This window comes from Triticum urartu, chromosome 5A (genome assembly GCF_056163025.1).
Source record: "Triticum urartu cultivar PI428250 chromosome 5A, HENAU_Tu73, whole genome shotgun sequence".
NCBI lineage: Eukaryota > Viridiplantae > Streptophyta > Magnoliopsida > Poales > Poaceae > Triticum > Triticum urartu.
The window spans coordinates 14,710,061-14,781,069 of NC_141877.1; the positions used below are offsets into that span (position 1 = coordinate 14,710,061).

Below are 71,009 nucleotides of genomic sequence, written 5' to 3' on the forward strand. Positions count from 1 at the left end.
ATTCTCCTAATGATGTGATCCCGTTATCAATGACATCCCCATGTCCATAGCCAGGAAACCATGACTATCTGTTGATCAACGTGCTAGTCAACTAGAGGCTCACTAGGGACACATTGTGGTCTATGTATTCACACATGTATTACGATTTCCGGATAATACAATTATAGCATGAATAATAGACAATTATCATGAACAAGGAAATATAATAATCATTTTATTATTGCCTCTAGGGCATATTTCCAACAATTCACCCCTTCAGTTAAGTGAAAGGCAAAGAAGTCAATCAAGTCTTTTATTTTCTTTTAAGGAGAAAACCAAACCATGGAAATGTTTCTACTGAGCATTGCTCTGCCAAGGCCACTATTTCTGTTTGCAAAACAAAGTACTCAAATTAAATATTCCTATAAATCATCCCTACTTACTTCACATTTCACCACATTCGGGACTATTAAATTTCTGACGTTGAGTCAATTAGTCTCATTATGTATAGGCACATCAGTGTGATAAAAACTCAATCCCCTAGCGGACCTACCAAAGTAGGTTTCCATTGGATGTAGTTGCAGCCATGTCGCACAGTTGTTAACATTATGACCTAGCTGATTGCATATGAAGCAAGTCTTTGGCTCAACACAATTGCCTACTTAGTGTTTTGGTCCTCCACCGTTAAAAGAAATGATGTCCTTATATCTAGGATCTAGCACTTGATCCACTTTATTCACTACTACGGGGAGGGATCAAGGGCACTTAAGACGGTGGCGCAAGAGCTTGTTGACGTGGCGGTGCAGGGCACGAAGGGGGTTGTTGACGCGCAAGAGGTGCTACCAGGGGTGTGGCCATAGGCACCCATGGAGCAATAATTGCATTCAAATATACAAAAAAATGTTCCATAGGTGATGGATGAAGTGTGTCGGAATGGATTTGGCATGAAAGTCATCAACACCAAGATCATTGTTTTCAAGAGATGAATGTACTATGATAAAAAAAGAAACAAATTATATGGATGTCGAGGGATTCAATGAGTGGAGCAAATATAGACAAACTAGCTTAACCTAAAACTCGCCAACCTTGAAATTTGAGCTAGAAGTTTGTATAGGACTACCCCTTCTTCTATCCCCCTTGAGCTTCTTAGATTATAGGCTATATATAATTAATAATATCCCGAAAACCTCAAAGACGTATTAGATATGCAAGTCGTGTAGTAATAGTGTAGTCACACATTACTAGTGGGGATGGAGCCTATGTGTCCCTCGGTCTGTCCATACACAAATATGCACGCACTCCAAACACGCTAATTGACCTTGAACCCTAATACTACTCATACAGGGAGTAGCATAAGTGGTAATATCACACATATCTAGACAAAATAGATGATGTATGTGTTGGAAATATGCCCTAGAGGCAATAATAAAAGCATTATTATTATATTTCCTTGTTCATGATAATTGTCTTTATTCATGCTATAATTGTGTTATCCGGAAATCGTAATACATGTGTGAATAATAGACACCAACATGTCCCTAGTAAGCCTCTAGTTGACTAGCTCGTTGATCAACAGATAGTCATGGTTTCCTGACTATGGACATTGGATGTCATTGATAACGAGATCACATCATTAGGAGAATGATGTGATGGACAAGACCCAATCCTAAACATAGCATAAGATCGTATAGTTCGTTTGCTAGAGTTTTTCCAATGTCAAGTATCCTTTCCTTAGACCATGAGATCGTGTAACTCCCGGATACCGTAGGAGTGCTTTGGGTGTACCAAACGTCACAACGTAACTGGGTGACTATAAAGGTATACTACGGGTATCTCCGAAAGTGTCTGTTGGGTTGACATGGATCAAGACTGGGATTTGTCACTCTGTATGACGGAGAGGTATCACTGGGCCCACTCGGTAATGCATCATCATAATGAGCTCATAGTGACCAAGTGTCTGGTCACGGGATCATGCATTACGATACGAGTAAAGTGACTTGCCGGTAACGAGATTGAACGAGGTATTGGGATACCGACGATCGGATCTCGGGCAAGTAACATACTGATTGACAAAGGGAATTGTATACGGGGTTGCTTGAATCCTCGACATCGTGGTTCATCCGATGAGATCATCGAGGAGCATGTGGGATCCAACATGGGTATCCAGATCCCGCTGTTGGTTATTGACCGGAGAGCGATCTCGGTCATGTCTACATGTCTCCCGAACCCGTAGGGTCTACACACTTAAGGTTCGGTGACGCTAGGGTTGTAGGGATATGTATATGCAGTAACCCGAATGTTGTTCGGAGTCCCGGATGAGATCCTGGACGTCACGAGGAGTTCCGGAATGGTCCGGAGGTAAAGAATTATATATAGGAAGTGCTATTTCGGGCATCGGGACAAGTTTCGGGGTCACCGGTATTGTACCGGGACCACCGGAAGGGTCCCGGGGGTCCACCGGGTGGGGCCACCTGCCCCGGGGGGCCACATGGGCTGTAGGGGGTGCGCCTTGGCCTATATGGGCCAAGGGCACCAGCCCCAAGAGGCCCATGCGCCAAGAGATAAGGAAGGGAAGAGTCCCAAAGGGGGAAGGCACCTCCTAGGTGCCTTGGGGAGGAGGGATTCCTCCCTTGGCCGCCCCCCCCCCCTAGGAGATTGCATCTCCTAGGGCCAGTGCCCCCCTAGGCTCCCTATATATAGTGGGGAAAGGAGGACCTCTCGATCCACGCCTTTGGTGCCTCCCTCTCCCTCTCCAACACATCCTCCTCCTCCATAGAGCTTAGCGAAGCCCTGCCGGAGTACTGCAGCTCCACCATCACCACGCCGTCGTGCTGCTGTTGGAGCCATCTTCCTCAACCTCTCCTTCCCCCTTGCTGGATCAAGAAGAAGGAGACGTTACGCTGACCGTACGTGTGTTGAACGCGGAGGTGCCGTCCGTTCGGCGCTAGGATCTTCGGTGATTTGGATCACGTCGAGTACGCCTTCCTCATCCCCGTTCTTTGAACGCTTCCGCGCGTGATCTACAAAGGTATGTAGATACAATCCAATCACTCATTTCTAGATGAACTCCTAGATGGATCTTGGTGAAACCGTAGGAAATTTTTTGTTTTCTGCAACGTTCCTCAACAGTGGCATCATGAGCTAGGTCTATGCGTAGTTCTCTTGCACGAGTAGAACACAATTTGTTGTGGGCGTTGATGTTGTCAACTTTCTTGCCGCTACTAGTCTTATCTTGCTTCAACGGTATTGTGGGATGAAGCGGCCCGGACCAACCTTACACGTACGCTTACGTGAGACCGGTTCCACCGACTAACATGCACAAGTTGCATAAGGTGGCTGGCGGGTGTCTGTCTCTCCCACTTTAGTTGGAGCGGATTCGATGAAAAGGGTCCTGATGAAGGGTAAATAGAAGTTGACAAATCACGTTGTGGCTTTCACGTAGGTAAGAAAACGTTCTTGCTAGAACCCTACTTCAGCCACGTAAAACTTGCAACAACAATTAGAGGACGTCTAACTTGTTTTTGCAGCAAGTGCTTTGTGATATGATATGGCCAAAGTTGTGATGAATGATGAATGATATATATGTGATGTATGAGATGTTCATGCCATTGTAATAGGAATCACGACTTGCATGTCGATGAGTATGACAACCGGCAGGAGCCATAGGAGTTGTCTTTATTTTTTGTATGACCTGCGTGTCATTGAGAAACGCCATGTAAATTACTTTACTTTATTGCTAAACCTGTTAGCCATAGTAGTAGAAGTAATAGTTGGCGAGCAACTTCATGGAGACACGATGATGGAGATCATGGTGTCATGCCGGTGACAAGATGATCATGGAGCCCCAAGATGGAGATCAAAGGAGCTATGTGATATTGGCCATATCATGTCACTTTTATTATTTGATTGCATGTGATGTTTATCATATTTATGCATCTTGTTTACTTAGAACAACGGTAGTAAATAAGATGATCCCTCATAATAATTTCAAGAAAGTGTTCCCCCTAACTGTGCACCGTTGTGACAGTTCGTTGTTTCGAAGCACCACGTGATGATCGGGTGTGATAGATTCTAACGTTCACACACAACGGGTGTAAGACAGATTTACACATGCAAAACACTTAGGTTGACTTGATGAGACTAGCATGTACAGACATGGCCTCGGAACACGGAAGACCGAAAGGTCGAGCATGAGTCGTATAGAAGATACGATCAACATGAAGATGTTCACCGATGTTGACTAGTCCGTCTCACGTGATGATCGGACACGGCCTAGTTAACTCGGATCATGTTATACTTAGATTACAAGAGGGATGTCTATCTAAGTGGGAGTTCATTGAATAATTTGATTAGATGAACTTAATTATCATGAACTTAGTCTAAAATATTTACAATATGTCTTGTAGATCAAATGGCCAATGTAGTCCTCAACTTCAACGCGTTCCTAGAGAAAACCAAGCTGAAAGACGATGGCAGCAACTACACGGACTGGGTCCGGAACCTGAGGATCATCCTCATAGCTGCCAAGAAAGATTATGTCCTACAAGCACCGCTGGGTGACGCACCTGTTCTCCCTACAGAACAAGACGTTATGAACGCTTGGCAGGCACGCACCGATGACCACTCCCTCGTTCAGTGCGGCATGCTTTACAGCTTAGAGCCGGGGCTCCAAAAACGTTTTGAGAGACACGGAGCATATGAGATGTTCGAAGAGCTGAAAATGGTTTTCAAAGCTCATGCCTGGGTCGAGAGATATGAAGTCTCCGACAAGTTCTTCAGCTGTAAGATGGAGGAAAATAGTTCTGTCAGTGAGCACATACTCACAATGTCTGGGTTACATAACCGCTTGACCCAGCTGGGAGTTAATCTCCCGGATGACGCGGTCATTGACAGAATCCTCCAGTCGCTTCCACCGAGCTACAAGAGCTTTGTGATGAACTTCAATATGCAGGGGATGGAAAAGACCATTCCTGAAGTATTTGCAATGCTGAAATCAGCAGAAGTAGAAGTCAAAAAGGAACATCAAGTGTTGATGGTGAATAAAACCACTAAGTTCAAGAAGGGCAAGGGTAAGAAAGCCTTCAAGAAGGACGGCAAGGGAGTTGCCGCGCCCGGCAAGCAAGCTGCCGGGAAGAAGCCAAATAATGGACCCAAGCCCGAGACTGAGTGCTTTTATTGCAAGGAAAGTGGTCAATGGAAGCGGAACTGCCCCAAATACTTAGCAGACAAGAAGGCCGGCAAAACGAAAGGTATATGTGATATACATGTAATTGATGTGTACCTTACCAGTACTCGTAGTAGCTCCTGGGTATTTGATACCGGTGCAGTTGCTCACATTTGTAACTCAAAGCAGGAGCTGCGGAATAAGCGGAGACTGGCAAAGGACGATGTGACGATGCGCGTTGGGAATGGTTCCAAGGTAGATGTGATCGCCGTTGGCACGCTACCTCTACATTTACCTACGGGATTAGTTTTGAACCTCGATAATTGTTATTTAGTGCCAAGTTTGAGCATGAACATTGTATCAGGATCTCGTTTAATACGAGATGGCTACTCATTTAAATCCGAGAATAATGGTTGTTCTATTTATATGAGAGATATGTTTTATGGTCATGCTCCGATGGTGAATGGTTTATTCTTAATGAATCTCGAGCGTAATGCTACACATGTTCATAGTGTGAGTACCAAAAGATGTAAGATTGATAATGATAGTCCCACATACTTGTGGCACTGCCGCCTTGGTCACATAGGTGTCAAACGCATGAAGAAGCTCCATGCTGATGGACTTTTAGAGTCTCTTGATTACTAATCATTTGACACGTGCGAACCATGCCTCATGGGTAAAATGACCCAGACTCCGTTCTCAGGAACAATGGAGCGAGCAACCAACTTATTGGAAATCATACATACTGATGTGTGTGGTCCAATGAGTGTTGAGGCTAGCGGTGGCTATCGTTATGTTCTCACCCTCACTGATGACTTGAGTAGATATGGGTATGTCTACTTAATGAAACACAAGTCTGAGACCTTTGAAAAGTTCAAGGAATTTCAGAGTGAGGCTGAGAATCACCGTGACAGGAAAATCAAGTTCCTGCGATCAGATCGTGGAGGAGAATACTTGAGTCACGAGTTTGGCACACACTTAAGAAAATGTGGAATAGTTTCACAACTCACGCCGCCTGGAACACCTCAGCGTAATGGTGTGTCCGAACGTCGTAATCGCACTCTATTGGATATGGTGCGATCTATGATGTCTCTTACCGATTTACCGCTATCTTTTTGGGGCTATGCTTTAGAGACTGCCGCATTCACTTTAAATAGGGCCCCGTCGAAATCCGTTGAGACGACACCGTATGAATTATGGTTTGGGAAGAAACCTAAGCTGTCATTTCTGAAAATTTGGGGATGCGATGCTTATGTCAAGAAACTTCAACCTGAAAAGCTCGAACCCAAGTCAGAAAAATGCGTCTTCATAGGATACCCTAAAGAAACTATTGGGTATACCTTCTACCTCAGATCTGAAGGCAAGATCTTTGTTGCCAAGAATGGATCCTTTCTAGAGAAGGAGTTTCTCTCAAAAGAAGTAAGTGGGAGGAAAGTAGAACTTGATGAAGTATTACCTCTTGAACCGGAAAATGGCGCAACTCAAGAAAATGTTCCTGAGGTGCCTGCACCGACTAGAGAGGAAGTTAATGATGATGATCAAGGTACTTCTGATCAAGCTCCTACTGAAATTCGTAGGTCCACAAGGACACGTTCCGCACCAGAGTGGTACGGCAACCCTGTCTTGGAAATCATGTTGTTAGACAACGGTGAACCTTCGAACTATGAAAAAGCGATGGCGGGCCCGGATTCCGACAAATGGCTAGAAGCCATGAAATCCAAGATAGGATCCATGTATGAAAACGAAGTATGGACTTTGACTGACTTGCCCATTGAGCGGCGAGCATAGAAAATAAATGGATCTTTAAGAAGAAGACAGACGCGGATGGTAATGTGACCATCTATAAAGCTCAGCTTGTCGCTAAGGGTTATCGACAAGTTCAAGGGGTTGACTACGATGAGACTTTCTCACCGGTAGCGAAGCTAAAGTCCATCCGAATCATGTTAGCAATTGCCGCATTCTACGATTATGAGATATGGCAAATGGACGTCAAGACGGCATTCCTTAATGGTTTCCTTAAGGAAGAATTGTATATGATGCAGCCGAAAGGTTTTGTCGATCCTAAGAATGCTGACAAGGTGTGCAAGCTCCAATGCTCGATTTATGGGCTGGTGCAAGCATCTCGGAGTTGGAACATTCGCTTTGATGAGATGATCAAAGCGTTTGGGTTTATGCAGACTTACGGAGAAGCCTGTGTTTACAAGAAAGTGAGTGGGAGCTCTGTAGCATTTCTCATATTATATGTGGATGACATACTTTTGATGGGAAATGATATAGAACTCTTGGACAGCATTAAGGCCTACTTGAATAAGAGTTTTTCAATGAAGGACCTTGGAGAAGCTGCTTATATATTAGGCATCAAGATCTATAGAGACAGATCAAGACGCCTCATAGGTCTTTCACAAAGCACATACCTTGATAAGATATTGAAGAAGTTCAATATGGATCAGTCTAAGAAGGGGTTCTTGCATGTGTTACAAGGTGTGAAATTGAGCTCAGCTCAATGTCCGACCACGGCAGAAGATATAGAAGGGATGAGTGTCATCCCCTATGCCTCAGCCATAGGTTCTATTATGTATGTCATGCTGTGTACCAGACCTGATGTAAACCTTGCCGTAAGTTTGGTAGGAAGGTACCAAAGTAATCCCGGCAAGGAACACTGGACAGCGGTCAAGAATATCCTGAAGTACCTGAAAAGGACTAAGGAAATGTTTCTCGTTTATGGAGGTGACGAAGAGCTCGTCGTAAAAGGTTACGTCGACGCTAGCTTCGACACAGATCTGGATGACTCCAAGTCACAAACCGGATACGTGTATATTTTGAATGGTGGGGCAGTAAGCTGATGCAGTTGCAAGCAGAGCATCGTGGCGGGATCTACATGTGAAGCGGAGTACATGGCAGCCTCGGAGGCAGTGCATGAAGTAATTTGGGTGAAGGAGTTCATCACCGACCTAGGAGTGATACCCAATGCATCGAGGCCGATCAAGCTCTTCTGTGACAACACTGGAGCTATTGCTCTTGCCAAGGAGCCCAGGTTTCACAAGAAGACAAGGCACATCAAGCGTCGCTTCAACTCCATTCGTGAAAATGTTCAAGATGGAGACATAGATATTTGTAAATTACATACGGACCTGAATGTAGCAGATCCGTTGACTAAACCTCTCCCTAGAGCAAAACATGATCAACACCAGAATTCCATGGGTGTTCGATTCATCACAATGTAACTAGATGATTGACTCTAGTGCAAGTGGGAGACTGTTGGAAATATGCCCTAGAGGCAATAATAAAAGCATTATTATTATATTTCCTTGTTCATGATAATTGTCTTTATTCATGCTATAATTGTGTTATCCGGAAATCATAATACATGTGTGAATAATAGACACCAACATGTCCCTAGTAAGCCTTTAGTTGACTAGCTCGTTGATCAACAGATAGTCATGGTTTCCTGACTATGGACATTGGATGTCATTGATAACGAGATCACATCATTAGGAGAATGATGTGATGGACAAGACCCAATCCTAAACATAGCATAAGATCGTATAGTTCGTTTGCTAGAGTTTTTCCAATGTCAAGTATCCTTTCCTTAGACCATGTAACTCCCGGATACCGTAGGAGTGCTTTGGGTGTACCAAACGTCACAACGTAACTGGGTGACTATAAAGGTATACTACGGGTATCTCCGAAAGTGTCTGTTGGGTTGACATGGATCAAGACTGGGATTTGTCACTCCGTATGACGGAGAGGTATCACTGGGCCCACTCGGTAATGCATCATCATAATGATCTCATAGTGACCAAGTGTCTGGTCATGGGATCATGCATTACGGTACGAGTAAAGTGACTTGCCGGTAACGAGATTGAACGAGGTATTGGGATACCGACGATCGGATCTCGGGCAAGTAACATACCGATTGACAAAGGGAATTGTATACGGGGTTGCTTGAATCCTCGACATCGTGGTTCATCCGATGAGATCATCGAGGAGCATGTGGGAGCCAACATGGGTATCCAGATCCCGCTGTTGGTTATTGATCGGAGAGCGATCTCGGTCATGTCTACATGTCTCCCGAACCCGTAGGGTCTACACACTTAAGGTTCGGTGACACTAGGGTTGTAGGGATATGTATATGCAGTAACCCAAATGTTGTTCGGAGTCCCGGATGAGATCCCGGACGTCACGAGGAGTTCCGGAATGGTCCGGAGGTATAGAATTATATATAGGAAGTGCTATTTCGGGCATCGGGACAAGTTTCGGGGTCACCGGTATTGTACCGGGACCACCGGAAGGGTCCCGGGGGTCCACCGGGTGGGGCCACCTGCCCCAGGGGGGCACATGGGCTGTAGGGGGTGCGCCTTGGCCTATATGGGCCAAGGGCACCAGCCCCAAGAGGCCCATGCGCCAAGAGATAAGGAAGGGAAGAGTCCCAAAGGGGGAAGGCACCTCCTAGGTGCCTTGGGGAGGAGGGATTCCTCCCTTGGCCGCCGCCCCCCTAGGAGATTGCATCTCCTAGGGCCGGCGCCCCCCTAGGCTCCCTATATATAGTGGGGAAAGGAGGACCTCTCGATCCACGCCTTTGGTGCCTCCCTCTCCCTCTCCAACACATCCTCCTCCTCCATAGAGCTTAGCGAAGCCCTGCCGGAGTACTGCAGCTCCACCACCACCACGCCGTCGTGCTGCTGTTGGAGCCATCTTCCTCAACCTCTCCTTCCCCCTTGCTGGATCAAGAAGAAGGAGACGTTACGCTGACCGTACGTGTGTTGAACGCGGAGGTGCCGTCCGTTCGGCGCTAGGATCTCCGGTGATTTGGATCACGTCGAGTACGCCTTCCTCATCCCCGTTCTTTGAACGCTTCCGCGCGTGATCTACAAAGGTATGTAGATACAATCCAATCACTCATTGCTAGATGAACTCCTAGATGGATCTTGGTGAAACCGTAGGAAAATTTTTGTTTTCTGCAACGTTCCTCAACAGTATGTGTTAAGTAATTAATGAGGAAAGACAATGTTTTGGTAACATAATATGTTACGGTAACAGTACACATACAAGACAAAATGAGTCTAGAACCTAATAAATAAGGTATTGCATGACACCACACACTACCAACTATAGAGGTACTACCTCCGTCCTGGTCTATTGGCCCCCTTCATATTTCGTGTCAAATTTTGACCATGTATTTGACCAACAAAATGTTAGTGCATGTCACCAAAAAATATTGGATTCGTATTTGAACATAGTTTCTCGTGGTATGATTTTTTATGACATGCATTGACAAATCTTTGGTGAAAAATTGACACTAAATACGAAGGGGACCAATAAATCAGGACGGAGGTAGTAGTAATAGTAACATATGCATGTTACTAGTCTAAGTTACTCCCCACTATAACCAGCCTAACTCCTCACTCATGAAGTATCTCGGCTAAGGGGAAGAAGAAGCGATGAAATGAATAGACCCAATGAATAAAAAATGGGTGGGTTGCCTACATCATGCACGGAAGCATATAGATAGCTAGATGATACTCTGCGCGTTGCGGCGGGAAATGGTTGCAATATATTCTAATGGGATTGGTTGTATGGAGCATAAATACATATGAATTAATAGTATCATGTGATTATTGTATAGTGTAAAACTTTTTTTCACGCATGATTGTGTATTGAGGTAGACATTTTCCCATGTATGCATGGTTGCATGTGCATTAAGTATGCTAATTGGATGGAGCATGCAACTAAGAAAGAGGAAATAATAATTGATGAGGTGGCATATGTGCATGTTGAGATAAATAGGATAGTGGAGATCAATTTCTTATGTATATATAGGATATAGGATGTGTACTCCCATTGTCTTCTTATCCACTTCTTTCATAGTTTTCAGTCCTTGTTCTTTGCATGAGTAAATCAAACTGCAACTATTGCGATGGAGAAACACAACCAACATCTAAAGAGAATGCATGCTATGCATGCATGCACAGCTTAATTATTATCGAGTGCCATCATTTTGGCACGCTTTATCTTGGCAAACTCAACCAACTTGTCCACATCCGGCATAACCTCCTTAGCACCTTCCAACCCAGCGAAGCGCTTTGTCCATTCCACTAGGAGTGGGGTCTTTGTTGTGTCCAGGAGTTCGACACCACAAAGTGCCTTAGTTCCTTGCATCCACGCGATCATGCCGGAGAGCACGACATCGACGTACCCGACATCATCACCACCGAAGAAGGGCGCTAATTTTCTGGAGAGCGCCCCCTCCAGCGTCTTCACTGCCTCCACCGTCTCTCTCATCCATTCAGCTTTCTCCTCGTTTGTGTTGGCCCTAAACATCTTCAACCATGGGGCGACTAGCTGCAATTCATCAAGCGTGAGCACCCACATAGTCCGTGGAACATATATATGTTGCTATATATGTAAGTGGGTTCACAGTCGTCAGACATGTATGTACCTTATCTTCAATGTACCTGGCCCAGAACCGTGCCATGGCACGTTCGTAGGGGTCAACGGGGAGGAGGGCTGGACCCACATCACTAAACTTCTCCTCAATGTACTCCAAGATCACGAGTGACTCGCATATCAGGATGTTGTTGTGGATGAGAACGGGCAACTTCTTAATGAACGGGTTGGACTTGAGGAGAAGGTCGCTCTTGTTGTCAAGGTCCTCCTCAAAGTACTCATATGGTAGGCCCTTGAAGTTGAGCGCTAGCCTCACCCGTAGAGCGAATGGGCTCCGCCATGTTCCCAACACCTTGAGCTCGTCTCCTAATTGTTCCTGCCATATGTAGCCTAGTAAGTGCATCAAGGCGGATTTTATCAACATAGCTCATTGCATGCATGCTCTTCTCCGGGCAAAATAAAGTAAGTTGAAAGTATGATATCATGTACTCTCTTCGTCTCATAATGTAAGATATTTTTTGACATTACATTAGTGTCAAAAAAACGACGAAGAAAGTACTTTCTACAGTTCTCTTGATATTCTACTCGTATCATTTAAACCGTGTATAAACCGGTGGTGGCCGGTGGCAAAAAAAAAGAACATAGTCGAAACACAAGAAAACAAGAACTTGCTTTTGAAGCATTCGTCGGGATAAATTCAAGGGGCCCATTGGAAGATGCCGTGCGGAAATGGAAATGACACATGCGGGAACCTGTGTAGTTTAATTATTTATTTGTTTTCCTGGTTTAATTTTTTTGCATGATAATACGTGGCTCATTTATATTATAAAAAATAAAATACAAGTCACGTAAAGGCTGACATGACGAAACTGAAAAGATAGCAGAACATCTCTTAGCTTGACACAAATGCCCGTCACCTGCCTCCGGCACCACCACAGCAGTCACCAAAGAAAAGGATGATGGATCACCTCCTCATCGGAGCTCGACGCGGCTCCACCGCTGATATACGGATCTGCGGACCTCTAAGATGGATCACCAAAAGGCGAACCAACCTGTGGTTGGATGGTTAGAGGGACTGTGGTATCCCCAGCCCATCAGGGTTCAAATCCTGGTGCTCGCATTTATCCTGGATTTATTTTAGGATTTCCGGCGATGCGCATTCAGTAGGAGAAGATGTTCCCGTCGACGACGAGGCGCCTACGATGACTTCGTAAATCTCAAGATGATATGTCGGCTCATTCTTTCAGAGGTGCTCATAGGGGTAGGGTGTGCGTGTGTGCGTTCATAAGGGTGAGTGTATGCGCGTGTATATGAGCGCTTGTGTCTGTACTTTCAAAAAAAAGATGGATCGCCAAAAGTGAAGCCCTTGCTATTGACTGAATCAGATCGGGGCAACAACCCAGATGCACCATCGAACTTTAGATCTGACACCCCACCATGACTAAAACGCCGAAGAAGAAAATCATACCTGCCATCCACGAACCACGAACCAGCACACATTTTGTCTTCTAGATGTCGTCAATGCAGACCACAATCTGCATCCACTCCTGGACTACCTCCCAAGCTCCGCGCCGATGCTGGAGCAAACACCGTCGCAACGACGGAGCCCAAGGACATGGGTCCACCACGAGGATGCCGCCGTCGCCACCTCATCCTTACTTGAACAGACTAGTTTTCAAATCCGTCCCCAACCATAGGACCGATGGCCTCGTCAGAGAAGGATCTGAAGCTTTATTCAGCGTTGTTATCGTCGCTGTCGAAGCCAAGACGATAAACAACCTAAAAACCTAGACTACGAGGGAGTAAAAATGTTCCACATACATGAATCCAACGACCTTTCTCATCACCGATAATCAAGGCCGCCGGCGAAGGGGAGCCGCCGGAGAACGGCGCGGGAAGATTTGCCTCTTATGGCGGCGGCTAGGGTTCCAGCCGCCAGGAGCAAGAGGGAAACCAGAAAAGAGCTAATTCGTGTTTCTATCCTGATTTATTTATTTGAGTAAAGATGTGTATGGCGATTGTACAGTACCATGTTTGTCCTGGCTGCCGCCGCTGCGCTGCCGAGCCTAAGAGCCGGAGGCAGAGAGGACGTGCCGACAACGAGCCGGAGCTGGAGCGGAGCTGGAGCGGACACCAAGCGTGCGCTTGGCCGTTTGGCAGCCCTGGTAAAAAGAGGCCTTTTGGAAGCCGACGGAGCGGACTGTCCGAAGCCGGCGGGGTTGGACGGAGCCGAAGCGAGCACAAGAAGCGCCATGGCTGCCTATTCGGTTGGCGCCGGAGCGGGCTATATACAGAGCGGAGCTTGCCACGTCTTCATCTAAGAAAAATTCAACAATGCCCCAACTCCCAACCAACTCCCTTGAAGTGCACGCTTACTAGTCAATCTAAGAAATAATAATTTTAAATATGATCCCTCGCGGACGATCGATTGAGCCAGCGTGCATATCGTCTTGTGCCACACAGAGGCTCAATATCTTATGGCGTTTGAACTCTGAACTTCCTACCCGATCCGCAAAATCATGTCTGTCACGATCAAGAGATTTTGATTTCGTATTTGTTTGGACGTAGTACCGTCGTGCGGTGCGTGGTAAATGATTGATCGATATCTCTAGAGTCTACTGCTGCGTGGGCGGTTGCCCTGCGCGCGGTGTCCTCGAGTTTTCCCCTGCTTGTGCGCCCATCTTTTGCTCCTCTCTTTTTCTAGCTCGATATTGTTAGGAAATTAGACAGATTTTATCTAAGCATAATTTAAATTAGTGACATCATAAAATTACTGACATGGCAAATCATACATGACAAACTAGAAACATCTGTCACATACGCATATGGACCAATGGCACATGTCGGATGACATATGAGGCACTGGAAACTCCAGTGCAACACCGTCTACATGCATGATGGTGAAGACAGGTGTTGGGGAACGTTGCAGAAAACAAAAATTTTCCTACGGTTTCACCAAGATCCATCTATGAGTTCATCTAGCAACGAGTGATCGGATTGCATCTACATACCTTTGTAGATCACGCGCGGAAGCGTTCAAAGAACGGGGATGAGAAAGTCGTACTCGACGTGATCCAAATCACCGGAGATCCTAGCGCCGAACTGACGGCACCTCCGTGTTCAACACACGTACGGTCAGCGTGACGTCTCCTCCTTCTTGATCCAGTAAGGGGGGAGGAGATATTGATGAAGATCCAGCAGTACGACGGCGTGGTGGTGGATGCAGCAGTCACCGCAGCAGGGCTTCGCCGTTCTTCTGCAAGAGGGAGAGGTGTAGCAGGGGAGAGGGAGGCGCCAAGAGTCAAGGGTACGGCTGCCCCTCCCTCCCCCCCTTTATATAGGCTCCCCAAGGGGGGGCGCCGGCCCTAGGAGATGGGATCTCCTAGGGGGTGCGGCGGCCAAGGGTGGAGTGGCCCCCAAGGCAAGTGGGGCGCCCCCCCACCCTAGGGTTTCCAACCCTAGGCGCAGGGGGTGGGCCAAGGGGGGCGCACCAGCCCACTATGGGCTGGTTCCCCTCCCCACTTCAGCCCATGGGGCCTTCTGGGATGGGTGGTCCCACCCGGTGGACCCCCGGGACCCATCCGGTGGTCCCGGTACAATACCGGTGACCCCCGAAACTCCCCCGATGGCCGAAACTGCACTTTCTATATATAATTCTTCACCTTCGGACCATTCCGGAACTCCTCGTGACGTCCGGGATCTCATCCGGGACTCCGAACAACTTTCGGGTTACCGCATATTCATATCTCTACAACCCTAGCGTCACCGAATCTTAAGTGTGTAGACCCTACGGGTTCGGGAGACATGTAGACATGACCGAGATGGCTCTCCGACCAATAACCAACAGCGGGATCTGGATACCCATGTTGGCTCCCACATGCTCCTCGATGATCTCATCGGATGAACCACGATGTCGAGGATTCAAGCAACCCCGTATACAATTCCCTTTGTCAATCGGTACGTTACTTGCCCGAGATTCGATCGTCGGTATCCCAATACCTCGTTCAATCTCGTTACCGGCAAGTCACTTTACTCGTACCGTAATGCATGATCCCGTGACCAGACACTTGGTCACTTTGAGCTCATTATGATGATGCATTACTGAGTGGGCCCAGTGATACCTCTCCGTCATACGGAGTGACAAATCCCAGTCTTGATCCGTGTCAACCCAACAGATACTTTCGGAGATACCCGCAGTATACCTTTATAGTCACACAGTTACGTTGTGACGTTTGGTACACCCAAAGCATTCCTACGGTATCCGGGAGTTACACGGTCTCATGGTCTAAGGAAAGGATACTTGACATTGGAAAAACTCTAGCAAACGAACTATACGATCTTATGCTATGTTTAGGATTGGGTCTTGTCCATCACATCATTCTCCTAATGATGTGATCTCGTTATCAATGACATCCAATGTCCATAGTCAGGAAACCATGACTATCTGTTGATCAACGAGCTAGTCAACTAGAGGCTTACTAGGGACATGTTGGTGTCTATGTATTCACACATGTATTACGATTTCCGGATAACACAATTATAGCATGAATAAAAGACAATTATCATGAACAAGGAAATATAATAATAATCCTTTTATTATTGCCTCTAGGGCATATTGCCAACAACAGGGTGATCATCCGCCGTAGAGAAAGTAGTCGAAGCAGACAGACGAACATCGAGGATTTAGTCGAACTTGAGCAAGTCGTCATGTCGAGACGCTATACAAAAACCTTATCGCCCCTCATCCGGTGCATGTTCTCAGGGGGCGAGTTTTAGAGGCCTACTCACCCAGGCGGTTGTGCACACAGTCGTCGGGGATGGTGTCGCTGGAGAAGCACCTCAGCACAGAGGAACTCAGCAGGTGTGTGTGTGTGTGTGTGTGTGTGTGTGTGTGTGTTCTATTTGTGTAGTATTTTATGTGTAGACTCTCTCCTCTGCATCTTCTCTCCATAGAAGGAACGTGTGAGGAGAGTGAAGAGATGCGACTGACAATGTGGTGGAAGAACCCTACAGATTGAAAACGTGTCCACAATGAGCTTGGGCATTGACATGTACGGCCATAACAAAGCAGTGCACCGCCGAGCAAAAATTAGTTCTTCTAGCAAGATGCAGAACATAAGTCGCGAATACGAACTAGATTCACAAAATGTGACACGCGCGCGTTGCATGACGTAACGTGACTGAGTGAGTGAGTGAGCGTGTGTTAGTGCTCTTTTTTGTCGTGATATAAGGAGTAGTAGAACAACACAACTTCTTATAATAATATTTCTTTCACTCCACTAATAGTATAGTACTAAACTTACACATTTGGCATGCAACTCAAATTGGCCTTTGAGATTTCAAAATTTTAACTGGGCCAAGGTACAAGATTTAGTGGGCCGAGCCCCATAAAATCTAACAACCTTCACTAGATCTCATAGGCAATTTGGATTGCATTGTTCCAATTGTATTGCTTGATATATCAGCAGTTCAGTGGAGACCTATTAAAATTGAGCTTCACCTAGACAAGCAGCTACACTTGTCTACAACTGAACAATGGACTAATGCCTTGAATTGTCTGTCTTGCGCGAAGAAGTTTCACTGAATGTCATTAGTCCATTGTTAGAGGCATTCAGTGACATAGGTGTGTTCTTCAAAGACTGTTGCTGAAGACATAACCCTACGGTATGACCCGCCTGTTCTTGGCCGAGTTATCCGGTGGCGGCTTGAAGAATAAATTCAACAGATAGGCCGCGATGATCAAGAGGCCCAAGGCCTGAAAGGAAACTCACGAAGCAGGCCGGCTCGTGGCCCAGTGCCTGGAGCGTCGGCTCACAGAGAAGGTCCAAGAAGAGGAGCGTTCCCTGACACAGGAGGCAAGACCCACCCCGGAGAGAAGACCTGGTCTGGAATCCGACTTGTAGTAGGAAATATACTAGTTGTAGTTCTACTAGGACTCTACATGTAAGCCGGCCCCTTCAACTCATATAAGGAGGGGCAGGGCACCCCAAAAGGAACAGGTGAGGGGAGACAGACAAGTCTTAGATAAGATCAAAGTAGATGCTCACGGTTATTTGCCGATCTCAAGTGATAAACATGGACCGTGCATTCCTTCTAATCGGGATTTTCATGTACTCTACATGTAATATCATTGTCATGTACTCTAACAGTATACACACATTTTTCTATAAAAGAACAGTGGACACATCTGCGATATCACCGTCAAACATTTAATACTACGATTTGATGGGTAGAATAATCAATTTTCATTATTTCATGACAACGCATAGACATTTAGCTAATGACAACGCACAGACATCTAACAGTATACACACATTTTTCTATAAAAGAACAGTGGACACACCTGTGATATCACCGTCAAACATTTAATACTACGATTTGATGGGTAGAATAATCAATTTTCATTATTTCATGACAACGCGCAGACATTTAGCTAGGGTAATGAAACTTGTAAAATAAATATATTCTCGAAATTTGTATCCATGGGCATCAACGTTACTATCTTTATCCACACGATGATGGAAGCAAAACAAACTTGCACGCATTCCTGAACGAACGGGCGGACAGACAACTTTTGCATCCAGCCCCTCGGCTTTACCCCTTTTCTCCCGCCCTCGCAACCACCTCCCCTCCCCTGTCCTGCCGAGAGTCTCTTCTCTTCTCGTCTCTCGTCGCCTCCCGAGTCTCCGGCGACCACGCCAACTAGACGGCCATGGAGCAAGGCGCCGACTCCGCGGCGGCGAGGCGGATGGCCAGGGTCGCCTCCCACCTCCGCCCGCCCACCTCGCAGGCACGAACCCACAACCACCCCTCCCTCCCTCTGCTCTGTTACTGCCGTCTCAGCTCAGATTTGGTCGGAGCGAGATCCTGCCCAGACCCAGAGGGGGAGCGCCAGTTCTTCCCCTGATTAGCTCTCGCCGCCGCTGCTCCCTCCCCGCAGCGCTTCTGCGCGTAGCTGCTTAGCCTGGCCGCATCCGTTCTTTCCATGATCCTTGTATACTTCGGAATTAGCGATCCATTGACCAGGAATCGACTGTCGAGTAGCCTTGTCTAAATCTGAGTTGAATCTGCAAGGTTCGAGTTGCTGCTTCGGGAAGCCTAATAATAGACACCATCACAGTTCTTGTGTACAGCAAACACTGAAGTAAGGTCCATTGGATTTGGTATTACAGATGCAGCAATTACTAGAAGTAGTATTACAAGCATTAGCAAGTTGATAAACACGCCCGTTTTTACTAGAAAAACATACGATGATGGGATGCAATTTGGAACTACTGCCTGCTATTCTCTGATTCTGGCAGTTGAAACCTTGTATATTTAGTGAGCATCAAGTAGATCTCCTAGCGACTACAATCACGATATCTTATTATGATGCTTTCAGGCCAGTGTTGCTATCTAGCTGTTGGGAAATTTAGAATCATCTGAATTATTCTTAGCTGGTGTTTTTGTCAGACAACTTCCTAAATTTAGCTCTTAAACTTAGTTAAACCTGTGGAACTGTCGTGGTTGGCCAATGCATAAAAGGTATCGTCCACTCCAGAATCAGCTTCTACTAGGCTAAATTTTCTCTTTCCTTATTTTGAAGATGGAGGAGGTGGCCATCTTGAAGGGCTCTGATTGCCGTGCAAAAGGTGCGGCACCAGGGTTCAAGGTCGCAGTCCTGGGTGCATCTGGTGGGATTGGCCAGCCGCTCTCGCTGCTCATGAAGATGAACCCTCTTGTTTCGGTGCTCCATTTATATGATGTTGTCAACACACCTGGTGTCACAGCTGACATTAGCCACATGAACACCGGTGCTGTGGTATGCTCCTTGACCCTGTCTTTATGTCCTGTTTCTGCGAAGTTGCTCACTGAAAATTGATTCTGAAAGGATAATGTAGTTGCATGTTGGTAGACCTCTAGTACAGTTGCTCTCCATGTGATCCGTGTAGGTTTTGTTTAGAGGAAATGAATTACTGAAGGAATGTATGTCTTCTCTACTGTCCTTTTAGCTCGTATGGTAGTTTTTTTTTGCGGGGTAGCAAAGGGATCTCTTCCCCGATTTCCATTAAAGAAACCAATCGAGGTACATACAGTAGAGGTTTGGAAATTAGCATTAGCCAGCTGGTTGTTTCTGTGTTACAATCTTATAATCCATAACTCAGCAAACAAGTAGCCAATTTCCAGTGGCATCATGCATTGTTCTTAAAGTCATGAGATCTCCGAAGAATATATGAAGTGTCTGATCATTCAGTAATAATTGTGGATTTAAATCTGAAAACAATAAATAATGTTGCAAGGAAAACATATAACCTACTTGAATTTTATGTAACAGGCAGATATTTGATTGGCATAATATTAATAGCTGTCCACATATCTTTGTCCGCCCTAGCCTATGCATACAATTATCGCCTGATTCTTGAACCTTAAAGGTTATCTGATCATTGGGTGTAATTATGCTAAGGTATAATTTCTACAGGTGCGTGGCTTCTTGGGTCAGTCACAATTGGAAAGTGCTCTTACTGGAATGGATCTTGTGATCATTCCTGCTGGCATTCCTCGGAAACCTGGGATGACAAGGGATGATTTGTTCAACATCAATGCTGGGATTGTTCGGACTCTTTGTGAGGGAATTGCAAAATGCTGCACAAATGCGATTGTGAATGTGATCAGTAACCCTGTAAATTCTACCGTTCCGATCGCTGCTGAAGTATTTAAAAAAGCTGGAACATATGATCCTAAGCGCCTATTGGGGGTGACAACACTTGATGTAGTGAGAGCCAATACCTTTGTGGTATGTACTTAAAAATTGTTTGCCATATTGCCCAATTATATTGCTAGTTTCTATATGGACAGGTTCTCAAATTCCTATTCCTGTCATTCTCTGTCTACAGGGAGAGGTTCTTGGACTTGACCCCAGAGATGTCAATGTTCCTGTTGTTGGTGGGCATGCAGGAGTTACGATATTACCACTCCTTTCACAGGTTATTAGCACTTGCAGCTGCTTCAAATTTTGAACCATATATGTAGCTGAAAAATTGTTTCCATCTGATGGAACTAGTACTTACTCTGTTCATTTTTTATTTTTCTTCATGGAACTTTGTTGTTTTTGTAGGTGAATCCTCCCTGCTCGTTTACCTCAGAAGAAATTAGTTATCTCACTTCTCGCATACAGAATGGTGGGACAGAAGTAGTTGAGGTATGGTTTCCCTTATCATCTAATGCCATATCTTGTACGCACAGTGGGGGGGATAAAAGTCAATTTAAAAGTTTCTTTTGCAATTGCTCTCTCTGAACAGTGGCTTAGTGACGAAGTAATAGTTTTGTACTCCCTCCGGTCCATAATAAGTGTCACAGTTTTGAACAAAGGTTGAACTAACCTTAGTTCAAAGCTGCGACACTTATTTTGGATCGGAGGGAGAATTAGCTATGAATACTGTATTGCGTCCGATTGCAAGAGCTAGAATGTTCTTACGAATCAAACACATCATTAATCTGAACTCACAGCAGAACTGGGGATCTGCAATAGATTGGAAAAGAAGCAAGGAGAAAGAAAGAAGGCGGAGATAAGTCCAGGGAGGACTGAAATTCTATCTCAATGCCTTTACAGACTTAGTCCTCTCCTTTATGTTGCTGAAAGCTTGGATCGACACTTTGTTCAAACATGACTAACTCAATTGATAACATCCCTCCTGTAGTAGCAGTACAGCTCAAACATTCTTCAGATATCTCTCATTGCATTTGTCTTCAGAGTCCGGCATGCTGGTTTGCAGTTCTTCAGCTTATAGTTAGCAAAGCTGAATAAGATCTGACGAGCTATGTTTTGAGAACATAAGAGTTAGAGCTCAGTAGATGTGAGATGGATATGTGAAATTACCAAATTCCTTGTGTTCTATAATAGACAAAGATGCACATATTAGTTTATTTAAGAGCTTCACAGTGTTGACAACAAAGGTCAATTATCAGGTGCATGTTAACTGTTAAGTTGAGCAGAAACCTTCTTTTACACAATACTTTTACCCATGTAGGGGGGGCCCTGTACTAATTTCTAGTGCTAGTTGCGGACACATGTTCTGGTTTGGTGGCTGCCTGACGGTCAATACATTTTCGTAAGCTGTTGGCTGGCCAGCCAGTGTTTGACCAGTGTTGGTGCTGTGTTGTAGAGGAACCATGACCACTGCTGTAGTACATGTTAATGCAATGACCTTCCTTTCTGACTACCCAAATTCATTTCAGGCGAAAGCAGGAGCAGGATCCGCGACTCTTTCCATGGTTGGTCTCCATGAGCTCATACGTGCATCATCACTGTTCTGTGCATTTTCAAATGATGGATCCAGTAACACTACATTTTTTTTCCTTCTCAGGCCTACGCAGCAGCCAAATTCGCGGACGCGTGCCTGAGAGGGCTGCGCGGCGACGCCGGGATAGTGGAGTGCTCTTACATAGCCTCCCAGGTCACTCTCCCTCTTTCTCTCCTTAGCTCAATTCTTAACTAAACTAATCCTCGCGAAACAGCGGTTCTGATTCGCGAATCTCATTCCGATTCCGCGCCCTGAAGGTGACGGAGCTGCCCTTCTTCGCGTCCAAGGTGCGGCTGGGCCGGTCGGGCGTCGAGGAGGTCCTGCCGCTCGGCCCGCTGAACGAGTTTGAGAGGTCTGCAGCTGAATTTTCATACATAGATAACCTAGGAGGCTGGGAAGGATTATTTGTCTGTGTCGCCCAAACTGCTTTGCCATGCCGAGCTCACCTACGATGCAACGCCCTGTCTTCTCTTTTACGCGTGCAGGGCGGGGCTGGAGAAGGCCAAGGGCGAGCTGGCCGAGAGCATCCACAAGGGCGTCGCCTTCGCCAACAAGTGAAGTGAAGAGAAGAGGAGAGAAATCTTTCGCCGGATGGAACGCTCGAAGCCCCAGCATAGAAATCTGAGATGCCTCTTGCTTCCTCGGAGCAACGGTCGCCGTGTCATTGTCTCATCTCCCTGTAATAAATAACAATGAAAGAAGTGTATTTATACCCGTATATACGACGCGGACAACCCGATGTTTACGGCTGTATAATTGAATAAATAAAACACGGCAGATCTGATGATTGATTATAATAATAATGATGATTAACCCGATAATAAATAAAACACGGCAAAAGTTCAAGTTGGCTCGCTCTCTCTTGTGCCATTCCTTGTTCTCTTGCTGATGATTAACCCGATGTCACCTGGGTCGGCCCAATGGGCAGGCGACACGTGTCCCCATCAGCCTAACCCCTCCTGGTGCGCTCCCCAGACCGCTCTGCGAATCCCACGGCATATTCGCCAGTTGTTCCATCTCCGTGCCCCTTACACGCGGGCCCCGGGGAGGACCGCCCGCCCGGCGGCCCCACCCGCAGCGAGACGCGGCGTCCCGTGTGCTCGTCAGAAACAAGCGGCGGCCCCGTTTGCATCCGCATCGTGGCTATAAGAAAGCAGGGGCCGTCCACCCGTACAGCGAACCCCCACCCCTCTCGCCCTCCTCTCGATTCGATCTCGGCTTCCTCTCCAAGCCACGCGAGACCAGAGCTCCGGCCATGGCCGCCACGATCCAGTCCGTGAAGGCCCGCCAGATCTTCGACAGCCGCGGCAACCCCACCGTCGAGGTACGCACCCGCCCCGCCAATCTCCCCGATCTGTGCACCGTCGGTCCGGCTCGGCTCGATCTGGTAGCGGTAGCGGGTACCGCGCTCGTGCGTGCGTTCGTAGCAGCAGCCGGGCTTCGATTGCGCGGCCGATCTGGTCTGGTTCGCCCGCGGGGCTTGGGCTGGGGTTTCTGCGGAGCAGGGCGTAGGGTTTCTGACGGGCTCCTCTCGTGTGACCGTGACCGAGGGGTTTTGGGTAGGTGAGCAGCCGGTACGATGTAAATTGCCCTCGGCTAGATTTTTATTTTTTTTTGGGCGGGGGGGGTTGGGTCACGCTAGATTCCACTCGAGGTGGTGGTTTGTGCAGTCAGATCCTGTGGCGCGTGCAATTTTCATCTTGCCTGCTTGCCATCCATTTATGGTTGTAACCACGGATCGGTTTGTCGTCATGCTTATGCTCCGCTTGTGCTTGCTGAAAGGCGGAAGCTAGTTGGAAAAGCCGGATTCTCATAGTCCACCTCAAAGGCAACCACAGCCTGCTTACTATCTGCAATGTATAGCTTATGGTCTGGTGTCCATAGTTACGCCCTAGTCTGAAACGCGATGCTCTGGTTTTGCTGTCGGTGGGATATTCTTGTTGATCTGTGCCTGATGGTGCCGTAGTGTGATGTAAGATATGGTTGCTAACTCCATTGTTATTGTGCATCAGGTTGATGTGTGCTGCTCAGATGGAACCTTCGCCAGGGCCGCTGTTCCCAGCGGTGCATCAACTGGTGGGTCATTTTGTTATTATTACATCATCGCTGTTTTCCTTTCAGCCTTATAATCAACTTTTGCCTTGGTTCCTGTCTAGTGAAGGTACACAATGCTCCTGTCATCATTTATTGACTGAATGAAGCTAATCTTGTCTGAATCATCCCTCTTATGTAGGTGTCTATGAAGCTTTGGAGCTGAGGGACGGTGGATCTGACTACTTGGGCAAGGGTGTTTCCAAGGTTTACATTTGTTTCACCGAATTTTATCTTCAGTCTGTAAATCTATGTTGTGGTACTTGGTGATTTAATATGGCTGCTGCTTATATATTCACATTCTGTAAATCTATGCCACAATTCTTATAGCTATTTAATATGACCAAACTTATTTTAACATGCTGCTTTCATCCAAGCAATGTTTCCTGCTGCTGTATAACTTGCTATTTCTATTCTATGCCAGGTTTTATAAAAAAAACGGTAATGTTATGATGTGAACTAAAATATGGTTTATTGTTGCTGCTGGCTGGATTTTTTTTGGGGGGGGGGGAGGTTATAAGTCTCATGCTATATATTTTTCCTTACTAATAATAGACCAACTTAACTGCATTTATGGCCGGATGTTTCACTAGAATAACTGCATCTAGTGGTGGTTTCTACTGCAGTTGACATTATATTACCATTTGCATGCATAATTTGGTTCTTGTGATATTTACATGTTTTTGCTGTTCTGTCACAGGCTGTTAACAATGTTAACTCCATTATTGCACCTGCTTTGGTCGGCAAGGTTAGTTTTGTCTTTGCCCCCCTTTCTCTGTTCATGAGATTTGAGAATGATAATTTATTCATTGCTCTTTTCCCTTCTACAGGACCCTACCGCTCAAACTGAGCTCGACAACTTTATGGTTCAGCAGCTTGATGGAACCAAGAATGAGTGGGGTTGGTGCAAGCAAAAGGTATAGCATATGATGAGTATTACCTTTAGAGAGGGGGTACTATTTTCCATTTGCAGATTCCCTTCTAACAGCTTGATTTCTTTTGTAAATTCAGCTTGGTGCTAATGCAATCCTGGCTGTGTCACTAGCTGTTTGCAAAGCTGGAGCCAGCGTCAAGAAGATTCCACTGTACCAGGTATGCAGCATACTAGTCTCCTCTGATCATTCTTCATGTGTTTGCTTTTAGCTATCCTGTCTTCTAACATGAAATATTCTTCTCTGCAGCACATTGCCAACCTTGCTGGCAACAAGCAATTGGTTTTGCCTGTTCCTGCATTCAATGTCATCAATGGTGGATCCCATGCTGGAAACAAGCTTGCCATGCAGGCAATGCTCTGAACTAAGATTTCCGCATCTTTTGTCATGTTTTCGCACACATGTTACTTATGCCTATACTTGCATCTTTGCAGGAGTTCATGATCCTTCCTACTGGAGCTGCCTCATTCAAGGAGGCAATGAAGATGGGTGTTGAGGTGTACCACAACTTGAAGGTAATTCTTTCATCTTTATCTTTCTATCTATTTTTTATTTTGTAAAAAATAAATTAACTAAACTTCCATTTTCTGTAACAGTCTGTTATCAAGAAGAAGTATGGCCAGGATGCCACCAATGTTGGAGATGAAGGTGGTTTTGCTCCTAACATTCAGGTATTTCCCTGTTCTTGGAGAAGAAGTATGACAGCAGCTGATGACTGTTATGTTTTGATTTATAAAACTACCGTGTTACTATAAATTGCATCTGGCGTGTAATTTGACTTCTTTTTTTTTGATATTATAGGAGAACAAGGAGGGCCTTGAGCTCTTGAAGACCGCAATTGAGAAGGCTGGATACACCGGCAAGGTCTGTCTTCTTGAATTAATCTGTTGTGCACTTCTCAATGAAGTTATAAGTTTGTGACTGAAGGAGATTTGTTGGTTTGGGAAATTCTAGGTTGTCATTGGAATGGATGTTGCTGCTTCAGAGTTCTACAATGACAAGGACAAAACCTATGACCTCAACTTCAAGGAAGAGGTAAGCCCCAATGTTTAATTTCTGCAAATAATTTCTTGTCTTTGCAGGGGCATCTTTTAACATTCCCTTCTCTTGCTGTAGAACAACGATGGTTCCCAGAAGATATCTGGAGATAGCCTGAAGAACGTATACAAGTCATTCGTGAGCGAGTACCCCATTGTGTCGATTGAGGACCCATTTGACCAGGATGACTGGGTGCACTATGCTAAGATGACTGAGGAATGTGGAGTGGAAGTTCAGATTGTTGGTGATGACCTTCTAGTCACCAACCCAACTGTGAGTGATTTGCTCTGTTGAGTAGGTGGTCACTTTCATTTTGTTGCACCACTGCAATTGCTTACATCACTTTGTTGTGCAGAGAGTTGCAAAGGCAATCCAGGAGAAGTCATGCAATGCTCTTCTGCTGAAGGTATTATTCTCTTCAACCAGAAGTTGGTTCTTACTCGTTATTTTCCTGTGATGAGTCTAGTGTGATGTCTTGCACATTCTGATTGTTCATTCTTTCCATGTAATAGGTTAACCAAATTGGATCCGTCACTGAGAGTATCGAGGCCGTGAAGATGTCAAAACACGCTGGCTGGGGTGTCATGACCAGCCACAGGAGGTACTTGATAGGAGATACTTATTACACGACTGTTATCCCTTTGTTTCTCTTGTTACCATCTGTATGCTTATTTTACATCCGCTGTCTGCAGTGGTGAGACCGAGGACACATTCATTGCTGATTTGGCTGTTGGTTTGTCCACGGTATGATTCTATAATCTGCATAGAACTTGCAACGCTCGCTACCTTCTCATTTGGATCGATGGCCGACTGACTGACCAATGTTTCTTCATGTGCAACAGGGTCAGATTAAGACCGGGGCTCCCTGTCGCTCGGAGCGTCTTGCGAAGTACAACCAGGCAAGTAGCTCTCCTGTTTATTCTTGTTCTGCTGAAGCAATCTTCTGATATTATGTTGGCCAACAGGACCTTACAATCAAACAAAAGAAATTTTGCATTTGATGCGTCTCATTTGTGTCTGATATTGATAAGCATTCATTATTTTTTGCGAAAACAAACTAAGAGCTATTTTTCCCCAAATGGAACAGCTTCTGAGGATCGAGGAGGAGCTGGGCGATGCCGCTGTGTACGCTGGCCTCAAGTTCCGCGCACCGGTGGAGCCCTACTAAACGGGGATCTGCATGAGTTTTTGTGAAGAAAATGGGTGTGTTTTAACCTCCGGAATGAACTCTGGTTGAAGCTCTTAGGATTGAGCAATAATGCCGCGCATGTTTTATGTGAACGGAACGGATATGTACCCTCAAACTTGCTCCAATTTTGGTCCTTGTGGATATGTACCTGATTCGGCCTGAACCTTTTGGATGTGTAATACTAGTTTTTGGCGCATCATCTTTGCCTTTCTTGCGTTAGTTTACTCTCTTTGTTGCAGAAAGCATACTTCTGAGAAGTGTTGACCTGTTTTCATCTTTGTTTGGTATTCTCAAAATCTCTTTTTACTTTTAAAGAAACCTGCTTCTGTTGTCACTGATGAGGGGGCTGAATTCACTGATTTGACCATTTTTCTAAACTTAAGCTTTCCTACCGCCGTTGGTTAATGGTGGTAGTCCAAAAGCCCAACATTGTTTCCCCGCAAAAAAAGAAAACCCAACATTGTACTGCTGCAACTCTACCGCCATCGAGTCTGTCGGTAGGTGGTGAGCGTCAGATGCTATAGAAGTGCTAGTTGGAGGAGCGTTGCAAGCCGGGAAGGGAAAGGGCAACGTGCGGGAGTGTTTTTTTTAACATTTTTACTAATGTTTAAGTAGATTTTCGCCGGCGATTGACCAGTAGTTAATGTTTAATTATGTTTAGTTTGGCCGCAATGTTTTGAAATGATTTTTTTGTGGGCACGGGAAAACGAGTCCGCCACTTGCTAGGCGCACCGGCCAATACAAACCAAAAGGCATACACGCTTGTCCGCTGAGCTGACCCAAACGGGCAAAACAAGCGCCTCTTTAGATCGTCGAGTTAGAGTTTTAGAGTTGCTCTTAATGCGGACTCATATAGTCAAGGTTTTCTCTTTCTTTATCTCGGCCCGAATTGTATCCCACTAGTTGTGGTCTTTGATCAATAAAATTGGCTTTATACCCTAAAAAAGCAAAAAAAAAAGACCCCGATAACTGCCACATGTGTGGTATATTCGACATGCGCCTACACACCGTATATGGTGTGAGTAGGAGGCAGCCCATACGGGCTGTGTGTGGGCGGATATTAGAATTGCCCACATGTGTGGATGCGACTACTTCGTGCCACACGCCCAACAAATACTACTCATCTCCACCCCGCGCTTGTGGCGCGAAGCAAAAATGCCCACATGTCCTCGCGCAGCTACTTAGGTACCCCGCGGGATGACGATTTAGTTGCCATCCTGGTTGGCAGATGTAGTTATCCGGGATGACAAGTGTAGTTGTAAAAGCATGACAACTCTATCTGTTTTGGTTAACTATAGTTGCCATGTCTAATTTATGGTAGTTGCCGCGTGTAATCAAACTGTAGTTGCCGTGTGTGATTAACTACTTGCCACATATGGTCAATAAGTAGTTGTCACGTGTGGTCCGACCCTAGTTGCCATGTATTGCTAATCACATTTGTCATGTGTGTTTATCTGGTTGCCACATACGCGCAACTGCAATTGTCGTCTAGCAAATGAACAACAGTTGTCATGTGTGTTTACCTAGTTGCCACATTCGCGTAACTGCAATTGTCATCCACAACGTAGGAGTGCCGTGTGGGCGAAAATCAGTTCGCCCACATGCGCATGAACTAGGTGGTGGTTGTGTGGGCAAAAACTAGTTCGTCCACACAGCGTAGCTGGCAAACAGCGTGGTGCGGACGTGTGAGCAAACTCTCAAACGCCCACACACCAGCCTCGTCCTATGTGGCACACCAAATCCATCTTTTCGTGTCAAGATTCGTGCAAAAGACAGTGAACAACGATCCAAATGTGTGGGCGTTAGTGTTTCTGAAAAATAATAACCCCTTAAAAAAAGCAAAAAATAATAATCCCCCCAAAAAGAAAATAAATAAATAAAAATAAAGGCCCCATCTTCTTCTCCCAACTCCCTCATGGCGCCCCCCGCCGCCGGCGAAACCCCACCCCCGGAGACTGCGGAGAGCAGCGCCAACACCGAGGAGTCGCGGTGGCTCGCGGCCCTCTCCGAGCCAGAGCTCGTCGGTGACGCCTGCTCCTCTTCTTATTCTCTCTCCTATAGCTTCTCTTCCTGACGACAGGTGTTAATGGTGCCACGGCGGTGTTGTGCAGGATCTCCTCATCAGCCTGAAGATGCTGGCCGTGAAGCGGGCGGAGACGGCCGGCCGCCCCCACCTCGCCGACGGGTTCGATCTGCGCACGCTGCGTGCCCTCGGTACTACCTGAACCACTTTCCCAGACACCCATCATATATAGCAACGCTCATCTGTTCCTGCTGTTATCCTCGAATACTCTGGACAAATTGGAGCGACCAAGGGACAAATTTGAATACTAGCCTTTTGAATTTTGATCGGCGTCTTCCATCACATTCACATGTGGCATAACTGCAGCAATCTCTTTGCTGACCAACATGCTATATGCTTGTGCTTTTCCAGGTGTTGTTTTGCTGGAAGATTTGTTCAAAGCACGGTTAGAAGAAACCTCGGCCGACGCATCCGTTCTTGATAGACTCGCGCTGTCGAGGGGCTGTGTCGCGGATGCCGGCGGCGGTAGTAGTAGTGATTCTGAGGTGTTCAGGCGGCGCGGCAAAGATGAGCCAGAGCCGAATAGCGTCAAGAGAAAACAAAAGCAGAGGCGGGATGGGTGAGTCCTTCTGAGTATTTCGTCAGTTTGGCTGATGCAGTGTAGTCTAAATCAGCTCATGCCGATAGTTACTTTGCACCACAAAGTTCCATCCTATGCTGAAACTTGCTGTATATTTTTTTTCCGAAACCTTACTGCTTTTCTTGAGGTTCTGTCGCTATGCAGTTATGGTGTGTTTGTGTATGATGCAGGCGCCATGGAGAGACCGTGCAAAGCAAGAAGAAAAGAAAACTGAGTGAGAGGCGATAACATCGAGAGCAGATTGCGACAATCTTCCAACTGATAGTGATCTAGTGCAAACACCGCCCAGGGATGTCATTGAGTGACAACACTGAAGCTGCTGCTGCTGCTGCTGCTGCTGTTAGTGGTGTAAAGTTTGCTTTTCTTGATCTGAACTTAAAACTTGTTTTGGGAATGCAACCAAGCGAGAAAGGATGTCCATGTAAATCTTTGCGACTTATTCCTGGGAGCTCGTAGCTCGCCCTACATGTCGTGAACTGATGATCATGCCTGCTGTCACTTTGATGCTGTGCCAATGTTAACAGCTGTGGCAACCAGGCCTAGTCTAACACATCTTCGTTTCAGGACTCTCTTAACTGTGCCATGATTTCTTTTCTAGCAGCTGTAGATTGCTGGGAGCATGAGACACTCCCCTCCAGGAAACTGCTTTCGATTAACGAATTACTCACAACTAGGGTGGATTAGCTGCTGGATTCTAATTTGTTTCGTTGCCTAGGCACCAGTTAGTTCGATCATAGCACAACTAAGAATATGATTCCACCTCCTATTCTTGCCAAATAATATTTAATGTCACAAATTCAGTTGCTAGCAACATGATGATATTTTGAGCATCTAATAGCATTGCTAGTAAACCTTACAGCTTTTTTTGGGCAAATGATTACCTCTACTGAGCAATGCCACAGCCTCTCTGGAATGTAGACAATTTGGTTTAGCGTTAGCTGAATCTTTAGTCTCTACAATGCACCAATATCAATTTTTGGATTCTGCAACAAATTAACTGGAATAATTTGCAATGTATATGAGTGTTGATGTTGATTAATTATTCACTGCCAGGATAAGATCCTTTGGCATCTTCTGTTGCAGCAGCTGAAGATGATAATTTCTTTGATTTCTTTTCTTTTTTGTGGGGATCTTATGCACGAAAAGGCCATGTGCTTAACTTTACTTGCATGTTCTTCCACCTAGACTGCTCTACGGGCTGTGTTAAGGTGCCGGTTGGTTGACAATGGTCAGACATTCATAATCTGAATGTGTATACAAGGTATTATGATCCTAGTATGTGATGCAGTTTTTCTTCTAGATGTACTAGTTGAACTCCTTTTCATCAGTATTTGATGTTAAACTAGATTCTTGTGCAGATGGTTACCTCTTCTGAACAATGCTTACATCTGCTCTGGAATGCTGAAAAACTAGTTCACCTTTTTGCTGATTCTTTTTTAATTCTTACAATTTTAGTTGAGTTGCATGACTATATTATATCTTATAAGTAGCTATCTGAATACTTCTGTTAAGTAATGATCTAGAGACTCGCCAGTGATCATGTGACCATTGGATAATGATGACAAGGTGTTAACAAACTGGTGTTACCAATAGGACATCTCACATTTAATTTGCATTTCTTGATGTTTTATAATAGCACATACCATCTCTCCTAAAATTTTAGAGATGACCAACGAATCACAGGTCTTGATCAGTTTGCCCTTCTATACATACAATTTGATCGACTCAGGAACTATCGAGAGGACAGAAACGACAGATGGACAGATAATCAACACAGATCCAAGTTGTTGTTTGCAACCTGCAGGATGCAACCTATCATAGGATTTTGAAAGCGCTTACCAGCTAGTCATGAAGTTCAACAATCTCTGAATTGCTGCGGTGTCTGAAGAGCAGGATGAGAACAAGCTCACCATGTCGTTGCACATCTTGTGACACACCACCTACCAACCCAAACCCAAGATAAAATATATTAAGTCAATAATAATAATAATAATAATAATAATAATAAATGGTGACCAAAATACCACTGTGTTATTACAATTGTTGTTTCCATGCAACTACAGTGCACGATGCGCGCAGATTCAGGCACAGCTATCACAAACCCAACCATTTTACATAATACCACCGTGACAACTCACAAAAGTTATCAGCCCTTGGATTTAAGTGAAGATGGTTCACCTTCTATGTGTACATGACACCAGCAGGTCAGAAGACCATAGCTTCCATGTATAAACCAAATGTGCATCAAAGACGATACAATAAACACCATCTTGTTTATAGCAAGGCAATACAGAAGCATGCCTCCAGCACATCATCTTGTTTAAGGAACACCTTCCGGCAAGAAACAGACAGCTAGTCTAATTTTCTCACACTTGGCATTTTCACAGTAACACAATCATGTACAGCGCCAAGCTGCTTCAGGCTGACCAATTTGACTGATACTGCTTCATAAGCAAAGGAAACTACTCCCTGAAATACTTGTCATCAAAATGAATAAAAAAGGATGTATCTAGATATGTTTTAGTTCTATATACATCCTTTTTTGTTCATTTTGATGACAAGTACATCCTTTTTTGTCCATTTTGATGACAAGTATTTTCGGACGGAGGGAGTACTACCAAAACAAGAACCAGAGATGGCAAGCAAACCATTGGGTTGCTCTTATTGACAATAAATAATCACAGCAGGAAATAAGCCCAGGCGATTGGACAACATTGCACCAGAATCAAGTGATTCTGGAAACTTACATTGCTACGGAAGCACAATCGCATGGCAGAGATCAGTATCACAGTCACAGCTGAAATGGATCACTACTTTTGATATGTCAGTTTACCAAAAGAAAAGAAGCACAAATTCGGCTGTTACAACCAAAGAACCAACAGAGCTTTGGCAATCATTCAGCAATTCCCATCTAGCCAGCAGTAATACCACTTATACTTCCAGATAGCCAGAGTCGACAAGCACCAAGTAAACAGAACCATCTACAGTCGCTACTAGATGTACAATCTAAGAGGAGGTGAACTTGGTGACGGCCTTGGTGCCCTCGGAGACGGCGTGCTTGGCGAGCTCGCCGGGGAGGACGAGGCGGACGGAGGTCTGGATCTCCCGGGACGTGATGGTGGGCTTCTTGTTGTAGCGGGCGAGCTTGGCGGCCTCGCCGGCGAGCTTCTCGAAGATGTCGTTGATGAAGGAGTTCATGATGGACATGGCCTTTGAGGAGATGCCGATGTCGGGGTGCACCTGCTTCAGCACCTTGAAGATGTAGATCTTGTACGTCTCCACGCTCTTCTTGCCCTTCTTCCTGGACTTCTTGTCGCCGCCGCCCTCCTTGCCGGAGGCCTTGCCCTTGCCCGCCGCCGGCAGCCGCTTCTCGGCCTTGGGCTTCTTCCCGGCCGGCGCCTTCTCGGCCTTCTCCGTCGTCGCCTCCTCCTCCGCGGGCTTCTTCGCCGCCGGCTTCTTCTCCGCCGCCTTGGGGGCCATCGCTGCGTCTGGAGCGGGGAGAGGGGAAGCCGCCGGTGCTGCTGCTGGTTGGTTTGGGGGGGGGGGGGGGGGGGGTGGGGGGGGTGGAAGGTGGGAGATTTGGAACGAGATGCTGGGAAAGGAGTTGCGGGGCTGATGTGGGTTTATAGAGGGGGGATGTGAGCGCTGATTGGTGGAGGCGTGGTTGTCCCGGATCCGTGACGTGGGACGGTATGAGGGGTTCGATGCTGTTTGGATGGACGGTCGTGATCTCTGCGGGGCGGATCGTGGTTTTCTCCAAAGTTTTTTCTTTACGAACAGTATGCTTTATTTAATCAAAAAAATGTTGACACAGCGATGTTTAGCACATAAAGTTGAAGTAAACTTGGTAAATAAATCTATGCAGCGTAAATAAATATCCAGTAGTAATAATAGTTTGATGTTTTAGTAGAATGACAACTAAGTAAAAGCGGATGGAAATGCACCAAATGAGTCAAATGACAATGTAGCAATACTGGCAAAAGGAAATTCAAACATGTGCTGGCTGTGTGAGTGAAGGATTTCACATGCCCCGAGTGAAATGTTTTGATAAATTACTAACTTACAATCATACCAAACAAATTATGTCTTTTGGGCTTTTCTACAAAAGCACATGTCCAGATGGTTACACATATAAATAAAGCTATAAGTGATACTCCCTCCATTCGGTAAGTAATTAGAACTAAAACCATGTCACTTATTTCCGAACGGTGATAATATTAAACAGATCATACTTTTCATGACGTCCAAGCGTACCGCCAGAAGATATTATGGAAATGACACAATAAAAAATGTTCCAAAGTAATTTGTGATTAAGTAGCTTACCCCATGGCATTTTTAAGACTGTGATTAGTTATAAGAGATAACAATGGCCAACAACCCGATATAATTACTATGGAATCATTAGCCAGCAAACATATGTGTACATTGGAGACAAGACAGTATATTTGTAGGCCTCTAGATGATGGAGGCTAAAGAGAAGACATTAGTTTATGACTTTATTTATCGATTCCGAGATCAAGTTAACCTAAGACAAATATGGGTCGTGCTTGAACAGAAAATAGAAGATGTTGAGTGAACGTGCTTGCCGAGGGCAAATTGAAGGTTTGACTATGACAAAACAGAAGTTGACATCTTGATGAAATTGCTCAATCAGAGATGCATGTTGTACAAATTTAGGACTGTGATATTTGGCACACGTGTGCTATATAAGCAAAACTGCCACATCTCTATTTCTTTCATTTTAAAGTACCACACGATCCCTTGTCCTTTGACCTCGTCTCCTCCTAAACGACCCCGCAGGTTCACCCGAGAAACCTGCTTCTCCCGGGCATCATGGGCAGCCATCCCCGAGAAAACTGTCACTTCTTCACGTCTACCACATGATTTCTCCTCAGGACAAAGTTACCATGGTATTTGTATGCAAGTTATCAGGCTGTGTTGCATAACTTACCGTGCTATTTACATAGAACATACCAGGTACTATGCTTCAACAACTACACCCCTTCAAAATTACCACTGTATTTTGTACATAAGTTATAAGGTCTTCGATGTGTAAAATACCGCGGTACTTACACATAAGTTAGCAGGGTATATGTACATCAACCTCCCCCGGTCAAAGTTACCATGGGGGATTGTACATGAGTTACCGGGTCTACAGTTCATATATTATCATGGTACTTGCACCTAAAAACTGGGTGTGTTTCGGTAGCTTTTTCCATAGGTCAAAAATTATCACGATGTTTTTGTGTAACTTATCATGCCTATAACACGTGTGCCCCTCATGAGACTAAACATTATGTGACTTCCTCGTGGCACGCCATGTGTTGCGTTCATCCAAGAGGCTCACGCGCAAGGCGAGTGTATGTTTTTAACAACTTTTTTTCCTTTGGTAAAAAAGTTACCATCATGTTTATATTGCAAGTTATCGGTTATGCGATGCTTATATTATCATGTTATTTACACAAAAAATATTGGGGATGTTTTGACCAACTTTTTTCTGGGACAAAAAGTTATCATGGTGATTCTAGGTAACTTATCAAGCCCGTAGTGCTTAAAATATCATGCTATTTACACAAAATTTATGAGGAGTATGTTTCAGCAACAAATCCCCCCCCACAGGTCAAAAATTTATCATGGTGTTTAGTTATCGCAGTGCATATGTTTTCATGCTATTTACACATAAAAATGCCAGTGGAGGGAGGTATACTACCGTGCTATTTACACAGAAGATACCGGAGTATCTTTAAAAAAAATACCCTACGGTCAAAGTTATCATGGTGTTTCTACCTCAGTTATCAGATGTGCGCTGCGTATATTACCATCTCTTTACACATAAATTATCGGGTATCTTTTCACATTTGTCTTTCCAATGGTTAAAGTTACCATGATGTTTGTATCTAAATTATCAGGTCTATGGCATGAATGTTATCGTGCTATTTACAGAAATTACCGGGGGGTGGGTTCAACAAATTTATTCCCAATGATCAAAGTTACCACGATGCTTGAAACAAAAAGTTTTTCAGTGCTAACATATTAAAGACAAAAACATGTCAAAAACAGTATTTCCCTTAACTTGTTCAACAATGAGTGTCATAGGTGAGGTGGTTAGTTCCTTTTGTTGATTACTTGCAGACCAGAGATCAAATCCTAGTACAAGCATTATTTTTTCCGAAAATCGAAAAGGCGCGTGGAGTCATAATTGACAATTAAAATTAGGAAGGCACGAGCGGATGCGTGTGGCAGTTTCGCAATCTGCCACACGGTTGCTATATACATATTTCGATAAATTTAAATGATTGCAAGTTTCTAAAGGAAAACAATGGTAAATGACAAACACAATAAACATAATAGATATCTCATATATGTATTTTTTTGAGGGAATCTCACATATGTTTTGTTGAAGTAGCAGGCGCGGAACAGTATTTCTTACTCACCAATATCTTTGTGCAAAACTTTCATTTTCATGATAGGAGCTCACCACCTATGGTGGAATTTTATTTATATGATGAGCATAAGAAGATGTCACTTCAAGATTTTTGTCGGGTTTGTTTGATCCCTTTCGAGGGCAGCGTAGAGGAACCACATCGTGACGATGTGGATGGGTTTATTGATACCATTACTGTAGGGGAAACGAGGAAGGTTTCCGACCCATGAATTACTAGCATACACTTTTCTGTTCTACGTTACTTTGTTATATTTGCTAGTAGATGCTTAATTGGGCGCGAAAACTGTGAAAACCTGAGTGCCCCTGATATTGTTATTTTGTTCCATGCCTTATTTCGTGATGACACATTTAGTATGGGCGCTATTATTGCTAAGCGGTTAAATCTTAACCGTACTAAGGGCCCCGTCCTTGGAGGCATCTTCGCCTCGCGCCTCGCTGCACACTTTAACATACCTATTAGGCATTATGAGAAGGAAGAGAAGTTGCTGCCTTCTGTTTATTTAGATTATAAAAGTATGGTAGCACATGATTTTATTGTTAAGAATAGGGAAAATGCGCTTAAGTACAAATTAATATTTGGTAAAAATCATCCTGAGACTATTACCCTGCCTGCTCCTTCATTGTTTGATTTATCTGCAGGCAAGTACCTTGTTTCGTTGGAGGCCATTCACACCTACCAGAACCCTACATCAGCTACAGAGCCAGAGCCGGAATCACAATTTGAGCCTCCACGACAGTCTGATTACCAGTGGGATCCGGAGGTGATTGCCAACCAGTGGCAATCCGAGGCTTCTTCACAGTATGACCCCAACTATTACTTTGGATATCCGCCAGGCCAGCCGTGGCCATAGACCAACTTAGGCCAAAAGCCTAATCTTGGGGGAGTACGTATTTCTCACCGACATTACATTCATGTTCACACACTCATTGCTAGTTGTCGGTGCTCATACTTTTTCATTGTATCATCCATGCTAGTTTGTTTTACTTTTTATGCTTTCTTCTTGTGTGTTTAATAAACCTTAAGAAAAACAAAAAAAGTTGTAGCTTTCAGCTAGTTTACTTCTCATGCTGTAGTAGTAATAATTAAAAAGAAAACCCAAAAATATTTCTCGTTCTTCTTTTTCTTGTTGGGAGCTTTCCCATGTAAATAGTTTTATTTCTTTTCTTTCCTTTGGGGGTCGAGAGGAGAAGACCATAATTAAAATGTTAAAGTGGCTCTTATATGCATTATCGTTGATCTGACAAAGAGCCCATATTACCTTGTCTTCTCTCTTGAATTGAATGCTTGCAGATTCCAGCTTAGTCCAATGCACGTGAACTATTATTATTATCCACACTATTCGGTCGTGCAAGTGAAAGGCAATAATGATGATTATATGATGAACTTATTGAGATAAGAAAAGCTGGTATGAACTCAACCTCTCTTGTTTTTGTAAATATGATTAGTTCATCGTTCCTGATTCAGCCTATTATGAATAAACATGTTTGCAATGACAATTAGAGATTATAGTTGCTTATGTCATGCTTAATTATCTAGGAGCTTATAATGGTTTACCTTGCGTGCCAACATTGTCGTGGTATTCTCACGAGGGGCTTGCGAGTCGACAGATGCCACAAGGGCTTAGGGTGAGGGTAAGACTGCTGCTGATAGGACCAGGAGCGGGTATGCGAGTAGCACGCGCTAGTTTACCCAGGTTCGGGGCTCTCCGGAGAGATAATACCCCTACTCCTGCATGTCTGAGTATATATCTGGGGTGTACATCGGGCAGTACAAAGTGCTCCTAGAGCTGTATCCGAGGTCAGTGCCATGGGCATCTGACTTGTATATGTCTCATGTGTGTATGAGCTATCTAGCAAGTGAGCATGAGAGTGCTCCACCGTGAGTGAACATGTATGCATGCGTGAGGGGTGTGTCCATGGGCATGTATAAGTATGAGCCTATGTGTGTCTTCTCCTTTATATAGGAGAGGGTAGCTTAGGATGTAAGCTTGGTAGTGGGCATGGGTGGTGGTAGCGTTGGTTGTAAGCTACCTTGGTAGCTTACAAACCAAGCTATGTAGTGGCATGGGCTAGGCATGGTGCATGTCATGCTTGTCCCCTGGGCACTTTATAGAATAGTGTCAAGGGGACAGGTACACTGTAGATGATGGCGTCGTGGTACGGTTGTCTTGTCCGCGGTATGGCCGTCTCGTCGGGGTCTTGTCGGTGTTGGGTCGAGCTGCAATCGGCGGCCGGCTGGTTGGCGCAGTCGGCAGCCGGCTGGGGAGCCGGGAGGAGCAGCTGGGCAGTCAGACTGAGGGGCTTTGCTAGCCCCGATGTCTTGAAATATTATCTTGCCGTCTTCGGGGTACCCGTGGTCAATTACTCCGTCAGTAGCCCCCAAGCCTCCGGGCAACTTGGCAAAGTTGGGCGGAGGTTTTTTGGCGAGTGTTCATGGAAATGATCATGAAAAAGACAAAGTTAGTCCACGCAGATATATCAAATGTTTACTTTTAGCATTGCAAGTTTTATGCGGAGGGTGCCGACTCGGTTTCGTTCGAGCCCCCTTTAATCTTTTTCATGTTCCCTCCGCTTTTTGGCTTGTGCTCTTGCTCGCCGGACAGCCGCTCTACGGTCTGTGGCTGAGAGTGGGCCGCGAAGTGGAGTGTACAGTACTCAGAGTCTGGGAGCAAATTCGACCGAGCAAATACTTGTAAAGGAAACGACCGGGTCGCCCGATCTGTTTTTCTTCCCGAACGTTTTTCGCGTGGGTGGCCTCCAGCGTTCACTCTTGCTAGTCGGACAGCCGCTCTGTGGTCTATGACTAAGAGTGGGCCTTTGGTACCGGGCATGGTACTAAGCCGTCTGCGGGATCTAACGTCTCAGGCCAAGCGGCCAGCCCCCGGGCCAACTCCGGCTGGCGCCTGGGCAAACAATGATGCTACTGTAATAAAACGCGGAGACAGCCCCCGAGCTTCGCTCGGGGTTATCCGTGCTTGCGTGGTGCAAAAAATATGCGGGTGAGGAGCTCACATTGATTTTCTTGTAGTCGCGGTCGTTGTCGAAGACAGCCGGCACGGCTCGGCGCTCGCGGAGTGCGCCGGCGTACCCGTTGGGTGTAGCCTTCGAGCCTCCGGGTGCTCGAAGGGGGGGGGGTCCCGGCCGGTCAGGCTCGACCGGCCAGGCGGCGAGGCATCTTGCAGCGCCCTTTTTCTTCTTTTTCTCTTCTGCCGGCTGCTGGCAACCGGAACAAACTCTTCTCTTATGTGCAATCTTCCGTGGGGGCGCACCAGCGCACCCACTTGGTGTAGCCCCCGAGATTCGGGCCGACTGCTGAGCAGTCGGGCCGGATCTTCTGGCAGCTACTTTGTCTTCTTTTTCACGGGGGTGCGTCAGCGCACCCGCTGGGTGTAGCCCCCGAGATTCGGGCCGACTGCTGAGCAGTCGGGCCGGGTCTCCCGGTGACTACTTTGTCTTCTTCTTTTTGTCTGCCAGTACAACCAGACAGACACTTCTTCTGCTTCGTTTCTCGGACGCCCACTTTTTTTTCCAGTCAGCCAGCTGGGCACCCGATGTGACTTTTCTCTCTTCAGCCGGCTAGCGGCTTTGACTTTTCTTTTATCTTCTTCACATTGGCTCAACAATCGGCAAGAGCGGGCAGGGAGCCGGCCAGGCCGGCCGGGTGGTGGGTGAAGCCGGGTGGCGGGCGGAGCCGGCCGTCCGGGTGGCGGGAGCTGGCCGCGTAGGCACGGACGGGGAGTCGGCGGCCGGGTGGCGGGACTTGGGCGTCTTGGCGCGGTGTGGACGGCGGCCGGCGCGCTTGAGGCAGCAAGCGCGCGGGAGGCGGCCGGCCCGGCGTGGTGGCGGAGCAGCCGGCCGGGCGCAGGCGGCATGGTGGAGCGGCCTCCCGTGACGAGGCCAGGAGCGGGCGCGCAGCGCGAGGAGGACCCGGCGCTCGGGGCGGGAGGCCGGAGTTGGGCGCAGCTGCGGCCACGAGGAGACCGGGCTCGGGGCCGGCTAGGCGAGAAGGCGGAGCCGGCGCGGAGATCCCGGGGAGGCGGCGCGGGGCCAGCGTGGGGCGGCATCCCGGCGGGCGTGGGAGGAGCTGCGCGAGGCGGCGCGGCCGGCTAGCGGCGAGCCGGCCACGGGGGGGCGGGAGCCGGCCGGGCCTGCCGCAGCCGGTGCGGGAGCAGGCGGCCGCGCAGCAGCCGGCGCGGGAGCTACCCGGGCCCGGCCAGGCGCGGGGCGCCGTCGGGGAGCCGGATGATGGAGGGAGGCGGTCGGGCCGGCTGTAGCGGTGAAGACGGCGCGAAGGCCGGTGCGGAGGGGAAGGGGCGGCCTGCCATGGTGTGGACGCACTGGATGAGGGGGAGGTCGGGGAAACGACGCTCGCGGAGATGGAGGGCGCAAGGGCCGGCGCGGACGGGATCGCGCGCGGGAGGCCGTGGCCGGGCCGCGCCAGGGCGACACAGGCGCGCGGCTGGAGCGGTCGTAGAGGTGCGCACTGGGGTCGGTCGCCGCGGCCACTGGTTCTTCACCAGATTTTTTCTTTTGCTGTTGACTGTTGTGGATGTAATGGCAGCTAGTTGGTGCAGAGCAGATGACCGGGCGAGGCCACGCAGTCGCGAGGAGCAGGAGCAGCCGCAGGCAGCAGCGGTGCTCGAGCAGTAGGCACGACGCACGCAAGCGTGGCGAAGGCGCTTGGGTGGAGCGGAGCAAAGGCAAGCCAGTGCCTGACTAGGCGTGTATGGCCATTATATGACCATTATCTGGGCAACGTCCGAGTAGTGTGTGGCTGATGGACGGTTTGACCATTGACTTGCGTCTAGCTAGCTTGTATAGATTGTATGTGTATAATGGTAATCCGGCTAGAGCAAGGCGCAATATGGAGGGAAACAGACGTGAGCGGCGCGTGGACGGATGCGACCGACCGAAGCAAAGCCTGCACGCGGCGCACGCACAGACAGACGGCCGGCGTCTCAACGGTGGCGGTGACGAAGACGGCGAGGCCGACGACGAGGGCGCGCCGTCCCGCACGGCCGCTCCGGGGGCGGGTCGAAGTCTAGCCCCCGAGCGCTACCGAAGAGACGGCGCGACGCCGCGGCGGGGAAGACGAAGATGGTCCCGCCCGGACAGCGAAACCAGCAGCAGCGTGGTAGCATAATAGTAGTATCGCCCCACGGTGGGCGCCAACTGTCATGGCATTCTCACGGGGGGCTTGCGAGTCGACAGATGCCACAAAGGCTTAGTGTGAGGGTAAGATTGCTGCTGATAGGACCGGGAGCGGGTATGCGAGTAGCATGCGCTAGTTTACCCAGGTTCGGGGCTCTCCGGAGAGATAGTATCCCTACTCCTGCATGTCTGAGTATATATCTGGGGTGTACATCGGGCAGTACAAAGTGCTCCTAGAGCTGTATCCGAGGTCAGTGCCATGGGCATCTGACTTGTATATGTCTCATGTGTGTATGAGCTAGCTAGCAAGTGGTCATGAGAGTGCTCCACCGTGAGTGAACATGTATGCATGCGTGAGGGGTGTGTCCATGGGCATGTATAAGTATGAGCCTATGTGTGTCTTCTCCTTTATATAGGAGAGGGTAGCTTAGGATGTAAGCTTGGTAGTGGGCATGGGTGGTGGTAGCGTTGGTTGTAAGCTACCTTGGTAGCTTACAAACCAAGCTATGTAGTGGCATGGGCTAGGCATGGTGCATGTCATGCTTGTCCCCTGGGCGCTTTATAGAATAGTGCCAAGGGGACAGGTACACTGTAGATGATGGCGTCGCGGTACGGTTGTCTTGTTCGCGGTATGGCCGTCTCGTCAGGGTCTTGTCGGTGTCGGGTCGAGCTGCAGTCGGCAGCCGGCTGGGGAGCCAGCAGGAGCAGCCGGGCAGTCGGACTGAGGGGCTTTGCTAGCCCCGATGTCTTGAAATATTGTCTTGCCGTCTTCGGGGTACCCGTGGTCAATTACTCCGTCAAACATGCTATTAAAATGGTTGTGATGTGGTATGATAGGGTGGTATCCTCTTTTGAATGATTCGAGTGGCTTGACTTGGCACATGTTCACGCATGTAGTTGAAACAAAATCAACATAGCCTCTACGATATTTATGTTCATGGTGCATTATATCCTACTCATGCTTGCATTCGGTGTTGATTAATTTTAATGCATGTTCATGACTGTTGTCACTCTCTAGCTGGTTGCTTCCCAGTCTTTTGCTAGCCTTCACTTGTATTAAGCGGGAATACTGCTTGTGCATCCAATTCCATAAACCCCAAAGTTATTCCATATGAGTCCACCATACCTACCTATATACGGTATCTACCTGCCGTTCCAAGTAAATTTGTATGTGCCAAAATCTAAACCTTCAAATAAACATTCTGTTTTGTATGCTCGAATAGCTCATGTATCAACTAGGGATGTCTGTATCTTCCATGTTAGGCGGGTTATTCTCAAGAGGAGTGGACTCCGCTCCTCACTCACGAGAAAATGGCTGGTCACCGGGATGCCCAGTCACATGCTTTATGCAAATTAAATCAAAATAACTGCAAACAAAACTTCCCTGGGACTCTTGTTAGTTGGAGGCACTCGTTGTTTCGAACAAGCCATGGATTGATGCTTGTTGGTGGAGGGGGAGTATAAACTTTACCATTCTGTTTGGGAACCGCCTATAATGTGTGTAGCATGGAAGATATCGCCATCTCTTGGTTGTTATGTTGACAATGAAAGTATACCGCTCAAAATATTATTCATATCTATTTCAAAACAGAGCTCTGGCACCTCTACAAATCCTTGATTCCCTCTGCGAAGGGCCTCTCTATTTACTTTTATGTTGAGTCATCATCCTCTTATTAAAAAGCACCAGTTGGAGAGCACCGCTGTCATTTGCATTCATTACTGTTATTTTACATTAAGTATGACTTGACTGGATCTCTTTTACCATGAATTACAATGTCTAGTCAGTCCTTGATCTTTAAAGGTGCTCTACATTTATGTTTTGCGGTCTCAGAAAAGGCTAGCGAGATACCATCTTGTTATATCATATCATGATTGTTTTGACAAAGAGTTGTCATCCGAGATTTATTATTATTGCTCGCTAGTTGATTATGTCATTGATATGAGTAAACATGAGACCTAAATGTTATTGTGAATATGGTTAGTTCATAATCTTTGCTGAAAACTTGAATGCTGGCTTTACATATTTGCAACAACAAGAGCAAACAGAGTTTGTAAAAGTTTTTCTTTATCACTTTCAATTTATCAACTGAATTGCTTGAGGACAAGCAAAGGTTTAAGCTTGGGGGAGTTGATATGTCTTCGTCGTATCTACTTTTCCAAACACTTTTGCCCTTGTTTTGGACTCTAACTTGCATGATTTGAATGGAACTAACCCGGACTGACGTTGTTTTCAGTAGAATTGCCATGGTGTTATTTTTGTGAAGAAACAAAAGTTCTCGGAATGACCTGAAAATCCACGAAGAATTATTTTCGAATATATAAAAAATACTGGAAGAAAGATCCACGTCACGGGGGCCTCCACCTGTCCACAAGGGTGGGGGGTGCGCCCTACCCCCCTGGCGCCCCCTGCCTCGTGGGCCCCCTGACGCTCCACCGACCTCAACCCTGACTCCATATATTCATTTTTGGGGAGAAAAAACCAAGGAGAAGGATTCATCGTGTTTTATGATACGGAGCCGCCGCCAAGCCCTAAACTCTCTCGGGAGGGCTGATCTGGAGTCCATTCGGGGCTTCGGAGAGGGGAATCCGTCGCCATCATCATCATCAACCTTCCTCCATCACCAATTTCATGATGCTCACCGCCGTGCGTGAGTAATTCCATCGTAGGCTTGCTGGACGGTGATGGGTTGGATGAGATTTATCATGTAATCGAGTTAGTTTTGTTAGGGTTTGATCCCTAGTATCCACTATGTTCTGAGATTGATGTTGCTATGACTTTGCTATGCTTAATGCTTGTCACTAGGGCCCGAGTGCCATGATTTCAGATCTGAACCTATTATGCTTTCATCAATATATGAGAGTTCTAGATCCTATCTTGCAAGTCTATAGTCACCTACCATGTGTTATGATCCGGCAACCCCGAAGTGACAATAATCGGGACCACTTCCGGTTATGACCGTAGTTTGAGGAGTTCATGTATTCACTATGTGTTAATGCTTTGTTCCTATACTCTATTAAAAGGAGGCCTTAATATCCCTTAGTTTCCAATAGGACCCCGCTGCCATGGGAGGGTAGGACAAAAGATGTCATGCAAGTTCTTTTCCATAAGCACATATGACTATATTCGGAATACATGCCTACATTACATTGATGAACTGGAGCTAGTTCTATGTCACCCTAGGTTATGACTGTTACATGATGAACCGCATCCGGCATAATTCTCAATCACCGATCCATTGCCTACAAGCTTTCCATATATTGTTCTTCGCTTATTTACTTTTCTGTTGCTATTGTTATCATCACTATAAAACACCAAAAATATTACTTTTGCTACCGTTATCTTTTACCCACAAGTATAGGGGATCGCAACAGTTTTCGAGGGTAGAGTATTCAACCCAAATTTATTGATTCGACACAAGGGGAGCCAAAGAATATTCTCAAGTATTAACAGTTGAGTTGTCAATTCAACCGGACCTGAAAGACTTAATATCTGCAGCAAATTATTTAGTAGCAAAGTAATATGGAAGTAGCGGTAATGGTGGCAAAAGTAATAGTATTGGTTTTGTAGTGATTGTAACAGTGACAACGGTAAAGTAACTAAGAAAAGATCAATATGTGAAAAGCTCGTAGGCAATGGATCAGTGATGGATAATTATGTCGGATGCGATTCCTCATGCAGCAGTTATAACATAGGGTGACACAGAACTTGCTCCAGTTCATCAATGTAATGTAGGCATGTATTCTGAATATAGTCATACGTGCTTATGGAAAAGAACTTGCATGACATCTTTTGTCCTACCCTCCCGTGGCAGCGGGGTCCTATTGGAAACTAAGGGATATTAAGGCCTCCTTTTAATAGAGTACAGGAACAAAGCATTAACACATAATGAATACATGAACTCCTCAAACTACGGTCATAACCGGAAGTGGTCCCGATTATTATCACTTCGGGGTTGCCGGATCATAACACATGGTAGGTGACTATAGACTTGCAAGATAGGATCTAGAACTCTCATATATTGGTGAAAGCATAATAGGTTCAGATCTGAAATCATGGCACTCGGGGATCTAGTGACAAGCATTAAGCATAGCAAAGTCATAGCAACATCAATCTCAGAACATAGTGGATACTAGGGATCAAACCCTAACAAAACTAACTCGATTACATGATAAATCTCATCCAACCCATCATTGTCCAGCAAGCCTACGATGGAATTAATCACGCACAGTGGTGAGCATCATGAAATTGGTGATGGAGGAAGGTTGATGATGACGATGGAGACAGATTCCCCTCTCCGGAGCCCCGAACGGACTCCAGATTAGCCCTCCCGAGAGAGATTAGGGCTTGGGAGCAGCTCCGTATTGTAAAACGTGATGAATCCTTCTTTCTGATTTTTTTCTCCCCGAACGTGAATATCTAGAGTTGGAGTTGAGGTCGGTGGAGCCTCAGGGGGCCCACGAGACAGGGGGAGCGCCCCCACCCTCGTGGACAGGGTGTGGGCCCCCTGGTGTTGATTCTTTCGCCAGTACTTTTTATAAATTCCAAAAATATTCTCTGCGAAGTTTCAGGTCATTCCGAGAACTTTTATTTCTGCATAAAAATAACACCACGGCAATTCTGCTAAAAACAACGTCAGTCCGGGTTAGTTCCATTCAAATCATGCAAGTTAGAGTCCAAAACAAGGTCAAAAGTGTTTGGAAAAGTAGATACGATGGAGACATATCAATATACATCAACCAACTCTAATGCCACCTAGATACTCCATTGTCACCGCGAGTATCCGTGAGTTGATTATATGATATGCATCAAACAATTTCAGATTCATAATACTCGATCCAACAAAAGAGTGCCCCAAGATTTCTACCGGAGAAACAAAGACAAGAACATGCATCAACCCCTCTTCATAGATTACCCAATGTCACCTCCAGAATCCGCGAGGTGAGTGCCAAAACACATATCAAGTGAATCAATATGATACCCCATTGTCACCACGGGTATTCATAGCAAGATAAACATCAAGTGTTCTCAAATCCATAAAAGTATCCAATCCGATAAGAACGAAATCCCAAAGGGAAAACTCAATTCACAACAAGATAGAGATGGGAAAACACCATATGATCCAACTATATTAACAAAGCCCGCGATACATCAAGATCGTGACATCTCAAGAACATGGGAGAGAGAGATTAAACACATAGCTACTGGTACAAACCCTCAGCCCCGAGGGCGGACTACTCCCTCCTCATCATGGTGGTGTTGGGTAACATAGTAATTTCAAAAAAAATCCTACCCACATGCAAGATCATGGTGATGCATAGCAACGAGAGGGAGAGTGTTGTCTACATACCCACGTAGACCGTAAGCGAAAGCGTTGTGACAACGCGGTTGATGTAGTCGTACGTCTTCACGATCGACCGATCCTAGCACCGAAAGTACGACACCTCCGCGATCTGCACACGTTCGGCTCGATGACGTCCCATGAACTCACGATCCAGCAGAGTGTCGAGGGAGAGCTTCGTCAGCATGACAGCATGATGACGGTGATGATGAAGCTACCGGCGCAGGGCTTCGCCTAAGTACTACGATGATATGACCGTGGTGGATTATGGTGGAGGGGGGCACCGCACACGGGTAAGGGATCAATGATCAACTTGTGTGTCTATGGGGTGCCCCCTGGCCACGTATATAAAGGATGAAGGGAGGAGGAGGTCGGCCCTCATAGGGCGCGCCCAAAGTGTGGAGTCCTACTAGGACTCCCTAGTCCTAGTAGGATTCCACCTCCCACATGGAATAGGAAAAAGGGAAGGGAGAAGGAGAAGGAAGGAAGGGGGCGCCCCCTTTCCCTAGTCCAATTCGGACTAGTCCATGGGGAAGGGGCGCGGACACCCTTAAGGCCTTTCTCTCCTTTCCCGTATGGCCCATTAAGGCCCAATATGAATTCCCGTGACTCTTCGGTACTCCGAAAAATACCCAAATCACTCGAAACATTTCCGATGTCCGAATATAGCCTTCCAATATATCGATCTTTATGTCTGGACCATTTCTATACTCCTCGTCTTGTCCCCGATCTCATCCGGGACTCCGAACAAACTTCGGTCATCAAATCACATAACTCATAATACAAATCGTCACAGAACATTAAGTGTGCGGACCCTACGGGTTTGAGAACTATGTAGACATGACCGAGACTCATCTCCGGTCAATAACCAATAGCGGAATCTGGATGCTCATATTGGTTCCTACATATTCTACAAAGATCTTTATCGGACAAACCGCATAACAACATACATTGTTCCCTTTGTCATCGGTATGTTACTTGCCCGAGATTCGATCATCGGTATCTCAATACCTAGTTCAATATCGTTACCGGCAAGTCTCTTTACTCGTTCCGTAATGCATCATCTCGCAACTAACTCATTAGTCACATTGCTTGCAAGGCTTATAGTGATGTGCATCACCGAGAGGGCCCAGAGATACCTCTCCGATAGAAGGAGTGACAAATCCTAATCTCAATCTATGCCAACTCAACAAACATCATTGGAGACACCTGTAGAGCATCTTTATAATCACCCAGTTATGTTGTGACGTTTGATAGCACACAAGGTGTTCCTCCGGTATTCGGGAGCTGCATAATCTCATAGTCAGAGGAACATGTATAAGTCATGAAGAAAGCAGTAGCAATAAAACTGAATAATCATTATGCTAAGCTAACGGATGGGTCTTGTCCATCACATCATTATCTAATGATGTGATCCCATTCATCAAATGACAACACATGTCCATGGCTAGGAAACTTAACCATCTTTGATTAACAAGCTAGTCAAGTAGAGGCAAACTAGGGACACTCTGTTTGTCTATGTATTCACACATGTACTAAGTTTCCAGTTAATACAATTCTAGCATGAATAATAAACATTTACCATGATATAAGGAAATATAAATAACAACTTTATTATTGCCTCTAGGGCATATTTCCTTCAGTCTCCCACTTGCACTAGAGTCGATAATCTAGTTCACATCGTCATGTGATTTAACACCAATAGTTCACATCTTTATGTGATTAGTTCACATCTCCATGTGACTAACACCCAAAGGGTTTGCTAGAGTCAATAATCTAGTTCACATCGCTATGTGATTAACACCCAAAGAGTGATCATGTTTTGCTTGTGAGAGAAATTTAGTCAACGGGTCTGCCACATTCAGAGCCGTATGTATTTTGCAATTTTTCTATGTCTACAATGCTTTGCACGGAGCTACTCTAGCTAATTGCTCCCACTTTCAATATGTATCTAGATCAAGACTTAGAGTCATCCAGATCGGTGTCAAAGCTTGCATCGACGTAACTCTTTACGACAAACTCTTTGTCATCTCCATAACCGAGAAACATTTCCTTATTCCACTAAGGATATTTTTGACCGCTGTCCAGTGATCCACTCCTGGATCACTATTGTACCATCTTGCCAAACTTATGGTGAGGTACACAATAGGTTTGGTACACAACATAGCATACTTTGTAGAACCTATGACTAAGGCATAGGGAATGACTTTTCATTCTCTTTCTATCTTCTACCATGGTCGGGTTTTGAGTCTTTACTCAACTTCACACCTTGCAACACAGGCAAGAACTCCTTCTTTGACTGTTCCATTTTGAACTACTTCAAAATCTTGTCAAGGTATGTACTCATTGAAAATATATCAAGCGTCTTGATCTATCTCTATAGATCTTGATGCTCAATATGTAAGTAGCTTCACCGAGGTCTTTCTTTGAAAAAATCCTTCCAAACATTCCTTTATGCTACATTATTTTCGATCAAAAATATGTCATTCACATATACTTATCAGAAATGTTGTAGTGTTCCCACTCACTTTCTTGTAAATACAGGCTTCTCCAAAAGTCTGTATAAAACTATATGCTTTGATCAACTCATCAAAGCGCATAATCCAACTCCGAGATGCTTGCACCGGTCCATAGATGGATCGCTGGAGCTTTCACACTTTGTTAGCACCTTTAGGATTGACAAAACCTTCTTGTTGCATCATATACAACTCTTCTTTAAGAAATCCATTAAGGAATGCAGTTTTGACATCAATTTGCCATATTTCATAAAATGTGGCAATTGCTAACATGATTCGTACAGACTTAAGCATCGCTACGAGTGAGAAAATCTCATTGTAGTCAATATCTTGAACTTGTCAAAAACCTTTTGCGACAATTCAAGCTTTGTAGATAGTAACACTACTATCAGCGTCCGTCTTCCTCTTAAAAATCCATTTATTCTTAATGGCTCACCGATCAACGGGCAAGTCAATCAAAGTCCATACTTTGTTCTAATACAAGGATCCCATCTCAGATTTCATGGCTTCAAGCCATTTCACGGAATCTGGGCTCATCATCGCTTCCTCATAGTTCGTAGGTTCGTCATGGTCAAGTAACATGACCTCCAGAATATGATTACCGTACCACTCTGGTGCGAAACGTATTCTGGTTGACCTACGAGGTTTGGTAGTAACTTGATCTGAAGTTTCATGATCATCATCATTAACTTCCTCACTAATTGGTGTAGGAATTACTAGAACTGATTTTTGTGATGAACTACTTCCCTATTCGGGAGAAGGTACAATTACCTCATCAAGTTCTACATTCCTCCCACTCACTTCTTTCGACAGAAACTTCTTCTCTAGAAAGGATCCATTCTTAGCAACGAATATCTTGCCTTCGGATCTGTGATGGAAGGTGTACCCAACAGTTTCCTTTGGGTATCCTATGAATACACATTTCTCCGATTTGGGTTCGATCTTATCAGGTTGAAACTTATTCACATAAGCATCATAGTCCCAAACTTTAAGAAACGACAACTTGGGTTTCTTGCCAAACCACAGTTCATAAGGTGTCATCTCAACAGATTTAGATGGTGCCCTATTTAACGTGAATGCAACTGTCTCTAATGCATAACCCCAAAATGATAGTGATAAATCGGTAAGAGACATCATAGATCGCACCATATCTAATAAAGTATGGTTATGACGTTTGGACACACCATTACGATGTGGTGTTCCAGGTGGCGTGAGTTGCGAAACTATTCCACATTGTTTCAAATGAAGACCAAACTCGTAACTCAAATATTCTCCTCCACGATCAGATCGCAAAAACTTTATTTTCTTGTTACGATGATTTTCCACTTCACTCTGAAATTCTTTGAACTTTTCAAAATGTTTCAGACTTATGTTTCATCAAGTAGATATACCCATATCTGCTCAAATCATCTGTGAAGGTCAGAAAATAACGATACCCGCCATGAGCCTCAACACTCATTGAATTGTATACATCAGTATGTATTATTTCCAATAAGTCAGTTGCTTACTCCATTGTTCCAGAGAATGGAATTTTAGTCATCTTGCCCATGAGGCATGGTTCACAAGCATCAAATGATTCATAATCAAGTGATTCCAAAATCCCATCAGCATGGAGTTTCTTCATGCGATTTACACCAATATGACCTAAATGGCAGTGCCACATATAAGTTGCACTATCATTATTAACTTTGCATCTTTTTGGCTTCAATATTGTGAATATGTGTATCACTACGATCAAGATTCAATAAACCATTCACCATGGGTGTATGACCTTAGAAGGTTTTATTCATGTAAACAGAATAACAATTATTCTTTGACTTAAATGAATAACCGTATTGCAACAAACATGATCCAATCATATTATGCTCAACACAAACACCAAATAACATTTATTTTAGGTTCAACACTAATCCCAAAGGTAAAGGGAGTGTGCGATGGTGATCTTATCAACCTTGGAATCACTTCCAACTCACATCATCACCTCGCCCTTAACTAGTCTCTGTTTATTTTGCAACTCCCGTTTCGAGTTACTACTCTTAGCAACTGAACAAGTATCAAATACTGAGGGATTGCTATAAACACTGGTAAAGTACACATCAATAACATGTATATCAAATATACTTTTGTTCACTTTGCCATCCTTCTTATAGGGCAGTTCCACTTCCAGTGACCATTTCCTTTGTAGTAGAAGCACTCAGTTCCAGGCTTGGGTCTAGCTTTGGGCTTCTTCATGGGAGTGGCAACTTGCTTGCCATTATTCTCGAAGTTCCCTTTCTTTCCCTTGCCCTTTTACTTGAAACTAGTGGTCTTGTCAACCATCAACATTTGATGTTTTTCTTGATTTCAACCTTCGTCAATTTCAGCATCACGAAGAGCTCGGGAATCGTTTTCGTCATCCCTTGCATATTATAGTTCATCACGAAGTTCCAATAACTTGGTGATAGTGACTAGAGAACTTTGTCAATCACTACTTTATCTGGAAGATTAACTCCCAATTGATTGAAGTGATTGTAGTACTCAGGCAATCTGACTACATGCTCACTGGTTGAGCTATTCTCCTCCATCTTGTAGGCAAAGTACTTGTCAGAGGTTTCATACCTCTTAACTCGGGCATGAGTCTGAAATAACAATTTCATCTCTTAGAACATCTTATATGCTTTGTGGCGTTCAAAACGTTTTTGAAGTCCCGGTTCTAAGCTGTAAAGCATGGTGCACTAAACTATCAAGTAGTCATCATACTGAGCATTGTCAAACGTTCATAACGTCTGCATCTGCTCCTGCAATAGGTCTGTCACCTAGCGGTGCATCAAGGACATAATACTTCTGTGCAGCAATGAGGATAATCCTCAGATCACGGAGCTAGTCCGCATCATTGCTACTAACATTTTTCAACTTATTTTTCTCTAGGAACATATCAAAAATAAACGGGAAACTACATCGCGAGCTATTGATCTACAACATAGATATGCAAATACTATCAGGACTAAGTTCATGATAAATTAATGTTCAATTAATCATATTACTTAAGAACTCCCACTTAGATAGACATCCCTCTAGTCATCTAAATGATCACGTGATCCAAATCAACTAAACCATGTCCGATCATCACGTGAGATGGAGTAGTTTTCAATGGTGAACATCACTATGTTGATCATATCTTCTATATGATTCACGCTCGACCTTTCGGTCTCCAGTGTTCCGAGTCCATGTCTGCATATGCTAGACTCGTCAAGTTTAACCCGAGTATTCCGCGTTTGCAAAACTGGCTTGCACCCGTTGTATGTGAACGTAGAGCTTATCGCACCCGATCATCACGTGGTGTCTCGGCACGACGAACTGTCGCAACGGTGCATACTCAGGGAGAACACTTATACCTTGAAATTTAGTGAGAGATCATCTTATAATTCTACCGCCGAACTAAGCAAAATAAGATGCATAAAGGATAAACATCACATGCAATCAAAATATGTGACATGATATGGCCATGATCATCTTGCGCCTTTGATCTCCATCTCCAAAGTACCGTCATGATCTCTATCATCATCGGCATGACACCATGATCTCCATAATCTTGATCTCTATCAATGTGTCGTCACATGGTCATATCGCCAACTATTGCTATCGCATAGCGATAAAGTAAGGCAATTATTTGGCACTTTCATCTTATGCAATAAAGAGACAACCATAAGGCTTCTGCCAGTTGCCGATAACTTCAACAAAACATGATCATCTCATACAACAACTTATATCTCATCACGTCTTGACCATATCACATCACAACAAGCCCTGCAAAAAAAGTTAGACGTCCTCTACTTTTTTGTTGCAAGTTTTACGTGGCTGCTACGGTCTGAGCCGCTTCATCCAACAATACCGCTGAATCAAGAATCAACTAGTGACGGCAAGCAATATGTATATACACATGCCCACAACTCCTTTGTGTTCTACTCATGCATATAACATCTACGCATAGACCTGGCTCTGATGCCACTGTTGGGTAACGTAGTAATTTCAAAAAATTTCCTACGCACATGCAAGATCATGGTGATGCATAGCAATGAGAGGGAGAGTGTTGTCTACATACCCTTGTAGACCGTAAGCGGAAGCATTATGACAACGCGGTTGATGTAGTCATACGTTTTCACGATCGACCGATACTAGCACCGGAAGTACGGCACCTCCGCAATCTGCACACGTTCGACTCGGTGACGTCCCACGAACTCACGATCCAGCAGAGTGTCGAGGGAGAGCTTTGTCAGCACGACAGCGTGATGACGGTGATGATGAAGCTACCGGTGTAGGGCTTCACCTAAGCACTACGACGATATGACCGACGTGGATTATGGTGGAGGGGGGCACCGCACACGGGTAAGGGATCAATGATCAACCTGTGTGTCTATGGGGTGCCCCCTGGCCACGTATATAAAGGATGGAGGAAGGAGGAGGTCGGCCCTCATAGGGCGCGCCCAAAGTGTGGAGTCCTACTAGGACTCCCTAGTCCTAGTAGGATTCCACCTCCCACATGGAATAGGAAAAAGGGAAGGGAGAAGGAGAAGGAAGGAAGGGGGCGCCCCCTTGGTGGGGATCGTTGCAGAAATTAAAAAAAAATTCTACGCATCACCAAGATCAATCTATAGAGAGACTAGCAACGAGAGAGAGGGGAGTGTATCTTCATACCCTTGAAGATCGCGAAATGGAAGTGTTACAAGAACGCAGATGAAGGAGTCGTACACGAAGCGATTCAGATCGCGGCCGAATCCGATCTAAGCACCGAACAACGGTGCCTCCGCATTCAACACACGTGCAGCCCGGTGACGTCTCCAGCGCCTTAATCCAGCAAGGGGAGAGGGAGAGGTTGGGGAAGACTCCATCCAGTAGCAGCATGACGGCGTGGTGGTGGTGGAGGAGCGTGGCACTCCAGCAGGGCTTCGGCAAGCACAGTGAGAGACGAGGAGGGAGAGGGGTAGGGCTGTGCCAAGAGAGAGGGAGACTCGTGTCTCTGGCAGCCCCCAAAACCCCACTATATATAGGGGGAGGGGAGGGGCTGCGCCCCCATCTAGGGTTCCCCCCTTAGGGGTCACGGCCAGCCCTAGATGCTTCTAGGGGGTGGCCAGAGGGGGAGAGGGGGGGAGGGGCGTACCCTAGGTGGGCCTTAGGCCCATCTGAGCCTAGGCCGGGTTTCCCCCTTCTCCCCTTCCTTGCGCCTTGGGCCTTGAGGGAGTCCTGGATTAGGGGGTCTCCGGACAGCCGGACTATATCCTTTGGCCAGACTGATTGGACTATGAAGATACAAGATTGAAGACTTCGTCCCGTGTTCGGATGAGACTCTACTTGGCGTGGAAGGCAAGCTAGGCAATACAGATATGTATATCTCCTCCTTTGTAACCGACCTTGTGTAACCCTAACCCTCTTCGGTGTCTATATAAACCGGAGGGTTTAGGTCCGTAGGACAACATACAATCATACCATAGGCTGGCTTCTAGGGTTTAGCCTCTCTGATCTCGTGGTAGATCAACTCTTGTAATACCCATATCATCAAGAATAAATCGAGCAGGACGTAGGGTTTTACCTCCATCAAGAGGGCCCGAACCTGGGTAAAACATCGTGTCCCCTGCCTCCTGTTACCATCCACCTTAGACGCACAGTTTGGGACCCCCTACCCGAGATCCTCCTGTTTTGACACCGACATTGGTGCTTTCATTGAGAGTTCCTCTGTGTCATCGCCGTTAGGCTTGATGGCTCCTTCGATCATCGATGGTGATGCAGTCCAGGGTGAGACTTTTCTCCCCGGACAGATCTTTGTATTCGGCGGCTTCGCACTGCGGGCCAACTCGCTTGGCCATCTGGAGCAGATCGAGAGTTATGCCCCTGGCCATCAGGTCAGGTTTGGAAGCTTAAACTACACGTCCGATATCCGTGGAGACTTGATCTTCGACGGATTTGAGCCCCCGCTTAGTGCGCCACACGGTCACGATGAGCATGATTTAGCTCTGCCATTGGACAGTGTCCAGGAGATCGTGCCGGCAACTGCTCCGACTCTCAATTCGGAACCAGTTGCGCCATCCATGGACGGGTGTTTAGACCCCGCCACGGAGGCCGTATCCTCAGCGGCGATCGAGCCGAATATCAACCTTACCCTTCACGAGAGCCGTGTTACCAATCTACTGGATCCTTCTCCGGCCGCGGACTCCGGACCGCCTGTGCCCGTGCCTATCGAATCCGATTGGGCGCCGATCATGGAGTTTACCTCTGCGGATATTTCTCAGCACTCGCCCTTCGGTGACATACTGAACTCATTAAGCTCTCTCTCCTTGTCAGGAGGGTCCTGGATGAACTATGTTTGGCAGGATTGGGATGCGGATGACGAAGAAATTCGCCGCCCACCCACCACCCACTTAGTAGCCACTGTCGACGGCTTAACCGACATGCTCAACTTCGACTCCAAAGACATCGATGGTATGGACGACAATGCAGGAGACGAACAGGAACCACTGCCCACAGGGCACTGGACGCCCACTTCATCACATGACGTATACATGGTGGACACACCCAAAGAAAACAACGACGAGGAACGGAAGGACGTAGCAAAGGGTTGTTCCCTTGAGAAGCAGTCAAAGCGGCGGCGTAAACACCGCTCCAAATCCCGCCTCGACAGAAATAACAATCATATAGACCCAACGATAGAGCAGGGTGCACCATCGCCCGACCAGGGCAACACGGGGAATCAAACCGAACAACCCGACTCCGTCGAAGATAACAGTCCGGGCGACATCACACCGGACAGGTGCCAGGAGCAACATAATGCCCACCAAAGGCTTGTTGCCACGGCGAGGAGTCTGAAAAAACAAAAGCAAAGGCTCAAGGTTGCACAAGACACACTCAAAATCAAATGGAGTGAAGTGCTCAACACTACAACAAAGTACGGCAGTAATCGCCACACCAATAGCTATCTGAAGCGAAAGTTGCTACCTGAATTTGATGAGGAGGCCTTAGATCCTCCACAATTAAAAAATAAAATGGCCATCCGGTCGGATAGACGACCTCATAGCCAACATAAAGCGGCAAACGACGCCGCACATAAACCAATATGCGATCCGCATAAGGGCTCGCATCAAAAGGACGGCGCAACCAGATCCATCTATGGACCACGCAAGCGTGCTCCAACATACAATGCAACACAACAAACATCCGAACACTACGGCACACCCAAATACAGGGTTGCCACACACCCTCTATGTTTCACTGACGAGCTGCTGGATCAAGAATTTCCAGAGGGATTCAAACCCGTAAACATAGAGGCGTACGACGGAACAACAGACCCTGGGGTCTGGATTGAGGACTACATCCTCCATATCCATATGGCTCGAGGAGATGATCTCCACGCCATCAAGTACCTACCCCTCAAGCTCAAAGGGCCAGCTCGGCACTGGCTTAAAAGCCTCCCCGAAAACTCCATCGGAAGCTGGGAAGAGCTCGAAGACGCTTTCCGGGCAAATTTTCAAGGGACATATGTCCGACCACCGGATGCAGACGATTTAAGTCATATAACTCAATAGCCCGGTGAGTCAGCCCGAAAACTTTGGAACAGGTTCCTCACTAAAAAGAACCAAATAGTCGACTGTCCGGACGCCGAAGCCTTATCAGCTTTCAAGCATAGCATTCGAGATGAATGGCTTGCCAGACACCTCGGTCAAGAAAAGCCGAGAACAATGGCAGCATTGACAAGCCTCATGACCCGTTTTTGCGCGGGCGAGGACAGCTGGTTAGCCCGATGCAGCACCAGCGACCCAAGTACATCCGAAGTCAGGGATGGAAACGGGAAATCACGACGCAACAAGAATAAGTGCAGGAATAAAGAAAACAGCCCGAAGAGCACGGTGGTAAACGTCGGATTTAGAAGCTCTCGGCCAGGCCTGCAGAAGCCGCCCACCAAAGGCAACAGAGACGAACTGTCCAGCCTAAACAAAATTCTGGACCAAATATGTCAGATCCATAGCACCCCTGATAAACCCGCAAATCATATCCACAGAGAATGTTGGGTCTTCAAACAGTCCGGCAAGCTCAACGCCGAACACAAGGGGCAGGATACACCAAGTGAAGACGAGGACGAGCCTCGCAAGCAAAGCACAGGGGAACAGAATAAATTCCCGCCAGAAGTCAAAACAGTCAACGTGTTACACGTGATAAAAGGGAGAAACAAAGCGGCACCTTTAGAGAAACATGCCCAGGGCCTATCACCGCGGAGCTCCGCCACTGGTCGTCCCAACCGACTACTTTTGACAATTAGGATTACTCGGCAAGTATCCGGCGTGCAGGATGGGTTGCCTTGGTATTAGATCCAATAATTGACGGATACCACTTCACACGAGTCCTGATGGATGGCGGCAACAGTCTAAATCTGATATATCAGGACACAGTCTGCAAAATGGGGATAGACCCAACAAATATTTGCCGCAGCAATGCTACCTTTAAAGGAGTAACGCCAGGCCCGGAGTCTCATTGCAGGGGCTTCCTGCTACTAGAGGTTATATTCGGCTTCCCCGATAACTTCCGCAGCGAAAATTTAACTTTCCATGTCGCTCCGTTCCAAAGTGGCTATCAAGCACTACTCGGACACGAAGCTTTCGCTCGCTTTAACGCAATACCGCATTACGCTTCTCTCATGCTCAAGATGCCCGGTCCACGCGGCATCACTACAGTAAATGGAAATATTGAGCGCTCCTTGCGCGCCGAAGACGGTGCGGCCGCCTTGGCCGCCGCACCCTAAACGGCCTCACCAACTCAAGCATTTGTCAGGTCGTTAAGACCACGGACGCGGTTAGACGAGTCCGGCGCAGCTATATGTAATCAATACGGGTTTGATGGCTATACCCCTATTACAATACAAGGGGCTCAAGCGCGCGCAAAAGTGGCAATAAGGCTCACCTTTACTCAATTTCAACTATATATTGTTTATTTAGTATAACTTAATTTTTGCACGGCAACTTTTCAATTAAGTTCCTCTCTTTTTCAGATGACCATCGTGCTACACCCGTCCAGGATACGGCACAACGGAGACACAGGCACAGACGTGCAACAGGGACCCGTTCCAAGGATTCTTTGTAGATTAAGACCCTGCGTAAACCTTTTTTACTGTCTCTTGTTGATTTACATCCCTCGGTTTCTCAGTACAATCGAGAAGGATGCTGACGTCTTGGCATGTGGCCACGCAAGAATAATGCACGTACCTGGACACCAGGGGCTTATTACAAAGGGTACTGTTGAGACCCGGTTTACACCATAAAGACCGAATACCTTCGGGAGTGTTCGGCGTCGCGAGTTTGGCCTTATATGCATCAGCTCCGAATCATGTCTTGGGTCAAATGTTGGGTTTGCCTGGCTCCTGTGTTTTGCTGCCTTACGTTCCGCTCTATCGGCTAAGGCGGCACCAGGAGAACTACTGCGATTGTGCCCTGGTTCATCCGGACGAGCACCTTAGTAGAGAAAGCCGGAAACTGACTGTCATGATATAGCGTGAGACTGGTCAACCACTCGATGACCCATTGGAATCTTCGGGATTCCTCCGCATTAACGAAGGGTCGTTTCCCGGCCAAGCATGTACGCACCCCGAATCCGGGTGAGTGCGGAGCCACCAGGGGCTATATAGTAGCCCCACTGTCAAACTCCTATGGCTAAGTGAAAGTGTTAAAGCATTATAGTCTGGTTGCCTAGTTCGCTGCGCTATCACCTCCTTAATAGGACCAAGATGTTGGATTAAGTGTGAATACGCGTCTTCTGCGAACACCCCCGCATTATATGCGTGGGGGCTGAAGCCGACGACTGCAATCTTTTAGGTTATATACATGTATACATAAACGGCTGCACAGGAGGCATCACAATACTTTCGGGCAAAAGTATAAATACAGCCTTGATAAATTCAATAAAACGTTGTTTTTACAATGGGAATACATGTCACTCAAACATAACATTCTTCAAGCACTGGGCCTCTATCGAACGAGCGCCCTCAAGAACTTCTTCAAAATAGTGCTCGGCAGCCACTCGGCCTATGGCCGAACCCTGCACCGCGACAGTGGTGGCATCCATCTCCGCCCAGTATGCTTTGAAACGGGCAAGGGCCATCCACGCGCCTTCTATGCACGCCGACCTCTTCATCGCATTAATGCGCGGCACCGCACCAAGGAACTGCTACACCAAGCTAAAATAACTATTCGTCTTTGGCCTTTCCGGCCACAGATGATCCACGACAGACCTCATGGCGAGTCCGAACAATCTATTGAGTTCGGCCCATTCGGCAAGCTGATCAGTCAATGGAAGCGGACGCTCTGGAATGTTAAATTGCGACCAGAATGGCTTGTCCACTTCATGATCTGTTTGATCTCGGAAGTATTCGGCACATCGACAGCGCTCGCCACTAAGTCCAGATATGCGTCGGCCGAACTCCACAGCCGATCCAGAGGGGCATACCGTGGAATGCCGAACTTCCTCCGCAGCATAAAGGGCTTCCCAGCCACAATGTCCCCGGCTTCACGTAGTTCCTCCTTCTTCGCTCTCATGGCAGAGCAGGTGTCTTTGGTTGCCATCGTGGCCTTTTCGAGGTCCGTAGCCTTCGCCCGGTTTTCTTCTTCAAGAAACTGGCAGCGGTCGGCAGTGTCTTTTAACTTCACAGCCATGTTGGCCATTTTCTCTTTACTCTCGCTATGCGCGGCCTTCTTGGCTCTCGACTCTTCGGCCACCTTCACAGCGGCCGCATTACTACTCCTTGCTTGCTCCTTGGCTCGGGCAAGCTCCGCCCGCAAGGCCTCCACGGTGGCAGCTCCATCTACAGTCACAACATATTGAAGATACTGGCATCACGCTGCTCTTACTATGTGACATCCACCATAAATGTCACCTACCCTGTGCCTCGTCAAGCCGCTTGTTAACAAGCTCGATGTCGGCATCCGCCGCATCCAGTTGCCGCTTTAGTTCAGCAACCCCATCAGCCCGGCTAGCCACCGGAGCTTCAGACACCTGCACATATAGGCGGTCTGGTTATTACCTGGGACTATGATCCTCTGTTCGCCGCTGTTCTCGACGACAACCAGAGTCTCAGGGACTGCTATCTACACAGGGCACACCTAAAATGTGCGGTACCATCACAAATGTATATCATTTCACGTACCTCAAAGCCCGTCAGCAGACTCATAAAGGCTTCATGCAACCTTTTTTCGGCGGACGAAATCCTTTCAATCACCGTACACATTAATGTACGATGCTCTTCTGAGATAGTTGCTCGCTCTAGCAGACCCTTTAGTACGTCCGACCGCATACCGGATGGTGCCGGACTCTTTTGATTGCTCTCTTCAAGAGCCGGATACTGAGGGCTTCGGGTGACCACGGGATTACCTTCTGGCCTTGCCAGACCCGGAGAAACTCTTCGTGATGACACTTCAAGGTCGCCCGCTTCTTGAGCCGGGGAGTCCGGGGGAGGCGTTTCGCTCTCCATCATCTCCGGAAGAAGATCCCCCGAAGACGAGCTCTGCTGAGAAGGGCTCAGATCCGAACTGCAAGATAAATGCTTCGGTTATCTTCCTCAAAAGTAAGGTAGTATACCTTCACTAGTAAGTACTTTTTGATTACTTACAACTCGTTAGAGGGCTGATCCCCGCACGGACTCTGTGCGGCAAGAGCACTCTCCGAGGCGGGACCCTCTGGTGGAGTTTTCTTCTCCCGTTTGGAAACCTTGGTTTCCGGATCATTAGAGGTAGTCCTCTTCCTCCCCCGGGGCGAGGGAATGTCAGATTCCTTCCCTTGGTTATCCTCCCTCATGGAGGCGCTCATTCCCTCGGTTGGAATAGGTAGCGGTGGAGGCCCGCTTTCGCCCTCTTTATTCCCCCTTCATCTTCCTTTGAGGGTACCGGGCAAGGTGCTGACTCGAGCATCTTTTCCAGCACCGGATTTCCCAAGCCCTCGGGAAGGGGGGGCGAACACCAGATCATCTTCGCCTTTGTTATCCAGTCTTGGTCAAAAGCGATTCTTCAGAATGACGTCGTGATAAATAAAAGATAGTGTGTTCGACTAAAGGATTACTTACTTGGGCCGCGGTGCGGTTACTGCTTAGGCCCACGTCCTCGAAGGTGTCCAGACACTCTATTTGGTGTCCAAAGAACGACTTGTACATCTCCTCGTGCGTCAGGCCGAGGAAATTCTGAATAGCGCGCGGTCCTTCTGGGTCGAATTCCCACAAGCGGAGGGGCCAGCGTTTGCAAGGCTGGATTCAACGAACCAGCATGACTTGCACTACCATAACCAAACTAAAATCTCCCTCGAAGAGATCTCGGATGCGGCTCTGCAGTATGGGCACATCCTTGGCTGGACCCCAGCTCAGCCCCCTGCTGATCCATGACATCAGTTGTGGTGGAGGGCCCGAGCGAAAGGCGGGGGAAGCTACCCACTTGGCACTTCTGGGAGCGGTGACGTAGAACCACTCCTGTTGCCATAATCCGGACACCTCTGGAAAGGAACCCTTTGGCCACGGAGCTCCAGCAATCTTGCTTATTAATGCACCTCCGCACGCTGCGGGTTTCCCCTCAACCGTCTTCGGCTTCACATCAAAGGTCTTGAGCCACAGGCCGAAGTGAGGGGTAATGCGGAGGAAGGCCTCACATACGACAATAAATGCCGAGATGTGGAGAAAGGAATCCGGGGCTAGATCGTGGAAATCAAGCCCGTAATAGAACATCAAACCCCTAACGAAGGGATCCAGAGTGTGGCCTAGTCCTCGTAGGAAGTGGGAGATGAACACGACGTCTTCATTGGGTTCAGGAGTAGGGACGGCCTGCCCTCGGGCAGGCAGCCGATGCGAAACTTCGGCGGTCAGGTATCTTGCCTCCCTCAACTTCTTGATATCCTTTTCCGTGACGGAGGAAGGCGTCCACCGGCCCTGGAGGCTGGATCTGGACATGATTGGAGGTCCGAAGCACCTGACCTGGGCTTTGGGTGTTAGAACTCGAGGCAGGGGAAGGATTCGATTAAGAACGGGAGGAATAAAGTAAAAGCCTTGCCCCTTTATAAAGAGGGTGAATATCAAGCGTCCTCCTCGTGGCCGTTTGGGACTCGCCTAAAATCTAGGAGTCCTAGGCACGGTTGGGTTACCCACGACCGTATTGATGAGAATCCCGTAATAAGGGGGGCACGATCTCTGCTTTGACAAGACGTGTCAAGAAACTGCCTCGTGTTATGTGCGGGGCTAGTTGAAGAAAAACAGTTCAAATGATCACCGCGCCATGGCATGATGTCATGTTGCCAAAACGTGTCAGCAGATTAGATCTCTGCGATGGTATGTGGAACTTATTTTGCAGGGTCGGACACTATCCTTTTATTCAAACTCTTCTGTGGTGAATCCGGAGGAGGAACCCGCCTTGCAATGCCGAAGACAACACTGCGCGCCGGACTCATCGTCATTGAAGCCTGGTTCAGGGGATATTGAGGGAGTCCTGGATTAGGGGGTCTCCGGACAGCCGGACTATATCCTTTGGTCGGACTGATTGGACTATGAAGATACAAGATTGAAGACTTCGTCCTGTGTCCGGATGAGACTCTACTTGGCGTGGAAGGCAAGCTAGGGAATACGGATCTGTATATCTCCTCCTTTGTAACCGACCTTGTGTAACCCTAACCCTCTCCGGTGTCTATATAAACCAGAGGGTTTAGGTCCGTAGGACAACATACAATCATACCATAGGCTAGCTTCTAGGGTTTAGCCTCTTCGATCTCGTGGTAGATCAACTCTTGTAATACCCATATCATTAAGAATAAATCGAGCAGGACGTAGGGTTTTACCTCCATCAAGAGGGCCCGAACCTGAGTAAAACATCGTGTCCCCTGCCTCTTGTTACCATCCGCCTTAGACACACAGTTCGGGACCCCCTACCCGAGATCCGCCGGTTTTGACACCGACATGCCTATTGTGGGAGGTGCACCAGCCCACCTAGGGGCTGGTCCCTTCCCACACTTGGCCCACGCAAGTCTCCGGGGCTGGTGGCCCCTCCCGGTGGACCCCCGAACCCTTCCGGTGGTCCCGGTACGTTACCGATAACGCCCAGAACACTTCCGGTGTCCAAAACGGGACTTCCCATATATAAATCTTTACCTCCGGACCATTCCGAAACTCCTCGTGACATCTAGGACTCTGAACAACATTTGGTAACCACGTACTTCTATTCCCTATAACCCTAGCATCATCGAACCTTAAGTGTGTAGACCCTACGGGTTCGGGAACCATGCAAACATGACCGAGACATCTCTCCGGCCAATAACCAACAGCGGGATCTGGATACCCATGTTGGCTCCCACATGTTCCAGATGATCTCATCGGATGAACCACGATATCAAGGATTCAATCAATCCCTATACGATTCCCTTTGTCTTCCGGTATAGCACTTGCCCGAGATTCGATCGTCAGTATACCGATACCTTGTTCAATCTCATCACGGCAAGTCTCTTTACTCGTTCCGTAACACATCATCCCGTGACCAACCCCTTAGTCACATTGAGCTCATTACGATGATGTCTTACCGAGTGGGCCCAGAGATACCTCTTCGTCATACAGAGTGACAAATCCCAGTCTCGATTCATGCCAACCCAACAGATACTTTTGGAGATACCCGTAGTGCACCTTTATAGCCACCCAGATACGTTGTGACGTTTGGCACACCCAAAGAATTCGTACGGTATCTGGGAGTTGCACAATCTCATGGTCTAAGGAAAAGATACTTTACATTAGAAAAGCTTTAGCAGACGAACTACACGATCTTGTGCTATGCTTAGGATTGGGTCTTGTCCATCACATCATTCTCCTAATGATGTGATCCCATTATCAACGACATCCAATGTCCATGGTCAGGAAATCGTAACCATCTATTGATCAACGAGCTAGTCAACTAGAGGCTCACTAGGGACATGGTGTGGTCTATGTATTCACACATGTATTACGATTTTCGGATAACACAATTATAGCATGAACAATAGACAATTATCATGAACAAGGAAATATAATAATAACTATTTTATTATTGCCTCTAGGGCATATTTCCAACAGTCTCCCACTTGCACTAGAGTCAATAATCTAGTTACATTGTGACGAATCGAACACCCAGCGTTCTGGTGTTGATCATGTTTTGCTCGTGGAAGGGGTTTAGTCAACGGATCTGCGACATTCAGGTCCGTATGCACTTTACAAATATCTATATCTCCATTTTGAACATTTTCATGAATGGAGTTGAAGCGACGCTTGATATGCCTGGTCTTCTTGTGAAACCTGGGCTCCTTGGCAATGGCAATGGCTCCAGTGTTGTCATAGAAGAGAGTCATTGGGCCCGACGCATTGGGAATAACTCCTAGGACAGGAATGAACTCCTTCATCCAGATTGCTTCATGTGATGCCTCCGAGGCTGCCATGTACTCCGCTTCACATGTAGATCCCGCCACGACGCTTTGCTTGCAACTGCACCAGATGACTGCCCCACCATTCAAAATATACACGTATCCGGTTTGTGACTTGTAGTCATCCAGATCTGTGTCGAAGCTAGCATCGACGTAACCCTTTACGATGAGCTCTTCGTCACCTCCATAAACGAGAAACATGTCCTTAGTCCTTTTCAGGTACTTAAGGATATTCTTGACCGCTGTCCAGTGTTCCATGTCGGGATTACTTTGGTACCTTCCTACCAAACTTACGACAAGGTTAACATCAGGTCTGGTACTCAGCATGGCATACATGATAAACCCTATGGCCGAGGCATAGGGGATGACACTCATCTTTTCTCTATCTTCTACCGTGGTCGGGCATTGAGCCGTGCTCAATCTCACACCTTGCGATACAGGCAAGAACCCATTCTTGGACTGATCCATATTGATCTTTTTCAATATCTTGTCAAGGTACGTGCTTTGTGAAAGACCAAGGAGGCGTCTCGATCTGTCTCTATAGATCGTGATGCCTAATATATAAGCAGCTTTTCCAAGGTCCTTCATTGAAAAACACTTATTCAAGTAGGCCTTTATGCTTTCCAAGAGTTCTATATCATTTCCCATCAATAGTACGTCATCCACATATAATATGAGAAATGCCACAGAGCTCCCACTCACTTTCTTGTAAACACAGGCTTCTCCATAAATCTGTGTAAACCCAAACGCTTTGATCATCTCATCAAAGCGAATGTTCCAACTCTGAGATGCTTGCACCAGCCCGTAGATTGAGCGCTGGAGCTTGCATACCTTGTCAGCATTCTTAGGATCGACAAAACCTTCCGGCTGCATCATATACAATTCTTCCTTAAGGAAACCATTAAGGAATGCCGTTTTGACGTCCATTTGCCATATTTCATAATCATAGAATGCGGCAATTGCTAACATGTTTCAGACGGACTTCAGCTTTGCCACGGGTGAGAAGGTCTCGTCATAGTCAACCCCTTGAACTTGTCGATAACCCTTAGTGACAAGCCGAGCTTTATAGATGGTCACATTGCCATCCGCGTTTGTCTTCTTCTTAAAGATCCATTTATTTTCTATGGCTCGCCGATCATCAGGCAAGTCAGTCAAAGTCCATACTTCATTTTCATACATGGACCCTATCTCGGATTTCATGGCTTCAAGCCATTTGTTGGAATCCGGGCCCGCCATCGCTTCTTCATAGTTCGAAGGTTCACCGTTGTCTAACAACATGATTTCTAGGACAGGGTTGCCGTACCACTCTGGTGCAGAACGTGTCCTTGTGGACCTACGAAGTTCAGTAGCAACTTGATCCGAAGTTTCAAGATCATCATCATTAACTTCCTCTCTAGTCGGTGCAGGCACAACAGAAACATTTTCTTGAGCTGCGCCACTTTTCGGTTCAAGAGGCAGTACCTCATCAAGTTCTACTTTCCTCCCACTTACTTCTTTCGAGAGAAACTCTATCTCTAGAAAGGATCCATTCTTGGCAACAAAGATATTGCCTTCGGATCTGAGGTAGAAGGTATACCCAATAGTTTCCTTAGGGTATCCTATGAAGACGCATTTTTCCGACTTGGGTTCGAGCTTTTCAGGTTGAAGTTTCTTGACATAAGCATCGCATCCCCAAACTTTCAGAAGCGACAGCTTAGGTTTCTTCCCAAACCATAATTCATATGGTGTCGTCTCAACAGATTTCGACGGAGCACTATTTAAAGTGAATGCGGCAGTCTCTAAAGCATAACCCCAAAATGATAGCGGCAGATCGGTAAGAGACATCATAGATCGCACCATATCTAGTAGAGTGCGATTACAACGTTCGGACACACCATTACGCTGAGGTGTTCCGGGTGGCGTGCGTTGTGAAAAAATTCCACATTCCCTTAAGTGCGTGCCAAATTCGTGACTCAAATATTCTCCCCCACGATCTGATCGCAAGAACTTTATTTTCCTGTCACGTTGATTCTCTACCTCATTCTAAAATTCCTTGAACTTTTCAAAGGTCTTAGACTTGTGTTTCATTAAGTAGACATATACATATCTACTCAAGTCATCAGTGAGGGTGAGAACATAACGATAGCCACCGCAAGCCTCAATGCTCATTGGACCGCACACATTAGTATGTATGATTTCCAATAAGTTGGTGCTCGCTCCATTGTTCCGGAGAACAAAGTCTTGGTCATTTTGCCCATGAGGCATGGTTCGCACGTGTCAAATGATTCATAATCAAGAGACTCCAAAAGTCCATCTGCATGGAGTTTCTTCATGCGTTTGACACCAATGTGACCAAGGCGGCAGTGCCACAAGTATGTGGGACTATCATTATCAACCTTACACTTCTTGGTATTCACACTATGAATATGTGTAACATCACGTTCGAGATTAAACAAGAATAAACCATTGACCGGCGGGGCATGACCATAAAACATATCTCTCATATAAATGGAACAACCATTATTCTCGGATTTAAATGAGTAGCCATCTCACATTAAACGAGATCCAGACACAATGTTCATGCTTAAAGCTGGTACTAAATAACAATTATTGAGGTTTAAAACTAATCCCGTAGGTAAATGTAGAGGCAGCGTGCCGACGGCGATCACATCGACCTTGGAACCATTCCCGACGCGCATCGTCACCTCATCCTTCGCCAGTCTCCGCTTATTCCACAACTCCTGTTTTGAGTTACAAATATGAGCAACCACACCGGTATCAAATACCCAGGAGCTACTATGAGCGATGGTTAGGTACACATCAATAACATGTATATCACATATACCTTTGGTATTGCTGGCCTTCTTGTCCGCTAATTACTTGGGGCAGTTCCGCTTCCAGTGACCGTTTCCCTTGTAATAAAAGCACTCAGTCTCAGGCTTGGGTCCATTCTTTAGCTTCTTCCCGACAGCTTGTTTACCGGGCGCGGCAACTCCCTTGTCGTCCTTCTTGAAGTTCTTTTCACCCTTGACTTTCTTGAACTTAGTGGTTTTATTCACCATCAACACTTGATGTTCCTTTTTGATTTCCACCTCCGCTGATTTCAGCATTGAATATACCTCAGGAATGGTCTTTTCCATCCCCTGCATATTGAAGTTCATCACAAAGCTCTTGTAGCTAGGTGGAAGATTGAAGGATTCTGTCAACGACCGCATCATCCGGGAGATTGACTCCCAGCTGAGACAAGCGGTTGTGCAACCCAGACATCTTGAGTATGTGCTCACTGACAAAACTATTCTCCTCCATCTTACAACTGTAGGACTTGTTAGAGACTTCATATCTCTTGACTCGGGCATGATCTTGCAAAACCATTTTCAGCTCTTGGAACATCTCATATGCTCTGTGCTGCTCAAAATGCTTTTGGAGCCCCGGTTCTAAGCTGTAAAGCATGCCACACTGAACCAGGGAGTAATCATCACTACGTGACTGCCAGGAGTTCATAACGTCTTGAGTTGCTGGGAAAATGGCCGCTTCACCTAGCGGTGCTTCAAGGACATATGCTTTCTTGGCAGCTATGAGGATAATCCTCAGGTTACGGACCCAGTCTGTGTAGTTGCTACCATCGTCTTTCAGCTTGGTTTTCTCTAGGAACACGTTGAAGTTGAGGGCAACATTAGCGTGGGCCATTCAATCTACAAGACATATTGCAAACTTTTTAGACTATGTTCATGATAATTAAGTTCATCTAATCAAATTATTTAATGAACTCCCACTCAGATAGATATCCCTCTAGTCATCTAAGTTATACATGATCCGAGTCAACTAGGTCATGTCCGATCATCATGTGAGACGGACTAGTCATCATCGGTGAACATCTTCATGTTGATCGTATCTTCTATACGACTCATGTTTGACCTTTCGGTCTTCCGTGTTCCGAGGCCATGTCTGTACATGCTAGGCTCGTCAAGTCAACCTAAGTGTATTGCGTGTGTAAATCTGGCTTACACCCGTTGTATGCAAGCGTTAGAACCTATCACACCTGATCATCACGTGGTGCTTCGGAACAATAGACCTTAGCAACGGTGCATAGTTAGGGGGGACACTTTCTTGAAATTATTGCGAGGGATCATCTTATTTAAGCTACCATCGTTCTAAGCAAATAAGATGTAAAAACATGATAAACATCACATGCAATCAAATAATAGTGACATGATATGGCCAATATCATATAGCTCCTTTGATCTCCATCTTGGGGCTCCATGATCATCTTGTCACCGGCATGACACCATGATCTCCATCATCATGATCTCCATCATCGTGTCTTCTTGAAGTTGTCTCGTCATCTATTACTTCTACTACTATGGCTAACGCTTTAGCAATAAAGTAAAGTAATTACATGACGTTTAAGTTGACATGCAGGTCATAAATAAATAAAGACAACTCCTATGGCTCTTGCCGGTTGTCATTCTCATCGACATGCAAGTCGTGATTCCTATTACAAGAAGATGATCAATCTCATACATCACATATATCATTCATCACATCCTTTGGCCATATCACATCACATAGCATACCCTGCAAAAACAAGTTAGACGTCCTCTAATTGTTGTTGCATGTTTTACGTGGCTGCTATGGGTTTCTAGCAAGAACGTTTCTTACCTACGCAAAAACCACAGCGTGATATGCCAATTGCTATTTACCCTTCATAAGGACCCTTTTCATCGAATCCGATCTGACTAAAGTGGGAGATACAGACACCCGCTATCCACCTTATGCAACTAGTGCATGTCAGTCGGTGGAACCAGTCTCACGTAAGAGTACGTGTAAGGTCGGTCCGGGCCGCTTCATCCCACAATGCCACCGAATCAAGATTGGACTAGTAACGGTAAGCATATTGAACAAAATCAACGCCCACAACTACTTTGTGTTCTACTCATGCATAGAAACTACGCATAGACCTAGCTCATGATGCCACTGTTGGGGATCGTTGCAAAAATTAAAAAAATTCTACGCATCGGCAAGATCAATCTATAGAGAGACTAGCAACGGGAGAGAGGGGAGTGTATCTTCATACCCTTGAAGATCACAAAACGGAAGCGTTACAAGAACGCGGATGAAGGAGTCGTACATGAAGCGATTCAGATCGCAGCCGAATCCGATCTAAGCACCGAACAACGGTGCCTCCGCGTTCAACACACGTGCAACCAGGTGACGTCTCCTGCTACCGCTTGAGCACTGCGTTGGTTTTCCCTTGAAGAGGAAAGGGTGATGCAGCAAAGTAGCGTAAGTATCTCCCTCAGTTTTTGAGAACCAAGGTATCAATCCAGTAGGAGGCTACGGCGCGAGTCCCTCGCACCTATACAAAACAAATAAATCCTCGCAACCAACGCGATAAGGGGTTGTCAATCCCTACACCGTCACTTACGAGAGTGAGATCTGATAGATATGATAAGATACTATTTTTGGTATTTTTATGATAAAGATGCAAAGTAAAATAAAAGCAAAGTAAAAAGCAAAGGAAATAACTAAGTGTTGGAAGATTAATATGATGAAGATAGACCCGGGGGCCATAGGTTTCACTAGTGGCTTCTCTCAAGAGCATAAGTATTTTACGGTAGGTGAATAAATTATTGTTGAGCAATTGACAGAACTGAGCATAGTTATGAGAATATCTAGGTATGATCATGTATATAGGCATCACGTCCGAGACAAGTAGACCAACTCCTGCCTGTTGGAAATATGCCCTAGAGGCAATAATAAATTGATTATTATTATATTTCCTTGTTCATGATAATCGTTTATTATCCATGCTAGAATTGTATTGATAGGAAACTCAGATACATGTGTGGATACATAGACAACACCATGTCCCTAGTAAGCCTCTAGTTGACTAGCTCGTTAATCAATAGATGGTTACGGTTTCCTAACCATGGACATTGGATGTCATTGATAACAGGATCACATCATTAGGAGAATGATGTGATGGACAAAGACCCAATCCTAAGCCTAGCACAAGATCATGTAGTTCGTATGCTAAAGCTTTTCTAATGTCAAGTATCATTTCCTTAGACCATGAGATTGTGCAACTCCCGGATACCGTAGGAGTGCTTTGGGTGTGCCAAACGTCACAACGTAACTGGGTGGCTATAAAGGTACACTACAGGTATCTCTGAAAGTGTCTGTCGGGTTGGCACGAATCGAGACTGGGATTTGTCACTCCGTGTAAACGGAGAGGTATCTCTGGGCCCACTCGGTAGGACATCATCATAATGTGCACAATGTGATCAAGGAGATTATCACGGGATGATGTGTTACGGAACGAGTAAAGAGACTTGCCGGTAACGAGATTGAACAAGGTATCGGGATACCGACGATCGAATCTCGGGCAAGTGTCGTACCGATAGACAAAGGGAATTGTATACGGGATTGATTAAGT

The 71,009-nt window shown here is 46.2% G+C and overlaps 5 protein-coding genes across 6 annotated transcripts; 3 read left to right on the top strand and 2 right to left on the bottom strand.

The window, feature by feature from the left end:
- Positions 1-10,923: 10,923 nt before the first annotated feature.
- LOC125506935 (putative glutathione S-transferase GSTU6) lies at positions 10,924-13,808 on the bottom strand. 2 transcript variants are annotated; one of them, XM_048671641.2, is made up of 3 exons: positions 13,560-13,808; positions 11,583-11,906; positions 10,924-11,485 (listed from the first exon to the last, which is right to left on the bottom strand). In XM_048671641.2, the coding sequence occupies exons 1-3, from the start codon at positions 13,782-13,784 to the stop codon at positions 11,117-11,119; spliced, it is 918 nt and encodes a 305-aa protein (XP_048527598.2). In that variant the 5' UTR covers positions 13,785-13,808; the 3' UTR covers positions 10,924-11,116. The 2 variants fall into 2 exon arrangements, with proteins under 2 accessions (XP_048527598.2, XP_048527599.2); XM_048671642.2 differs by having other exon boundaries at positions 11,583-11,920; positions 12,999-13,793.
- A 4,250-nt stretch (positions 13,809-18,058) lies between these two features.
- On the top strand, positions 18,059-22,613 carry LOC125506937 (malate dehydrogenase, glyoxysomal). The gene is made up of 9 exons (XM_048671644.2): positions 18,059-18,320; positions 19,116-19,331; positions 19,989-20,303; positions 20,404-20,493; positions 20,625-20,708; positions 21,746-21,781; positions 21,874-21,963; positions 22,068-22,162; positions 22,296-22,613. The coding sequence occupies exons 1-9, from the start codon at positions 18,243-18,245 to the stop codon at positions 22,366-22,368; spliced, it is 1,077 nt and encodes a 358-aa protein (XP_048527601.2). The 5' UTR covers positions 18,059-18,242; the 3' UTR covers positions 22,369-22,613.
- A 328-nt stretch (positions 22,614-22,941) lies between these two features.
- On the top strand, positions 22,942-27,279 carry LOC125506936 (enolase). The gene is made up of 17 exons (XM_048671643.2): positions 22,942-23,134; positions 23,823-23,886; positions 24,044-24,108; positions 24,602-24,649; positions 24,732-24,818; positions 24,913-24,993; positions 25,083-25,184; positions 25,268-25,348; positions 25,430-25,504; positions 25,635-25,697; positions 25,788-25,868; positions 25,950-26,144; positions 26,227-26,277; positions 26,384-26,472; positions 26,564-26,615; positions 26,714-26,770; positions 26,959-27,279. The coding sequence occupies exons 1-17, from the start codon at positions 23,066-23,068 to the stop codon at positions 27,037-27,039; spliced, it is 1,341 nt and encodes a 446-aa protein (XP_048527600.2). The 5' UTR covers positions 22,942-23,065; the 3' UTR covers positions 27,040-27,279.
- A 1,624-nt stretch (positions 27,280-28,903) lies between these two features.
- Positions 28,904-30,286, top strand: LOC125555440 (uncharacterized). The gene is made up of 4 exons (XM_048718399.2): positions 28,904-29,080; positions 29,172-29,274; positions 29,495-29,702; positions 29,894-30,286. The coding sequence occupies exons 1-4, from the start codon at positions 28,976-28,978 to the stop codon at positions 29,949-29,951; spliced, it is 474 nt and encodes a 157-aa protein (XP_048574356.2). The 5' UTR covers positions 28,904-28,975; the 3' UTR covers positions 29,952-30,286.
- Positions 30,287-32,521: 2,235 nt separating this feature from the next.
- Positions 32,522-33,259, bottom strand: LOC125506628 (histone H2B.1-like). The gene has a single exon (XM_048671415.2). The coding sequence runs from the start codon at positions 33,201-33,203 to the stop codon at positions 32,730-32,732; it is 474 nt and encodes a 157-aa protein (XP_048527372.2). The 5' UTR covers positions 33,204-33,259; the 3' UTR covers positions 32,522-32,729.
- Between the last annotated feature and the right edge of the window lie 37,750 nt (positions 33,260-71,009).

Excerpts from the sequence above, each read along its gene's own strand:
- LOC125506936 (XM_048671643.2), top strand. The coding sequence starts at position 23,066 with ATGGCCGCCACGATCCAGTCCGTGAAGGCCCGCCAGATCTTCGACAGC. Across the intron at positions 24,994-25,082 it reads AGAAGATTCCACTGTACCAG|CACATTGCCAACCTTGCTGG; the intron begins GTATGCAGCATA and ends TCTTCTCTGCAG. Across the intron at positions 26,616-26,713 it reads TGGCTGTTGGTTTGTCCACG|GGTCAGATTAAGACCGGGGC; the intron begins GTATGATTCTAT and ends CATGTGCAACAG.
- LOC125555440 (XM_048718399.2), top strand. The coding sequence starts at position 28,976 with ATGGCGCCCCCCGCCGCCGGCGAAACCCCACCCCCGGAGACTGCGGAG. Across the intron at positions 29,081-29,171 it reads CCCTCTCCGAGCCAGAGCTC|GATCTCCTCATCAGCCTGAA; the intron begins GTCGGTGACGCC and ends GGTGTTGTGCAG. Across the intron at positions 29,275-29,494 it reads GCGCACGCTGCGTGCCCTCG|GTGTTGTTTTGCTGGAAGAT; the intron begins GTACTACCTGAA and ends GTGCTTTTCCAG.
- LOC125506935 (XM_048671641.2), bottom strand. The coding sequence starts at position 13,784 with ATGGCGCTTCTTGTGCTCGCTTCGGCTCCGTCCAACCCCGCCGGCTTC. Across the intron at positions 11,907-13,559 it reads CGGCAGCCAGGACAAACATG|GAACAATTAGGAGACGAGCT; the intron begins GTACTGTACAAT and ends TACATATGGCAG. Across the intron at positions 11,486-11,582 it reads CCAGGTACATTGAAGATAAG|CTAGTCGCCCCATGGTTGAA; the intron begins GTACATACATGT and ends GATGAATTGCAG.
- LOC125506937 (XM_048671644.2), top strand. The coding sequence starts at position 18,243 with ATGGAGCAAGGCGCCGACTCCGCGGCGGCGAGGCGGATGGCCAGGGTC. Across the intron at positions 19,332-19,988 it reads ACATGAACACCGGTGCTGTG|GTGCGTGGCTTCTTGGGTCA; the intron begins GTATGCTCCTTG and ends TAATTTCTACAG. Across the intron at positions 21,964-22,067 it reads GCTCTTACATAGCCTCCCAG|GTGACGGAGCTGCCCTTCTT; the intron begins GTCACTCTCCCT and ends CGCGCCCTGAAG.
- LOC125506628 (XM_048671415.2), bottom strand. The coding sequence starts at position 33,203 with ATGGCCCCCAAGGCGGCGGAGAAGAAGCCGGCGGCGAAGAAGCCCGCG.